At 42.4% G+C, this 71,128-nt stretch overlaps 5 protein-coding genes across 6 annotated transcripts; 4 read left to right on the top strand and 1 right to left on the bottom strand.

Moving 5' to 3' along the window:
- The first annotated feature begins 19,389 nt into the window (after positions 1-19,389).
- LOC139552425 (eosinophil peroxidase-like) lies at positions 19,390-25,577 on the top strand. The gene is made up of 13 exons (XM_071364157.1): positions 19,390-19,451; positions 19,712-19,871; positions 20,088-20,272; positions 20,419-20,551; positions 20,767-20,896; positions 21,023-21,229; positions 21,607-21,970; positions 22,175-22,335; positions 22,540-22,798; positions 22,942-23,112; positions 23,317-23,554; positions 23,648-23,936; positions 24,064-25,577. The coding sequence occupies exons 2-13, from the start codon at positions 19,714-19,716 to the stop codon at positions 24,070-24,072; spliced, it is 2,304 nt and encodes a 767-aa protein (XP_071220258.1). The 5' UTR covers positions 19,390-19,451; positions 19,712-19,713; the 3' UTR covers positions 24,073-25,577.
- Positions 25,578-36,652: 11,075 nt separating this feature from the next.
- Positions 36,653-43,640, top strand: LOC139552421 (protein-lysine 6-oxidase-like). The gene is made up of 7 exons (XM_071364153.1): positions 36,653-37,498; positions 37,648-37,756; positions 38,170-38,301; positions 41,225-41,378; positions 41,890-41,985; positions 42,139-42,254; positions 42,525-43,640. Exons 1-7 carry the CDS (start codon positions 36,862-36,864, stop codon positions 42,529-42,531), a joined length of 1,251 nt encoding a protein of 416 aa, XP_071220254.1. The 5' UTR covers positions 36,653-36,861; the 3' UTR covers positions 42,532-43,640.
- Positions 43,641-43,786: 146 nt separating this feature from the next.
- Positions 43,787-47,724, top strand: LOC139552420 (sorting nexin-24-like). Its single transcript, XM_071364152.1, has 7 exons — positions 43,787-44,024; positions 44,469-44,552; positions 44,828-44,932; positions 45,075-45,169; positions 45,296-45,325; positions 45,504-45,568; positions 45,874-47,724. Exons 1-7 carry the CDS (start codon positions 43,956-43,958, stop codon positions 45,942-45,944), a joined length of 519 nt encoding a protein of 172 aa, XP_071220253.1. The 5' UTR covers positions 43,787-43,955; the 3' UTR covers positions 45,945-47,724.
- A 102-nt stretch (positions 47,725-47,826) lies between these two features.
- Positions 47,827-61,996, bottom strand: ggcx (gamma-glutamyl carboxylase). Of its 2 annotated transcripts, none has more exons than XM_071364150.1 (15): positions 61,771-61,996; positions 60,303-60,527; positions 59,947-60,105; positions 59,427-59,592; positions 59,201-59,279; positions 58,959-59,065; positions 55,970-56,133; positions 52,218-52,519; positions 51,610-51,741; positions 50,915-51,066; positions 50,645-50,814; positions 50,395-50,525; positions 50,065-50,212; positions 49,764-49,965; positions 47,827-49,586 (listed from the first exon to the last, which is right to left on the bottom strand). In XM_071364150.1, the coding sequence occupies exons 1-15, from the start codon at positions 61,802-61,804 to the stop codon at positions 49,433-49,435; spliced, it is 2,325 nt and encodes a 774-aa protein (XP_071220251.1). In that variant the 5' UTR covers positions 61,805-61,996; the 3' UTR covers positions 47,827-49,432. The 2 variants fall into 2 exon arrangements, with proteins under 2 accessions (XP_071220251.1, XP_071220252.1); XM_071364151.1 differs by lacking the exon at positions 61,771-61,996 and adding an exon at positions 60,877-60,994.
- Positions 61,997-62,931: 935 nt separating this feature from the next.
- Positions 62,932-69,661, top strand: LOC139552418 (germ cell-less protein-like 1). The gene is made up of 15 exons (XM_071364149.1): positions 62,932-63,251; positions 63,680-63,869; positions 65,785-65,908; positions 66,054-66,150; positions 66,285-66,382; positions 66,545-66,657; positions 66,764-66,829; positions 66,952-67,036; positions 67,158-67,248; positions 67,378-67,518; positions 67,617-67,686; positions 67,798-67,873; positions 67,977-68,122; positions 68,329-68,416; positions 69,114-69,661. The coding sequence occupies exons 2-15, from the start codon at positions 63,694-63,696 to the stop codon at positions 69,252-69,254; spliced, it is 1,512 nt and encodes a 503-aa protein (XP_071220250.1). The 5' UTR covers positions 62,932-63,251; positions 63,680-63,693; the 3' UTR covers positions 69,255-69,661.
- The last annotated feature ends 1,467 nt before the right edge of the window (positions 69,662-71,128 follow it).

Genomic DNA, 71,128 nt, shown 5'->3' with positions numbered 1-71,128 from the left:
GCCCCCGCCCCGTGTCTTACCAGAGGCTTCTGTTCTATCCTGCCGATAGAGTGTATAACCCGCCAGCTGTGTGTTCTTAAATTAATGTTGTTGTTCAGCCACGACTCGGTGAAACATAAGATATTACAGTTTTTAATGTCCCGTTGGTAGGAAATACGTGCTTTCAGTTCGTCCCATTTATTTTCCAGTGATTGAACGTTAGCTAGCAGGACGGAAGGCAAAGGCAGATTAGCCATTTGTCACCTGATCCTCACAAGGCATCCTGATCTTTTTCTACGAAATCTCAGTTTCCTTCTCCAGCGAATGACGGGGATCTGGGCCTGGTCGGGTGTCTGTAGTATTTCCCTCCCACCCAACTCATTGAAGAAAAACTCTTTGTCTAATCTAAGGTGAGTAATGACAGTTCTGATGTCCAGAAGCTCTTTTCGATCATAAGAGACGATAGCAGCAACATTATGTACAAAACAAGTTACGAAAAATGCGAAAAAAACTAACAAAATAGCGTGGTTGGTTAAAAGCCGATAAGACGGCAGACATCCCCTCCGGCACCATTCTGACAACAGCCTTAAAGGGTCCGACATCTTCATCAACGAGGAACTAATACCAGCTATGAAGGCTGCAAGAGAACGAGGTGACATAGCATACCTGAGGTATGACAAACTGATTGTTCACCCTCCCTCCCAAGGAGTTAGGAAGAGCGACCGACACGTTAATTCCAGTATCTCTCTCTCAGATTCTGCTGATTCATGGTTGGACATATAAATACTTGTGGTAAACCGTGGGGTGTTGGGTTGAGCGTGCAGAGATTAACACAGAGACAGGAAGGTAATTGTCAGAAAACACGACTTTTACTGGGCAACAAAATAAACATAACAACAAAATAACTTAGGTTTGGCTCAGTCCTTCTCAGATTCTGCTCCGTGTCTGTCTCTACATCTGTCCTTGCGGTGTGCTACGGTGCTCCCTTTATAGGCTGCTGAGTGGCGCAGTATTCTAAGGCACTGCATCTCAGTGCTAGAGGCGTCACTACAGACCCTGGTTAGATTCCAGGCTGTATCACAACCGGCCGTGATTGGGAGTCCCATAGGGTGGCGCACAATTGGCCCAGCGTCGCCTGGGTTAGGGTTTGGCCGGTGTAAGCCGTCATTTTAAATAAGAATTTGTTCTTAACTGACTGGCCATGTTAAATAAAGGTTAAATAAAAATAAAAATAAAAAGTGGCCTGCATGGCTGGTTGGCACTCTCCCCTAATTACCTCTACTTGGGGCCATCAGCGTCGGGGTGCCCAGCCCGTGTACTTCCAGCAGAAGGAGCCAACGTCGCGGCATGTACCTTCCCTCTATCACCAACCCCAGGGGTAGACCTCCCGGGATATTACCTTGCACTTGTGGGGGTTCGCGGTCAGCCCCGCATCCCTTAGCGCATCCACCACCGCCTGTAACCTACAGAGATGGGACTCCCAACTGTCACTGTGCACAATTATGTCATCCAAATAAGCAGCAGCGTACTCACAGTGCGTCCACCCGGGGCATGGGGTGGGCGTAGAATTTACTGACCTCGTTCAGGCCCCGGAAATAGTTGCAGAAGCGGACTGTTCCATCCGGTTTTGGTACCAGCACTATAGGGCTAGACCACTAACTGTGGAACTCCTCCAGTACCTCCATGTTTAGCATTGTCGTCACTTCCCGCTGGACCGCCACCCTCCGGGCTTCTGGTATCCGGTATAGCCGTTTGCACACTTTTTCTCCCGGACGTGTGTGGATATGATGTTCCACGAGATCCGTGCGCCCCGGCACCTCGAAGAACATGGCCGTATTCCGATGGACCAACTCTCGGGGCTGGTCCATTGTTGTTGGGTCGGGCTGAGGTCTTCTCCCATGGCAACTTCGACAGAGGGCGGATTCTGCTGTGGCCGGGTCCACGTTGCGCACAGCACCTCTCATGCATGCCAGTTCTTCAGTAGATTCACATGGTAAAGCTGGAGGGGTTTTCTCCGCCCAGGTTGGCGGACCTTATAATTGACGTTGCCTACTCGCTCAACGATGTCGTAGGGCCCATGCCACTTAGCCAAGAATTTGCTCTCTGTTGCGGGGATCAGCACCAAGACCTTTCTTACCCGGGTAAAACTCTCAGGGTTTGGTCCCCCGGTTGTATCCACACTCCTGGGCGCGTTGCCCCTGGGTCATGTGCTCCCTCACCACTGGCAATCTCCTCCACGTGTTCCACCACGCTGCGAAGGGGGGTTGGTTGCTCCTCCCAGACCTCCTTGGCTAGGTCCAGCAGTCCGTTGGGCCGACGGCCATACAGGAGCTCAAAGGGGGAGAACCCAGTGGACGCTTGGGGTGCCTTCGTGCACCGAGAACATCAGGTGGGGCAGCAGCTGGTCCCCCGTCTCTCCCGATGACCTTCAGCATCTGCTTTAGGGTCTTATTGAAGTGTTCGACTAGCTGGTCCATTTGTGGATGGTACACATTAGTCCTCACCTGTTTGATTCGTAATAGATTGCAGACATATTTCATTACACGAGACATGAATGCAGTGCCCTGGTCCGTCAGGATTTCCCACGGAATACTCACCCGGCTGAATAAATGGAAGAGCTCCCGTGCGATACCTTTCGCTGCCGCCGTGCATAACGGGATCGCCTCCGGATACCAGGTGGCGTAATCCACGATTACCAGGATGTATTGGTGTCCCCTCGCGGTCTTCACCAACGGACCCACCAGATTCATCGCCACCCACTCAAACAGCACCCCTAAAATGGCAAGGGACCAAAGACTTTCTATAATGTTCCCTCAGAGATGTGATCTGGCACTCCGGGCAGGTATGGCAGTAGTCCTCTACGGCGCGCTTGACTCCAGGCCGTGGAACTGATTCCCGATCTGCTCCTTGGCTTTCTCCATCCCCAGGTGTGCCCCAAGCAATTGGGTGTGGGCGAGCTGCAAGACAGTCCTAACATACTGGGTGGGTATGAGTACAAAGTATTTTGCTTTACTACCTGATACAATAATAGCATAATACAATAAATTATGCTTGATGGCGAAGTGGGGATAATGCAGAACGCATTATCCTCAAAGCGGGCAAAGAAGGTGTTTAGTTTGTCTGGAAGCAAGATGTCTGTGACGTGGCTGGTTTTCCTTTTGTAGTCCGTAATTGCCTGTAGACCCTGTATATTGACCAAAGAAAGGTCTGTTAACCTCTCTAGGGGGTGTGGGACGGTAGCGTCCCACCTGGCCAACATCCAGGGAAATTGCAGAGCGTCAAATTCAAAAACAGAAATATTCATTATAAAAATTCATAAAACATACAAGTGTTATACATCAGTTTAAATATTAACTTCTTGTTAATCCAACCATGGTGTCAGATTTGAAAAAGGCTTTACGGCGAAAGCATACCATGCGATTATCTGAGAACAGTGCCCAGCAGACAAATCATTACAAACAGTTACCAGCCAAGTAGAGGAGTTACACAAGTCAGAAATAGTGATAAAATTAATCACTTACCTTTGATGATCTTCATATGGTTGCACTCACAAGACTCCCATTTACTCAATAAATGTTTGTTTTGTTCGATAAAGTCCCTCTTTATATCCAAAAACCTCAGTTTTGTTCGCGCGTTTTGTTCAGTAATCCACAGGCTCAAAGGCAGTCACAACAGGCAGACGAAAAATCCTAAAAGTATCAGTAAAGTTTGTAGAAACATGTCAAACGATGTTTAAAATCAATCCTCAGGTTGTTTTTAGTCATAATAATCAATAATATTTCAACCGGACAAAAGCTTCGTCAATATAAAAGGAAAACAAGAAAGGTGCGCTCTCGGTCGTGCACATGAAAAACTCTGGGACACTGCAGTTTCCACTCATTCAGAGTGGTCTTACTCCCTCATTTTTCAGAATACAAGCCTGAAACAATTTCTAAAGACTGTTGACATCTAGTGGAAGCCATAGGAAGTGCAATTTGAGTCCTAAATCAATGGAATCTGTATAGGCAGTCAATGGAAAACTACAAACATAAAAAAATAAACTTGTGCAGTCAAACAATATTCATGTATTGCCAATATCAGAGACTCACTTTTACTCTCTTTTGAGGATGCTGAGATCTCTATACATGGATATAATTTGTTCAGGAGGGACAGAAATAGATATGGGGGGGGAGTGGCAGTTTACATGCAGAGTCATATTCCAGCAAAACAACGTCAGGACTTAATGTTGAATGGATTAGAGGCACTATGGGTACAGGTGCATTTACCACATTTGAAACCTATACTAGTTGGTTGCTGCTATAGGCCACCTAGTGCTGATGTGAAATATCTTGATGTAATTTGTGAAATGTTGGATAAGGTATCTGATGAAAATAGGGAAATATATTTTTGGGGAGATATGAATATAGATTTTTTTAACACCAACTGTCCAATGAGAAATACACTTATTTCTGTTGCCAATGTATGTAACCTGACCCAAGTTATGACATCACCAACCAGAACGTTCACTAATAGGTCCGGTATTACATCATCAACTTGTATCGATCACATTTCTACTAACATGGCTGAACATTTTTCTAAAGCTGTATCAGTGGCACTAGGTTGTAGTGATCATAACTTGGTTGCACTCACTAGGAAAACTAAAATATCGAAGGCTGGCCCTAAGGTAATCTACCGAAGGTCCTACAGAGGGTTCAATCAGGGCTCATTTGTGGATGAGATTAAGAATGTGCAATGGTTATAAGTGTGTAGTAAGGATGATCCTGAAATGTCACTAAGTTTGTTTATTAAATTATTTATGAGTATAGCTGATAAGCATGACCCTTTAAGAAAATGCACTGTGAGGCCAAACAGTCCCCCATGGATTGATGATGAGCTGAGAAATGTAATAATTCAACATTATGATGCCAAAAAAGCAGCAGATAAATCTGGCACTGTTTCAGAAGCAAAGTTATTGTAAATTAAAAAATTGTGTAACCATGCTAAACAAAGGAAATAAGAAGGGTTTCTATCAGCAAAAAATTGATGAAGTAAAGGGTGCTTGGGAAAAAACTGTGGAGAACGTTGAACGTTATTATGGGTAGGAATTCAAACATGTCCGCCTCTTGTTGAAACAGAGGGTATATTTATTACAAAACCACATGACATTGAAACTACTTTAATGAATATTTTACAGGCAATGTAGACAAGTTGAGGAATGCTTTGATTCCAACTGATGGCTCCATGTCATATACCCTTATAAAAGATGGTATCATGTGTAATCGGCCTGTGTGTAGCTGGTGTAGAGAGTCAGGCGCAGGACAGCAGATATGAGTAATCAACTTATTTACTTGAGTATTCACAAATACAATACAATATACCGAGCTCACAATAACGGACCGTAGACAAGACAAACAATTACAACCAAACATGGGGGAACAGAGGGTTAAATAATGAACAAGTAATTTGGGGATTGAAACCAGGTGTGTAAGACAAAGACAAAACAAATGGAAAATGAAAAGTGGATCGGCGATGGCTAGAAGGCCGGTGACATCGACCGCTGAATGCCGCCCGAACAAGGAGAGGGACCGACTTCGGCGGAAGTCGTGACATCATGAAGGAGAAGCAATGCATGTTCGAATTTCACCAAGTAGAAAGGTAAAAGGTAGAAAGGATGCTGTTGTCTCTTTCGGATGACAAGTCACCTGGTACAGCTAATCTTGACGCCAAATTGCTTAGAGTTACAGCTAACCAAATATCTACCCCAATCTCTCATATTTTTAAGAAGTGCTTGATGTATGGGGTGTTCCCAGAAGTCTGGAAAGAGTCAAAGGTTATTCCATTACCTAAGGATAAAAAATCTGCATTCACTGGTCCTAATAGTCATCCTATAAGCTTGCTGCCTGTGTTAAGTAAATTATTGGAAAAATTGTATCTGTACAAATCAAGGATTATTTCTCATGTAATGGTCTGCATACAAAGAAGGGCATTCTACGAGTACGGCCTTAGCACAAATGACAGATGATTGGTTAAAGAGTATGGATGACAGGAAGTTAGTTGGTGCAGTGTTACTTTTGATGTAATTGTTACTATGTACAGTTGAAGTCAGAAGTTTACATACACTTTAGCCAAATACATTTAATCTCACCTTTTCACAATCCCTGACATTTAATCCAAGTAAAAATTCCCTGTTTAGGGCAGTTAGGATCACCACTTTATTTTAAGAATGTGAAATGTCAGAATAATAGTAGAGAGAATGATTTATTTCAGCTTTTATTTCTTTCATCACATTCCCAGTGGGTCAGAAATGTACATACACTCAATTGGTATTTGGTAGCATTGCCTTTAAATTGTTTGACTTGGGTCAAACGTTTCGGGTAGCCTTCCACAAGCTTCCCACAATAAGTTGGATTCTTTTTGGCCCATTCCTCCTGACAGAGCTGGTGTAACTCCTTACTCGCACATGCTTTTTCAGTTCTGCCCACAAATGTTCTATGGGATTGAGGTCAGGGCTTTGTGATGGCTACTCCAATACCTTGACTTTGTTGTCCTTTAGCCATTTTGCCACAACTTTGGAAGTATGCTTGGGGTCATTGTCCATTTGGAAGACCCATTTGCGACCAAGCTTTAACTTTCTGACTGATGTCTTGAGATATTGCTTCAAAATATCCACACAAAATGCCATCTATTTTTTGAAGTGCACCAGTCCCTCCTGCAGCAAAGCACCCCCACAACATGATGCTGCCACCGCCATGCTTCACGGTTGGGATGGTGTTCTTCGGCTTGCAAGCCTCCCCCTTTTTCCTCCAAACATAACGATGATCATTATGACCAAACAGTTCTATTTTTGTTTCCTCATACCAGAGGACATTTTTCCAACAAGTTCGATCTTTGTCCCAATGTGCAGTTGCAAACCGTAGTCTGGCTTTTTTATGGCGGTTTTGGAGCTGTGGCTTCTTCCTTGCTGAGCGGCCTTTCAGGTTATGTCGATATAGGACTCGTTTTACTGTGGGTATAGATACTTTTGTACCCGTTTCCTCCAGCATCTTCACAAGGTCCTTTGCTGTTGTTCTGGGATTGATTTGCACTTTTCGCACCAAAGTACGTTCATCTCTAGGAGACAGAACGCGTCTCTTTCCTGAGCGGTATGATGCCTGCGTGGTCCCATGGTGTTTATACTTGTGTACTATTGTTTGTACAGATGAACGTGGTACCTTCAGGCATTTGGAAATTGCTCCCAAGGATGAGTCCTTTTGTTTTTCCCATGATGTCAAGCAAAGAGGCACTGACTTTGAAGGTAGGCCTTGAAATACGTCCACAGGGACACCTCCAATTGACTCAAATTATGTAAATTTGCCAATCAGAAGCTTCCAAAGCCATGACATCATTTTCTGGAATTTTCCAAGCTGTTTAAATGCACAGTCAACTTAGTGTATGTAAATTTCTGAGCCACTGGAATTGTGATACAGTAAATTATAAGTGAAATAATTTGCCTGTAAACAATTGTTGGAAAAATGACTTGTGTCATGCACAAAGTAGATGTCCTAACCGACTTGCCAAAACTATAGTTTGTTAACAAGAAATTTGTAGAGTGGTTGAAAAACGAGTTTTAATGACTCCAACCTAAGTGTATGTAAACTTCCGACTTCAACTGTAAACTGAAATGTTATGGTTTTAAGTCTGCAGCTCTATCCAGGATGGAAAGCTATCTATCCAGGAGAAGGCAAAAAGTGTCCTTTAATAGCTTTTCAAACAGTGAAGATATACACTGTGGTGTTCCTCAAGGAAGTTATCTAGGCCCTCTTCTCTACTCCATTTTTACTAATGATTTACCTTCAGTAATGAACAAAGCAAGAGTGGTAATGTATGCTGATGACTCTACAATGTATAGCGCAGCATCAGAATGTAATGAGCTGACAGATGTACTGAGTAGTGAACTAAGAATGGTGTCTGAGTGGGTTGATATGAACAAATTGGTGTTGAACATTTCTAAAACTAAATGTTTTGTATTTGGTTGAAGATATATGCTTGCAGATGATCCCCAATTGAATGTGTCGAAGAATAGAATGCATGTAGAGCAAGTGAGAAAAAAACCTACTAGCCGTTATTTTGGACGCAGCTATATCATGGTCAGAACACATAGATAATATTGTTATTAAGATGGGTAAGGGAATTTCTGTAACATCTAGCACTCTGAATCAGTTGATTCAATCCCTGGTCCTATCACACTTAGAGTACTGTCCGTTTTTATAGTCATCTGCAGCAAAGAAAGATAGAAAAAAAGCTCCAAATGGCTCAAAACAGGGCTACCAGATTAGCTCTTCATTGCTCTTCACGTTGAAAACAAATTACCATCCAATCTTCTGATTTTCTTTAGGAATGTTTTTTTCAGGCCAGTTAGTCATACTAGCAACATGCATAACCACCAAACCAAACAGGTAAATTCAGGGCATCTAAGACAACCTAAGCCAAGGACAAATCACCTTAAATCTATAGTTTTATATAGAGTCATAGCTGAATGGAACTCTTTACCAATCCATATTTCTCAGGCAAAAAGTAAATCCACCTTCAAGAATAAAAAAACAACAACATCTAATGTGATAGACTATATGATTGGACAGGAAATTGAAAGCATCAACTGAATGTTAAATGTGTTTCCTGTCAGGTATTAGTATTGTCTACTTGTTAAATGTTTGTAAAGTCTTAATTTGGAATTGTTTGTAATGTCTTATTATTTGGTGTTGGACCCCAAGAAGATTAGCTAACTGTGGTAAACTGCTGGGTGTTGTGCTGGGTGTGCAGAGATCAACACAGAGACAGGGAGGTTCTAGTCAGCAAACACGACTTTACTAGGCAATAAAATAAATAAAACAAAATCGCGTAGGGTTGGCTGTGTCCTTCTTCTCATCTTCTGCTCTGTGTCGGTCTCTCTGTTCTCTCACAGGTCTGCCACAGTGCTCCTTTTACGTGGCCTCCACGGCTGGTTGGCAATTTCCCCTAATTGCCTCTACTTGTAGTCATGCGCGTCGTGGTGCCCAGCCCGTGTACTCTCAGCAGAGGGAGCCAACATGGCAGCATGTACCTCCCCTCTATCACCCAGGATATCACATGACTTTACGACGTTAGCTAATGGGGATTCTTATAAAAATTCACAAATTCGCATAGACTGACCAGGTGAATCCAGGTGAAAGCTATGATCCCTTTTTGACATCACTTGTTAAATCCACTTCAATCTCTGCAGATGAAGGGGAGGAGACAGGTTAAAGAAGGATTTTTAAGCCTTTTTTTAAGACAATTGAGATATGGATTGTGTATGTGTGTCATTCAGAAGGTGAATGGGCAAGACAAAATATTTAACTGCCTTATTTGAAGTCTGTGGATCAAGTAGTTTGAAAGCTATTGAGGTTTGAAAGCGGGAATATCCGTTGAATATCCAACCTGAAACTGTCTTTACCTCGGTCCGATATCACGCCTGTGGATATGCAATTTTTGCAATCTACCCAATTTAGAACAGTGATGGACAAGTTCACAAGCTTTGGCACTGTAGAGACAAGAAAACTTGATCAGCTATTGAAAACTAATTGGGACATGAAAATTGATCAGCTTAAACAAAAATAGATTTTTGGAAAACTCTGCCTATCTCCTTGGTTGGGCGTATAAAATTAATTATTATTAAAATGGTTGTCCTAGACAGGCTTCTTTACCTCTTCCAATGTCTACCCAATTTCATACCACAAAGCTATTTTAAGAAACTGGATTCAATAGTAATTCCATTCTTATGGGTTAACAAGGCAGCCAGAATTTCAAAGAAGCATTTATGCAGGTATAAGAAAGATGGGGTGGCAGGTAGCCTAGTGGTTAAAGTGTTGAGCCAGTAACCGAAAGGGTAAGTTTAACAGGGTAAGTTTAACATGCCAACAACACATTTTTTCGAATACCTCCAAATCAGGAATTTCTTAAGGACACTTATCCTACAGTGTGGCATTAAACCAAATAATCCTACATTAGATAGCCTCATCCTTGTCAAACCCCATTCAAAAGGATCGATCTCGAGACTGTATAGCTTGGGAGCAGGAACTTGGTTCAGAAATCTCAGATGAGGACTGGGTAGAAGCTCTCAGGAATATAAACCACAGTTCAGTGAATGCCAGACACAACCTTGTTCAGTTTAAGGTGATACACAAGTTACAGTACTCAAAAGTGAAACTGCATAAGATATTCCCAGACACCTCACCACCGTGTGAGAGGTACAGGATGAGGGGACGTGGACCCACTTATTTTGGACATGTCCTAAGTTACATGCTTACTGGGTGTCACGCCCTGACCTTAGAGAGCTTTTTATGTCTCTATTTTGGGTTTGGTCTGGGTGTGATTTGGGTGGGCATTCTATGTTCTATTTTCTATGTTTTGAATTTCTTTGTTTGGCCGGGTATGGTTCTCAATCAGGGACAGCTGTCTATCGTTGTCTCTGATTGGGGACCATACTTAGGTAGCCCTTTTCCCTCCTTTCTGGGTGGGAAGTTAACTTTGTTTGTGGCACATAGCCCTTAAGCTTCACGGTTGTTTTGTATTGTTTATTGTTTTTGTCGGCGTCATTTCTAATAAAAAGGAATATGTACTCACCACGCTGCACCTCGTTCCGCTTCTTACGACGGCCGTGACAGAACTTCCCACCACCAAAGGACCAAGCAGCGTGGTGAAAGGGACTCCTGGACATGGGAGGAGATCCTGGACGGTAAGGGACCCTGGAGGCAGGCTGGGGAGTATCGTCGTTCAAGTGGAGGAACTGGAGTCAGCGAAAGCAGAGCGGCGGCGATATGAGGAGGCAAGTCAGCGAAGCAGGCACGAGAGGCAAAAATTGGGGGGGGGCACACGGGGAGATTGGCGGAGTCGGAGTTTAGACCTGAGCCAACTCCCCGTGCTTACCATGGGGAGCATGTGACTGGTCAGGCACCGTGTTATGGGGTGATGCGCATCGTGTCTCGAGTGAGCATTCACAGGCCGGTGTGCTCTGTGCCAGCATCCCGCATTTGCCGGTTGGAAGTGGGCATCCAGCCAGAACGGGTTTTGCCAGCTCTGCGCTCAAGACCTCCAGTGCGCCTCCACGGCCCAGTGTATCCGGTGCCAGCGCCAAGAACCAAGCCTCCAGTATGTCTCCCCAGCCTGGTGAGTCCTGTGCCTGCTGCCAGAACCAGGCCTCCTGTATGTCTCCCCAGCCTGGTGAGCCCTGTGGCAGCGCCACGTACCAGACTGCCCATACGTCTCCTCACTCCAGTGATGATCCATGGCACGAAGCCTCCAGTGATGATCCATGGCAAGAAGCCTCCAGTGATGATCCATGGCACGAAGCCTCCAGTGATGATCCATGACAAGAAGCCTCCAGTGATGATCCATGGCACGAAGCCTCCAGTGATGATCCATGGCACGAAGCCTCCAGGGATGATCCATGGCAAGAAGCCTCCAGTGATGATCCATGGCACGAAGCCTCCAGTGATGATCCATGGCAAGAAGCCTCAAGTGATGATCCATGGCACGAAGCCTCCAGTGAGGAGTCATGGCACAAAGTCTTCAGCGACGGTCTCCAGTCCGGAGCCTCCAGCGACGGTCCCCAGTCCGGAGCCTCCAGCGACGGTCCCCAGTCCGGAGCCTCCAGCGACGGTCTCCTGTCCGGAGCCTCCAGTGACGTTCTCCGGTCCGGAGCCTCCAGCGACGGTCTCCTGTCCGGAGCTTCCAGCGACGGTCCCCAGTCCGGAGCCTCCAGCGACGGTCCCCAGTCCGGAGCCTCCAGCGACGGTCCCCAGTCCAGGGCCTCCAGCGACATTCTCCAGTCCGGAGCCTCCAGCGACGGTCTCCAGCCCGGAGCCTCCAGCGACGGTCTCTAGTCCGGAGCTTCCAGCGTCGGTCTCCAGTCCGGGGCCTGGCGACGGTCTCCAGTCCGGGGCCCGCAACGAGGGTACCCAGTCCGGGGCCCGCAACGAGGGTGCACAGTCTGGGGCCCGCAACGAGAGTGCCAAATCCGGGGCCCGCAACGAGGGTACCCAGTCCGGGGCCCGCAACAAGGGTGCCCAGTCCGGGGCCCGCTACGAGGGTCCCCAGTCCGGGGTTGGCGACGGGGGTCCCCGTACCAGAGGCGCCACCGAAGTGAGGTGAGACAGAGGTGGAACGGGGTCTACGTCCCGCACCAGAGCCGCCACCGCGGATAGATGCCCACCCAGAGGTTCAGGTTCAGAACCTCCCCTATAGGTTCAGGTTTTGCGGCCGGAGTCCGCACCTTTGGGGGGGGGGGGGGGGGTACTGTCACGCCCTGACCTTAGATAGCTTTTCATGTCTCTATTTTGGGTTTGGTCAGGGTGTGATTTGGGTGGGCATTCTATGTTCTATTTTCTATGTTTGGTATTTCTTTGTTTGGCCGGGTATGGTTCTCAATCAGGGACAGCTGTCTATCGTTGTCTCTGATTGGGAACCATACTTACGTAGCCCTTTTCCCTCCTTTCTGGGTGGGAAGTTAACTTTGTTTGTGGCACATAGCCCTTAAGCTTCACGGTTGTTTTGTGTTGTTTATTGTTTTTGTCTGCGTCGTTTCTAATAAAAAGGAATATATACGCTTACCACATATTGGTCCGCTTCTTACGACGTCCGTGACACTGGGCTCTCATTTTTGATTACTTACAGTATCTAAAGCCTTTGGATAGAGTTATAGCCCCAGATCCATTGATCACTCTGTTTGGTACTGTTGATGGGAATAACCAGGAATGGAAGGCTGTCTCTCTTTTTACTCTATTAGCCAAAAGGCTCATATTGCAATTTTGGAAATGGGAGACTGTACCTACCTTTGAAATATGGTTACGTGATTCAGGGAATGTAATACATATGGAAAAGATACGATACAATACCTCCAATAGAAGTCCAATGTTTTACAAAATATGGCAGCCGATACTGGATAAATGTTCTAGTGCTGCTTCATAACTCAATATTTATTTTTGGCTTAACTACACTGCTTGTAATGACTATATGCTGTCTTCTTATATATGTACCACCTAATAGAATTAGTTTTATTTTTTGTATGTGTGAGTTAAGTTTTGTTTTGTCCTCTAAATTTGCCATCCCATTCAACAGTACAATGAATGTCAATGTTTGTATCTCTGTCTTTTTTGTTTATTTTTTATTGGATAATTCTAAACATAAATAAAAAATATATATTTCCTTTCACTGGAACTGAGGGGCCTAGCTCAAACCATGAAAAACAGCCCCACCAAACTTGACAGTTGTCACCATGCATTTGGGCAGGAAGCATTCTCCTGGCTTCCGCCAAACTCAGATTTGTCAGTCGGATTGCCAGATGGTGAAGAGTGATTCATCACTCCAGAGAACGCGTTTCCACTGCTCCAGAGTCCAATGGAGGCTAGCTTTACACCATTCCAGCCGACGCTTGCCATTGCGCATGGTGATCTTAGGCTTGTGTACGGCTGCTCGGCCATGGAAAACTTTTTCATGAAGCTCCCGACGAACACTTCTTGTCCTGAGGTTGCTTCCAGAGGCAGTTTGGAAAGCAGTAGTGAGTGTTACAAGCACTACGTGCTTCAGCACTCGGCAGTCCCGTTCTGTGAACTGGTGTGGCCTACCACTTCGCGGCTGAATGTACTGGGAGTGTGGACAGGAGTGGGTGTGTCGAAAGCGCTCTGGTATCATATTTCACTGTTAGTTTTACACAAATAATTGCACATTTTCAGTTATAAAACTGACGATTGTTTATTTTTATTAAAAGTATTGATGTTGGGTGTACTGTTGCTTCATGCATTGTATTCTTATACTTACTGTGACTGTCACCCTGATGTTGGCTACTAGGTAGCTACTTCCCACACCGTTGCTGGACAGTAGTACTTAGGTAGAGCGAAGGTCACTGTGTCCCAGTGTTGTTGCTGTTCATGCCCTCCCCATTGAGTAGTAGACTGTACATACAGTACCAGTCAAAAGTTTGGACACACCTCCTCATTCCAGGGTTTTTGTTTATTTTTACTATTTTCTACATTGTAGAATAATAGTGAAGACATCAAAACTATGAAATAACACATATGGAATCATGTAGTAACCAAAAAAGTGGTTTATATTTGAGATTATTCAAAGTAGCCACCCTTTGCCTTGATGACAGCTTTGCACACTCTTGGCATTCTCTCAACCAGCGTCAGGAGATAGACACCTGAAATCCATTTCAATTAACAGGTGTGCCATGTCATTCTTAATGTATTTGAGCCAATCAGTTGTGTTGTGACAGGGTAGGGGTGGTATACAGAAGATAGCACTATTTGGTAAAAAACCAAGTCCATATTATGGCAAGAACAGCTAAAATAAGCAAAGAGAAATTACAGTCCATCATTACTTTAAGACATGAAGGTCAGTCATTTCGAAACATTTCAAGAACTTTGAAAGTTTCTTCAAGTGCAGTCATAAAAACCATCACGCGCTATGATGAAACTGTCTCTCATGAGGACCGCCACAGGAAAGGAAGACCCAGAGTTACCTCTGCTGCAGAGGATAAGTTCATTAGAGTTAACAGCACCTCAGATTGCAGCCCAAATAAATGCTTCACAGAGTTCAAGTAACAGACACATCTGAACATCAGCTGTTCAGAGGAGACTTTGTGAATCAGGCCTTCATGGTGGAATTGCTACAAAGAAACCGCTACTAAAGGACACCAATACGAAGAAGAGACTTGCTTGGCCAAGAAACAATGGACATTAGACCGGTGGAAATCTGTCCTTCGGTCTGATGAGTCCAAATTTGAGATTTTTGCTTCCAACCACCGTGTCTTTGTGTGATGCAGAGTAGTTGAACAGATGATCTCCCCAAATGTATGGTTCCTACCGTGAAGCATGGAGGAGGAGGTGTGATGGTGTGGGGATGCTTTGCTGGTGTCTGTAACGCTCATCGTTAGGTGGAAGAGAGGAGGACCAAATTGCAGCGTGGTACGTTTCCATAATTTATTGGAACACTTAACAACACGAACAAAACAATAAACAGAAAATGAAACTAACGACGCTACAGACCTGAACATGTGAACATAGAGACAACGAAGAACGCAATGAACAGGAACAATCACCCACAAATAAACAGTGAGAACAGCCTACCTAAATATGGTTCCCAATCAGAGGAAACGTAAAACACCTGCCCCTGATTGAGAACCATATCAGGCTAGTTGACAACCCTAAACCAAACATAGAAACACATAACATAGAATGCCCACCCAGCTCACGTCCTGACCAACTAAACAAGACTGAACAAAGGAAATAAGGTCAGGAACGTGACAGTGTCACTGTCAGTGATTTATTTAGAATTCAAGACACACTTAACCAGCATAGCTACCACAGCATTCTACAGCGATACCCCATCCCATCTGGTGAGTGCTTTGCAGGACTATCATTTGTTTTTCAACAGGTCAATGACCCCCAACACACCCCCAGGCTGTGTAAGGGCTATTTGACCAAGAAGGAGAGTGATGGAGTGCTGCATCAGATGACCTGGCCTCCACAATCACCTGACCTCAACCCAATTGAGATGGTTTGGGATGAGTTGGACAGCAGAGTGAAGGAAAAGCATTCAATAAGTGCTCAGCATATGTGGGAATTCCTTAAAGACTGTTGGAAAAGTATTACCCATGAAGCTGGTTGAGTGAATGCCAAGAGTGTGCAAAGCTGTCATCAAGGCAAAGGGTGGCTACTGTGGACACTGTGTTAACAACCCTCCAGACGAGCTTCAATGCCATACAACTCTCCTTCTGTGGCCTCCAATTGCTCTTAAATACAAGTAAAACTAAATGCATGCTCTTCAACCGATCGCTGCCTGCACCTGCCCACCCGTCCAACATCACTACTCTGGACGGTTCTGACTTAGAATATGTGGACAACTACAAATACCTAGGTGTCTGGTTAGACTGTAAACTCTCCTTCCAGACTCACATCAAACATCTCCAATCCAAAGTAAAATCTAGAATTGGCTTCCTATTTCGCAACAAAGCATCCTTCACTCATGCTGCCAAACATACCCTCGTAAAACTGACCATCCTACCGATCCTCGACTTCGGCGATGTCATTTACAAAATAGCCTCCAATACCACAGTGCCATCCATTTTGTCACCAAAGCCCCATATACTACCCACCACTGCGACCTGTACACAGATTACTGCACCTGTACATAGCCCATCTATAATTTAGCCCAAACAACTACCTCTCCCCATACTGTATTTATTTATTTTGCTCCTTTGCACCCCATTATTTCTATCTCTACTTTGCACATTCTTCCACTGCAAATCTACCATTCCAGTGTTTTTACTTGCTATATTGTATTTACTTCGCCACCATGGCCTTTTTTTGCCTTTACCTCCCTTATCTCACCTCATTTGCTCACATTGTATATAGACTTATTTTTCTACTGTATTATTGACTGTATGTTTGTTTTACTCCATGTGTAACTCTGTGTTGTTGTACGTGTCGAACTGCTTTGCTTTATCTTGGCCAGGTCGCAATTGTAAATGAGAACTTGTTCTCAACTTGCCTACCTGGTTAAATAAAGGTGAAATAAAAAAATAAAAAATAAACTTTGAAGAATCTCAAATATAAAATATATTGAACACTTTTTTGGTTACTACATGATTCCATATGTGTTATTTCATAGTTTTGATGTCTTCACTATTATTCTACAATGTAGAAAATAGTAAAAATAAAGAAAAACCCTGGAATGAGTAGGTGTGTCCAAACCTTTGACTGGTACTGTATGTATCAAGGTGACATCTAGATGGTTGTCAATATTAGTTATTTCGTGTGTTGGCCGCAATCCAACTTGAAATTAAAATCATGTGAGAAAAGAAATGGCGGCAACACAACTGTTATATCCAGTAAGAAGCACTTCAAGTCAGCAGGCACGTTAACACGACACCGCCGGCTTATCAACTCGTCTTGCAGCCCAATCAGCCATGCAAAATGGTCTGGCAACAAATCTGCCCAGTTAGCTGATTCGCTTTCCATACACCCACTCCTTTCGACACACCCAATCGCCCATACTCCGGTCGCCATTTTCGGCTTCAACTACCCATATTTGGTATTTCTAGATGAAACACTCAAGTTTGGTGAAAAAGTTACTGTATGATTTTGTGCGTTGTACTTAGTCAATTAAAAATGGTCTTAGAGTTTTGAAACGACTGCCTGATGATCTGTTTAGATTTTGTACTAAGCGTTGTGAAAATGTACCACATACTTGTGAAAACTGCACCAAAGCAATTGAAAAGAAAACTGTAAAATAAGACCACTTCTTGGGCCATACCTTAACTATAGATCATGGTAATTACATTGATTCTTGATACCACAATGTGTTGTCTTGCATAGGTGTAAGAAACTTATTATGTTTTGTCCCCCATATGGCAGGATTCTGAGAGGACTGGATAGGCCATGGAAGCAATATGGCCTAAGGTATAGGGGCTAGGGGGCAACTAACTGCTTGACAGTTTGCAAGCCTCCCACCACTGTTGCAATCAAGTGGCTTCTAATTCGTTTTTGCTGTGTCATAGTATTAGCCAACGAGAAACCATGTCTTGGTAAACGTTGCTAAAACCTCAATATAGGGAACTGTCTGGACTGGAGACTTTCCTGTGTGGGCCATGTACCACAGAAGGACTCATAGTTTTCCCAGTGATATTTATGTTAGTGGATCTGTAAAACACGAGTTCTGAGAATCTACAACAGATCAATGCAACATAGAGGCTGGCAGACACGACAGAGCGGCATGCCCCAAGGAACAATGCGCGTTGCAACCCTTGTCTCACATGTCTGTCATTGGGCAGGTCCAAGCAATTAGTAATCAGACAGGCAAAGTAAACCTCTGTTTTGGTCTAAGTGTTCGGAAACAGGTAATACTGCAGTATCACTGTTAGACGGGAGTCTAAATGCTCATCCAGACACAAACCCTAAACTCGATTAATCATGGAACACACATCATCATCACAGACAGAATATTACCTCAGGCTTTCCTTTTGTCTTTCCTCATTCCACATTCCATAAAGAACAACACAAAATAACAATATGGTACCATGAATTTCCCTGTGCAAATGCACTGCATCCGCACATTGTTACTGTACAACACCATTCCTATGATAATATCAATAAAGTGTCACTCCCTGAAACAAGGAAATATGATGGTGAATATCTAAACAAGATCCAAAGTATTTATGTGTCTATTTAATTTCAAATGAACTTAGTCATGTTAGGAGTTAAATACCTTGCTTAGTTTACTGAAACTTCCCTACTGAGGTCTCTTTCTCAAGTAACAGTTTCCGTGTGGTAACAACACAATGCAAGTTTTGAAAGAGCATGATGACAACATACATGCAACAACAAAAAGCAAAACAGCGATCTTTCTGTGTGAAAAACAGACTATAGCTAACTCTGAGGTCTGACCACAATAGACCATTTTTAATTTTAGAAAAGTTGAATTGTGACTTGAGATAAATGCTTTACGATACAATCCTAAAGCACATATTTTCATTATTTATTTTTTTTATCTATTGATGTATTCATTAAGCCGATACACAGAAGAAATGCAGCGCAAACAAGAGTGCTGAACTATTTATAAATTCTGCTGGTTGGCTGGGAGCCCCTTGCAAAAAAAACTAAAACAGTCAAAGGTCACAAATTTGTTTTATTGTGCTGGTTGTAAGTGTGCCTATATCGAGAAGCTCTGAGTATACAGCCCAGAATAAAGTTATTCATTAATTATTCTTTGTCCAGACCATATACCATGAAGATATAGCTAATCATCACAATCACATAACTCATGTTACTGCAAAAGGGCTCTAGCAGGAAACAGTTGGCCAGATTATAGACTAAGCAAAGACAGTTGAGAGTAAGTCTTATTTTTCATGCTCAATCAAATACCATTTGCCTTGATTGAATCAATATTACCACAGTTGCCCTGTCCTGCAGTCAAACTAACTAGTGGCCTCATGGGAGGAATGTTATTAATATTTGTCACGATTTCATAATTAATAAACATTTCAGCAAACAGTGTTTCTATGTCAAACAGTTTTGTTATATTTCAGTCCTCTGTGATGTATATAAAGTGTAATATTGGAATTTGAAATCTGACATGGTACAGGTGTCGTCTTTTTTAAAGCCCATAACCATGTGTGTGAGGTGTATACTTTTGTTTCAAAGTAGATTTGTTTAAGACTACCAAGAAACACTCAGTGTGACCCTTATTTTGCCCACTACAGTAAAAGGTTAAATAATATTATCAGTCAATGGTTGATTAGGTTAAGGCAAGGGCAGACTTTTTGGAAGAAGTAAGAAGGAACTACATACTGTCAGTCACCCCATCTGAGAAATGATAGATAACAGGGCGGGGCTTTGCAACATGGACTATAAATAGAACAGTTAGAGAGAGCACCATACATCTTCAGACAAGAGTTGACCTCTTAACAAGACTTCACAACAAGAGTTGTTCAAACAAAGGTAACAATTTTATACACTGTTTCTCTTGTCTCGTCTGATAATCAGGTTTTATTCAAATTCTTTCTGTTGTCCATGGTAATTCTGATCCATGCATGATTGTGTTATTAATATTGTGTGCAAAAACTGTATTTTTTTAATACTTTAGAGATGTCTCTGTAGTTAACAAGACAAGTTATTAGCAAAAAGATGCACACATTACATTTAAGAAGCAGCATGTTTATTTAAAGGATGACATCTGATTATCCCCCCATTTTTTTCAGAGATGAAGCCATTTCCTTCCCTCCTGGCATTGGGATTGTGCCTGATGTTCAGCCAGCCAGCCCTGTCTACAGAGGAAAGTTTGGGTGGCCCTTTCATTCACAGTTCAGTGGAGGAGGCAAAGAGACTTGTAGATGAAGCATACAAGTACTCCCGAGAAAAGTGAGTGAACCTGACAGTTGACCTCTTCAGATGTAGTCGACAATCTCTGTCTTTGTAAATTGTGTCAAATGAAATGACTAGCGCTAGCACACTTTTCTCAGTCAGTCGAAGAGACATGTAATGTAATTTCTAATGATTAGTACACTAAATCTACCTGTATACTGATAGGAGCATGTTTCTATTCATAATTCTGTCATCTGCTTATCCATATTCCAGGAGTCTGGAGAGAGTGCGTGGGCAGTCCACCAGGCCCTCGGATGTCCTGCGTCTCCTGAAGCAGCCTGCCAGGGACACGCGCTCTGCTGTACGGTCTGCAGACTACCTGGAGAACACCCTGAGACTGATCCATGAGAAAGTCCACAGCACGCACAGGCTGCACAAACGCTCGCTCAACGCAACAGGTCAGTCGCACACACCGTCACAGATACTCACACATTCACTTTGTGAAAAATTCCCCATACGTATTCACTCAGACGTAGACACACACAGTCATAATAAGTACACATTCTTTATTACAAGTCTTCCTTATCGCTCTCTCGTTTCTCAGACCTGCTCACACCAGAGCAGCTAGACACCATTGTCCGGGTAACTGGCTGTGCAGCTCGTGTCAGCAAACCCTCCTGCCACACCACACCCAACATGAACAAGTACCGCACAGCCACCAGTGTCTGCAACAACCTGTAAGAGCACCAGGGCATTGCGGGTTTAATACTTTCACTCAACAATTTGATAGCCTTGTGTAATGTGCACAGTCGTTGTATAGGTTGGAATAAAAGGGGAAGAGCAATCAGTGTATGTCTACGGCTACGGAGGCCGCAGGAGATGAGGCCATATCCCTTGAATTTCTCAAGTGAGGTTTCTCAATTCTGATGTGTATTTTCTTTATGCTTATTAGGAAGTTCCCTCGTCTTGGAGCCTCAAACACCCCCTTCACTCGTTTCCTGCCTGCTCAGTATGATGATGGGGTCTCTCGACCCATTGGCTGGGACCGAAACACGAGCTTCAACAACTTTGTGCTCCCTCTGGTATGACAACAATAAATATAGTTGGAATAACTGCTACTATGTTGCCACAAGTTAGATATAAAGTAACATAATTGTATTCATCCTTCTCCCTCTACCCTCCGTCCTTCCTTCCCTCCCTTTGTGCAGGTAAGGGAGGTCTCTAACCGTATCCTGGCAACCAATGACTCTGGTATAGTGAACGATAGCGAGTTCACACACTTTGTCACCCTCTTTGGCCAGTGGAACGACCATGACCTGACATTCACGCCCTTCTCTCCCAGCATCCGCTCCTTCAGCAACGGCCTGGACTGTAACGAGAAATGTGAGCGCTCCGAGCCCTGTTTCCCCATCCAGGTCAGTCACAGCTCTCACATCACGCCACTTACAGCAGGCACTATGACTACACTCTTAGACAAAAATGTGCTGTCTAGAACCTTAAAGAGTTCTTCGGCTGTCCACATAGGAGAACCCTTTGAAAAACCCTTTTTGGTTGCATGTAGAACCCTTTCGGTTCCAGATAGAACCCCTTTCAGTTCCATGTAGAATCCTTTCTACAGATGGTTCTACATGGAACCCAAAAGGAATATCCTATGGGGACAGCCAAAGAACCCTTTTGGAACCCTTTTTTTCTGAGAGTGTATACAGTCATCCCTGTATATCTTGGTATTTTCTAACCATGGTCCATTAATTATTAGGTCTTCACCCTACCATGTCTTTTCCTCCATGCCCAGATTCCTCCCAGAGACCCACGCTTGCCCACTGGCCCAGACAGCTGCATCCCAGTCTTCCGATCAGCGCCCGCATGCGGCACAGGAGAGTCTGCTTTCAATTTCGGTGGCGTGGCCACGAAGAGGGAGCAGATCAATTCACTGACGGCCTTCCTTGACTTGGGGCAAGTGTACGGCTCTGAGGAGGGGTTGGCACGTGACCTCCGTGACCTCACCAACAATGGGGGCCTGCTGCGTGTCAACAAAAACTTCACAGACAAAGGACGCGAGTTTCTACCCTTCACTAAGTTGAAGGGGAACATGTGTGCCACCCGCAACAGAGTCACCAATGACACCAATGCCAGAGAGGTGCCCTGCTTCATTGCAGGTTAGCCTTTTTAGTATATTTGTCTGAGGAGTAGACCAATATATATTTAGGTTAAAGTTGAAGGAACAGAATGATGACAAAAATAGAAAACTAGAGTCGTTCTTTGACTTTCATGTACAATAGTTATCTGGATACAGACACACAATGTGTATGATGTTCATCTCAATCACTATTTGGCCTCACCAGTAAGTCTCTGTTTGTCAGGTGATGCCCGTGTGGATGAGAACATAGCATTAACATCCATTCACACAATGTTCATGCGTGAGCACAACCGTCTAGCCCGTGCCCTGAGTCGTCTCAATCCACAATGGGATGCTGAGACACTCTATCAGGAGGCTCGCAAGATCATGGGCGCCTACACCCAGGTACCACAAACTGACATATATCACTAATACCCATGGTGTCAGTTCATCATCTCCACGAGACGTCCAGGGCATACTTTCTAACACACGCTCTCCTTCCCTCTGCTTCTCATTCTCACACAAATAACTATTCTTGAATATTCTCACATTGACACAGCTTCCCTATCAAATACACACCTAAAAATAAATCTACTCTCACCCTCCTAGTTGTTTGTGTTCCGGGACTACCTGCCGCACATCGTGGGCCCAGACACCATGGCCCGGCAGCTGGGCCGTTACCCTGGATACAACGAGAAGATTGATCCCAGCATTGCCAACGTGTTTGCTACAGCAGCCTACCGCTTTGCCCATCTGGCCATCCAGCCCATTCTGTCCCGCCTGGACAGCAACTACATGGAGAATGCCATGTTCCCCAATGTGCCCCTGTTCAAGGCCTTCTTCACCCCCTGGAGGCTAGTTTTTGAGGGTGAGTGGTGGGACACATAGGGATGGATGCTTTGCAGACCTCTTGCCAGTTGTAAGCTAATTCACTCTCTGGATTAATAACAGTATATAATGGGGAAAAGGTTACAAATGTAAACATCCTATTCTCTCTCTGTCCTTCTTTAGGTGGTATCGACCCTCTGATCCGTGGTCTGGTGGGTCGCCCAGCAAAGCTGAACACCCAAGATCACATGTTGGTGGACGCTGTGAGGGAGAGACTCTTCCAGTTCGTAGAACACCTGGCTCTGGACTTGGGCTCCCTCAACATGCAGCGTGGACGCGACCATGGCCTGCCTGGTACACACCTGCCTTATCCTCCATACCACTGTACTGACACAACAGATAAACACATCTATACCGTTCTACTTACATATTACAGCTAATGCTTTAGGCATGTTAACACCAACTCCAAAATGTCAATCATCTCTCTCTCTCTTCCTCAATATATCTCTACCAATCTGTTCCATGCAGTCATTATTTTCTTTCTCTTCCCTGAACTAGGCTACAATGCTTGGCGTAAATTCTGTGGGCTCTCAACGCCTAGGAACGAGGCTGAGCTGGGTGCAGTTCTGAACAACAGAGACCTGGCCCGCAGACTGCTGCAGCTCTACGGCACCCCAGCTAACATTGACGTGTGGATGGGGGGCGTGGCTGAACCATTTGTACGCAGGGCCCGCGTAGGGCCTCTCTTTGCCTGCCTCATCGCCACCCAGTTCCAGAGGATCCGCCAGGGAGACAGGTGTGTGTTTTTGTATGTGGTGTAGTGAGTTGTTCAAGTGTGTTTTATCTGTCAGAGCATGCATGTATCCTCATCTTGCCTGTTGATCCCCAGGCTGTGGTATGAAAACCCAGGCGTCTTCACTTCGGCACAGAGGGCTAGCCTGAGTCGTGCCTCTCTGGGTCGGATCATCTGTGACAACACTGGCATTTTGACCGTGCCCCGTGACCCCTTCAGAATCCCTGATAATGGGAACAACAGACTCATCACCTGCAACACTGTCCCACAATTAAGCCTCGAAGCCTGGAGGGAGAGACCTACAAAGGCCAAACAGCAGAACCAGGACCATAACCAGCAGGAGGATCAGAACCAGGAGCAACAACAACAGGACCAGGACAATGAGGTAATTGGCTGAACTTCAGTATAAGTTAATAACTTGATAGTTCTGCACCGAGTTGGCATTTCACCCATCCATAACCCATTCATCACTCTCTTCTAACGTCACCCTCTTCTTCTCTATTCCTTTCTAGATCCCCTGATTTGAGGCCCGCTTGACCCTCAGGACCCAGCAGCAACACAACCCTGCAGTTCTCCACTTTCCATTATATGTATTGAACTACATTTATAAGGAAACATTTTATGGTAATGTTTAAAATATAAACAACAAAGCATAAATACAAAACCAACACACTTATTAAGCTTGATACATATTACTGTATACCCATATTTCTTTATGAGCATACAAAAGTACATAGTAGCTTTTTATTATATCAAACTGGGGTTCTCAATTGTCTCATACAGAAATATCACATTCTTTAAAGGGGCAATCAAATAATAGCAGTTCAAACAATAACAAATCGGTCATCCCACAACTGTTTTGGTAAATAGCTGGGGGATGGGGCTGGACATTTCTAGATTCATATAATACATTTTAGCCGGAGTGTAGTAAGTCTTATGAATTATCTTGAATTGCAATAATGTATGTCTAAGGTTGTAGGAACAGGTATGAACATTTTCACATATCTGTGATCAATAGTTCTCCTCAATTTCTTCCTTCAGATCTGTTTAAATTTTCCTTATAGGTTCTGAACTATCAGGTAGAGTTTCAATCAACCCTTGATATAACTTGGCAATCAACTTCTTTGGCAGAGCAGCTTCTTTCAGTATTTTCTCTATGCTATATGCCTTAGGTTAATCCAGATTATGTTGAAGTGAATGAATTATGATTTCTTAGTTGTAAGAACTTAAAGAAATTGACCTTGAATAACCCACATTTTTCTTGTTATCGATTGAATGACAGTAGAGAGCCATCATAACACACATGTTCAAAATTCACATGCCACTTTGGAACCAGGACTTAAGGGTGTTGTAATTAACCGCTGGAGGTAATGTGGTGTTGTTCCAAATAGGGGTGCCTGGCGATATCGTTTTCTTTGCATTAAAAAATATATATATTTGCATTCTTCTATCTGATATTTTGTTATGCCATTGTTACTGTCACTTTGTATGTGTTGTTTACTCATTCCATGTCAACAAATCAAGGAATACTGTAGGAATTTTTTTATGCATTTATTTGTGCAAAAGGAATGAAAAGGACGACTTTATATATATTTTTTTGAATCTAAACGTTTACAAATGATAAAGTAAATGTATAAATAAACAAAAAGGAGAACTAGTGCTGAATTCCTCTATACACATCTACTATGAATCAGCTAACAGTTCTAGTAACCCTTTTTATTTATAATTGTGTAACTCGTTTATTATAAACAATCTTAACATTGTTCGGTGAGATGTTCAAGTCAGTTATCAATTGTTTTATATATATAATGAAAAAAACAAATACTATACAACAAAACTATAGAAATGAAGATTCTGCACACTTCCTGAATGTGGTGCTTATTTAAATGTGTACTGCACCTGTATCCTTTTTCTCTACCGCTTTTTATGGTTTATTTCACAAATATTTTATTTGATTGAAACACTGTATTCATGTTTTTTATTGCATAAATATTAACTGCATCAGAAAATAAACATTCTTAACTAAGACGGCAAAATAATTTAATGGTGTGTACTGTTGACCTAATTTATTGGTGTTGAGATGGTAATGGCCTTATGGGGCATTCTGCCGCGTTCATGTTGTAAACTCGTAAATATGACCTTCCTGTTGGGAAAATTGCAGATGAACGCCCCTCCAACTCGTAATTATAACCAGCAAACTCAGGTATCATCCCTGGACCCTGAACTCTGATGTCACGCACAACTGAAAATGTCAACAAACATGGCTGTGATTTCAGCTGTCAATGGTGAGAATGGTTCTTGCATTACCCCCAGCACTTGAACACTCCAAGTCGTTCCTCCAAAGCAGACAAGTCATTCCTCAGATCACTCATGACATGAACGTAGCATGCATGTGCTCTTGGGAAGTGGGAAACTGGAAAGTTTCTGGAAAGTGGAAAGTGGAAAGTGGAAGGTCGTAAAGCCGACATGATTGTGTTCAAGTGCTTTTGAAGTCGGACCAATTCTTCAACCAATTACATTTGAGCTAGCTTGATAAGCTAGCTAATAATAAAGTTAGCTAGCTTGCTTGACATTGACAATATGGTCAAAATTGGTTATCTACATTTTCCACTTTGATAAGTTTGTAATTAAAAAATATATATATTGTTATCTTTTGGTTGAAAATGTAAAAGGTAAGTGGTGAAACGTCACAACTCGGCAAATCGTGCCGCATTCAAAACAACTGGAAACTCGGAACTGGGAACTCGGTGTGTGATTACTGGGGTGGCGTTAAGTGTTGAGGTGGAACAACTGAAATGGAAGATTCCCTGTATCTGTGACGCCTGCCGTTTGGTGCGACACAGACGCGGTGGCGAGCGTGGCGGAACAGAGAAGACATTGTCTGTCCTTTTGTGTTTTGAAGCAGAGTCTTTACCTGACAAAGTCATGTTAGGATATGTCAGTTATCTTGTGAAAGCTTTTGTGCCGAATCCACTAAGGTGCAGTGTGTAGGAGGGAGATTCCAAGATGTGAGAAATGTGTAGGAGGGCATGGGACAAAGGAATGTGTAGTATTGGTGGAAAAAACAGTGTGTGTCAATTGTGGGGAGGCCCATGTTGCTGGGGATCAGAAGTGCCCAGTGCTAGAGATACAGGTTGAGGTTGCCGGGGTCAGAGTAGAATAGAAGGTGTCGTATGCTGAGGCAGTGAAGAGAGTAGAGGATGATGGGTCAAGGGTAAGTAGTAGGCCTAGGCCAGTGTAACGGATGTGAAATGGCTAGCTAGTTAGAGGGTACGCGCTAATAGCGTTTCAATCAGTTACGTCACTTGCTTTGAAACCTAGAAGTAGTGTTTCCCCTTGCTCTGGGGCTTTTGTGGAGCGATGGGTAACGATGCTTCGTGGGTGACTGTTGTTGATGTGTGCAGAAGGTCCCTGGTTCGCGCCCGTATCGGGGCGAGGGGACGGTCTAAAGTTATACTGTTACACCAATACAGACTGATGCGAATTGGTGCTTCAGTAAGGTTTTCTTCTTAACATTCATTGACATGTTTATCAGTTGTACCTCAGAAATGGAAGATAAATCCTAGCCACCGTGCTTCTACATCTGCATTGCTTGCTGTTTGGGGTTTTAGGCTGGGTTTCTGTATAAGCACTTTGTGACATCTACTGATGTAAAAAGGGCTTTATAAATCAATTTAATTTGAAATCACAGAAAATAGATGTTGTGGTGGCAGCTGCAGAAAAGTACTTGGGTGTACAAGGTTTTCCTGCAGAAGAGTTAGGTGTGTAGAACGAAAGAGGTGTAAGATCAGTTAGGGTCAAAGTAGTGGAATGTGGTATTTTTGTTTGTTATTTGTGTATGAAATAGTGGTATCTAAGTGTAGGGTGAGTTGGTGGAGTCTTTTTTCCCCTTTCCTTTTTATTTTTGTATCACAAAAGATAACGTGATCGACCACACACTATCGCACGGTAGGTGGCGTGATGCACAAACAAATGTGCGAACGCCATGATACCAAAGAAGAAGAAGAAGAAAAGGAAGACGAAGAAGGAGGAAGTTGCCTGTCACGTGCAACGAACGCATGCGCATATTATTTATGTGGAGTGCAGGCTTGGACTGCGTCTCTACTCATTGTATGGTTTTTTCACACATTCTGATTCTTGGGCTAAAAAGTATGAAAGGGAAGAGCAAAGCAAAAGAAAATAATCTCTCTGTCCGTACTGGACTTGTATTCCCAATCGGAAGAATTCACAGACTTTTGCGGGCTGGGAAGTACGCCGAACAGGTCGGGTGTAGAGCTTCCGTGTTTTTGGCTGGCGTGCTGGAGTACTTAGTCAATGAAATCCTCAAACTGGCTGGAGACTCTGCTAGGGAGGCACACTCATCGCACATCAGCCCTCGTCACATTCCTGGACTACACAAACGACAAACTTTCACCAGAGTCTCTAAACCTCCAGACTGTTGATACTGATGGAGTTTAGGTTCTCCAGGCAGAGAATTCCGTATTCTGATGTGAAAACAGGTTTTCTCTCTGACCTGACATTGAAAGCGGCATTTACGAATCTTGCAGAAGTTATAATATGAATGAATAAGTACTGTCACAGGCTGCAGACAAATTAAGTGGATGCTTGTTTACACCTTCTTTCGGCAGACCTCTTCAATTACGTCATGTGCTTTAACCTATGAAAACAAGGTGCACCCAACTACTAAAGAAACACGCATAATAATCTAAACTACCTTGGAGTATGTTGTCGTTTTACCGCCATCGTTGGCCATCTCAATTTCAGTGTTTTCCTCTTTGGCCATCGATTTTTTTTATTTTTATATAAAGGATAGCCTGTCTATGACATCTATGCCCTGGACTCGCAGCACATAGATGCATTCATTGTTGATTCAATCCCAGACATACCATTGAAAGGGAGGGAAATGTGCTATCTCCTACCTGGACAGTTTCTGATAAACAGGCTCCTCTGGTCGTTTTGGTTGAAGGGAAAGGCTGTGTTAAAATAGTAGCTGTACAGTGCTGTATGTGCAAATTCACTGGATTTGTTTTAGGGTGAGTGAGAAGGCACTGTTTGCAAGACAACCTATGACGATTAAAGCTACATGTCTTTTAACATTGTGTCATGGAGTGTCATCTCAAAATTGATAAGTTGATGGAGTTGCTTGGATGGGCCTCTTGACTGCAAGCCAAGGGTAAGAGGAGAACACTACTTTGGACACATCACATGAATGTAATCTGCACATACAGATTCTAACCACCCACCATACAAGGTAGACTACATTCATAGTGAGTTGGAGACACACAAATAATGTTTTGTAGGTCTCTTAAAATACAAATGCTTTGTGAAATGTCCACCAAGATACTCTCCACTCTGTTTGGTACCTGCAACTTCTGAGTAAATATGGTACTGTCTATTCTTCCACAAGTGCGAGTGTGAATTACACCATGACATTCTGGGGGCTCTAGAAATGGTTGTATGGGCCTATTAATAAAGATGTAATTTAAACGGTAAACATTTATTACCTTTTAATGTGTCATGAACACAACCTGTCATAATATTTTCATCTGATTGTCAAACAAATCACTTCAAAAAGTAGGCTACCTGTCTGTTCGTCCACTCCAAAATAATTCCTGGATCCAAACTGCATGTCTACTCGTGCCATTTGATGAATGGAAATAGACATCTGTTACAGAACACCAAGAAGTGTTCCTAATGACATTCAGCTATGGTCATTGATTAGGCCTAGATTAATTGATGCTTCTTGCTGACAAATTTACATTTTTTGGTCAATTTGTTCACCCTAACACACACGGTCAACTTACTACACTAGGCTACAATGTGTATTAGCATGCCTTCAAATAGGCCTACCGGTAGCCAGTGATGTAGTGCTAAAAAAATTGGTGGGTAAACTGCTTGTCGCGGTAAAACAAAAAAAACTCCCTTTACAGTGAATTTTTTGGAAAAGGTTTGGATAACTGCGTTTACTTGCGTTTACCCTCCACCAGGCCAACACCACTGCCGGTAGCCTACCCTCTGCCGAGGCAATTTTACACATGAATACATGCAGAACGGGTAGACTACATTCAATATAATACATGAGTCGAATCAAAACATGTTTTACACCCTAGTTCATGAGTTGTCCATAATTCATGAGTTAATGCCTGGAGTCTTCACAGATCGTGACAAAACAATACCTTTCTTTCCATACGTTATTGACATTTATGACAGTGTTATTTGTCATTATTAACCATATTAACAATTGACTTAGAACGTTGAACTTAAACCCTGTACAAATCATGGATCTTGGAGATCTCGGAAAATGCACTGTAAGTGTAATAACTATGCCTTCATAACATTTCATTATGTTTCACCATGGAAACATTTCACACGGGCACACAAATCCAAAATAATCTGACCGAAATAATCACTTTATAGGTCTACTGTCATTATCGTGTAGCCAGCCTACATGTTGGATGGATTGGATGTGCATTGGTGTCTAGCTGTAAGCTAGTTGTCTAGTGATATTGTTGCCCATCATCGGCTGATCCAGGGAAGAAAACAACTATTGTTAAAAAATTATAAAGCTAAATAAATGGTCTACTATACTGAACAAAAATATAAACACATGTAAAAGTGTTGGTCCCATGTTTCATGAGCTGAAATAAAAGATCCCAGACATTTTCCATACGCACTGAAAGATTATTTCTCAAATTGTGTGCACAAATTTGTTTACCTCCCTGTTAGTGAGCATTTCTCTTTGCCAATATAATCCATCAACCTTGACAGGTGTGGTAAATCAAGAAGCTGATTAAACAGCATGATCATTACACTAGTGCACCTGTACCAGACAAATGGCAGACAGTGTGTACTGTATGGCGTCGTGTGGGCGAGCGGTTTGCTGATGTCAACGTTGTGAACAGAGTGCCCCATGATGGAGGTGGGGTTATGGTATGGGCAGGCATAAGCTACGAACAACGAACACAACTACATTTTATCAATGGCAATTTGAATGCACATAGATACTGTGCATACTCACCAGACGTCACCCATTGAGTACGTTTGGGATGCTCTGAATCTATGTATACGACAGCATGTTCCAGTTCCCAACAATATCAAGATACTTCACACAGCGTTTGAAGAGGAGTGGGACAACATTCCACAGGCCACAATCAACAGCCTGATCAACTCTATGTGAAGGAGATGTGTCGTGCTGCGTTAGGCAAATGGTGGTCACACCAGATACTGACTGGTTTTCTGATCTACGCCCCTACCTTTTTTTTAAGGTGTCTGTGACCAACAGATGCATATCTGTATTCCCAGGCATGTGAAATCCATAGATTAGGGCCTAAGGAATGTATTTCAATTGACTGATTTCCTTTTATGAACTGTAACTCAGTAAAATCTTAGAATTTCTTGCATGTTGTGTTTATATTTTTGTTCACTGTACTTCTGGGCACGGAGAACACCAGTACCTGCGTGTACCTGAAAAACAATGCAATGAGCGCTCTAAACAGCTGGCTGACAAAAGCAAACAATGATAAATCAATGGATAAATCTAGTGTTGGAATAAAGGCTATTTTTATCAAGGAGCCATAGCAAACAAATGGCAAAATTAGAACATACAAAGGAAAATCTATGCGGACAGGGGCTCAGCTGAGGCTGAAATCCAGCACTACTGAGTGGACAGTGCCTCCACATAGAAATAAATGGTTTAAACCATGACAGATAGATGGAGGTGTTTGTTTTTATTTACCACTGTAAAACATATTTAACACTACATTTTTAACAAATAGAGAATGGTTAAATTAGCATTATTTAGATGAGCATTTATGGGAGCTAACTTCTCATTCAGTGAAGCTGAGCTCCCCCTGGTTTCCCTGTAATTCGCACCTTGCCCACTAACTTCAAAACTGAAAGGCCACCACAGCACCGTTTTGCTGGTTTACTGCAATAGATTATACGCCCAATAGATGGTGCCAATGTGTTTTTCATATGCATTGGTGAAGTGAGTTGTTGTGACTTCATTATGATCACCTCAAAGACATTTGCTTTGAATTAGGCCAATATTTTTAGTCCAAGCTGTTATCAAATCAAATTTTACTGGTCACATACACATATTTAGCAGATGTTATTGCGGGTATAGGAGAAAATGCTTGTGTTATCATTCCGACCTGGCTTTCTCTTTTATATGACTCTCCCCCCTCACATCTCTGTCATTCCTACTTTTACTACATCCTGTACATTTCTTTCCATATCTGCTTTCATGTTTCCCAGACAATGCACACTGATGATTTTCCGGGGAAAGAAGATAAATGAATTAGACATCATTACATTATGCGGTTGGTATGTGCGAAGTTCAAACATTCAGAAGTCCAGGGTTCATGCACTTGGAGTCACAGACTACCTCCTCCCATGCATTTCAGATGCCAGACTTTATGAGGTTGAAAAGTACTGATCATTATGGGGTGGGAGTGAAACCAGAAGCTCCAGTGTAGTTGTGGGCCAGGGCAGTACAGTGTGAGAGGCTCCTCCTCCTGGATGCTGTGTATGGGCCTACAAGTATTTGGCAGCCTACGTGCAGAATGCCACGTAGCCTGTGGTGTGTGTATATGTGTGTGCTGCCCAGATTCAGTTCTAGACTCTTAAGTTGAGTAATGGAAACCTGCTGCCTATGAAAGAAAATAACATTGAACTTGTCTGTCTGGATGTTTATTTGTCTGCAGTGTAGAAGTGGCAACCTGGTTTCAAATGCTTGGTGATGGTGGATGTGAAAGTGAAGAATTGGTAATTTGACTGAGATTGTAAAGGGGATATAAATTAGTAAATTGTGCCTGGATAGAAGACTTGAGGGGTTAAACAAATAAGCTGTATTGGGGTGAATGTGAGGAAGAGGAGGAGGCCATAATAGGATCACCACTATGCCTGCTGCCTCATTTTCTACTGGTGACAAAGGTTTCTTATCAAAACTTTTTATTTATTCTTTAGTTGATTTTGCTGTCCATAAGTGGCAGTCTTTGAATAATTCTTAGTGTGTCCACTAGGCTGTCTGGGCCCAAAGTCAGAAAACGAGAATTCCAGCAACGTGGACAAACGAACTGGGTTAATGGCTTGCAGATGTGGTTCCACTGTCTAGGGAACACTGTGCTGCCCTTAACGGAGAGAGTGGAGTCTGCATGGGAAGTGATTCAATGAGTTACGAGGAAAAACAACCATGACCCATACAGATGGTTCTGTTTCGGTGGACCAAGAAGAACCAACCCAAAAACACCTGCGCATAATTTTTACTTTTTGGGGAACTTATGGTATGTTACTTTAGTATGCTGAATCATAAGAGTCTAGTCTCTGCAATCAAATCATGTCCAAAACATAATCAAAATGAATCATCCAAATGTCTTCCCTCTTCTTTCTCTGGAAAGATAGGCCATCTGTTGGATTTTACTGGAAATAGAACTCTACTTATAAGAAATCTATGTAGCATATACGACCTAATGGAAAACTTTACATTTGAGTCATTTAGCAGACGCTCGTGATCTTAAGATAGCTATTTGGCACCACCACATACAGTGCATTGCAAAATTATCCAGACCCCTTGGATTTCTTCACATTTTATTGTATTACAAAGTGTGATTAAAATGTATTTAATTGTACTTTTTTGTCAACAATCTACACAAAATACTCTGTAATGTCAAAGAGGAAGAAAAAGTCTAACATTTTTTAAAGATGAATAAAAGTTAAATAACTAAACAATAGTTGTTGCATAAGTATTCAGCTTCCTTAGTCAATGCATGTTAGAAACACCTTTGGCATCAATTATAGCTGTGAGTCTTCTTGGGTAAGTCTATAAGAGCTTTTCACACCTGAATTGTGCAATATTGGTCCATTATTCTTTAAAAGATTCTTCAAGCTCTGTCAAGATCATGGCTAGACCGCAATTTTCAAGTCTTGCCATAGATTTTCAAGCAGATTTAAGTCAAAACTGTATATTGGCCACTCAGGAACATCCACTGTCTTGTAGGTAAGCAACTTCAGTGTAGATTTGGCCTTGTGTTGTAGGTTATTGTCCTGCTGAAAGGTGAATTCCTCTCCCAGTCTCTGGTGTAAAGCAGACTGAAGCAAATTTTCCTCTAGGATTTTGCCTGTGCTTAGCTCCATCCCGTTTCTTTTTATTCTGGAAAAACTCCTCAGTATTTGCAGATGTCTAGGATAGCCATACCCATGATGCAGCGACCACCATGCTTGAAAATATGGAGGCAGTTAATCAGTATTGTGTTGTGTTGAATTTGCCACAAACATAAGGCATTGAATTCAGGCCAAAAAGTTTATTCATTTTCTGTGTTTTTTTGCAGTTTTACTTTAGTGCCTTGTTGCATACAAGATGTTTTTTTGAATATTTTTATTCTGTATATTTGTATAATTTCTTCACTGCCATTTAGGTCATTATTGTGGAGTCACTACAATGTTGTTAATACATCATCCACAGCATAATTATTAACTTGACCATGCTTATAGAGATATTCAATATCTGATTTGTTATTTTTACCCATCTACCAATCATTGTCCTTTATGAGGCTTTCTAAAACATACCTGGTCTTTGTAGTTGAATCTGTGCTTGAAATTCAATACTTGACTGAGGGACCTTGCAGATGTTGTATGTATGGGGGTTGGAAGTATTATTCATTCAAAAACCATGTCAACCCTTATTATGTGATTTGTTAAGCCAAATTTTATAGCTGAACTAATTTAGGCTTTCCTAAACAAAGGGGCTGAATACTTATGCAACAACTATATTTTAGTTATAATATATATATATATTTTTTTAAATATACATTTTCCTCCACTGACACAATGTTTTACTCATCCCATATGTATATACTGTATTCTACAGTATTCTAGTCAATGCCACTTCGACATTGCTCGTTCTAATATGTATATATTTCTTAATTCCATTATTTTACTTTTGAATTCATCTTTATTGTTGTGAATTGTTAATACTGCACTGTTGATAATACTGCACTGTTGAAGCTAGGAACACAAGCATTTCGCTACACCCGCAGTAACATCTGCTAAATATGTTTACCGACCAATAACATTTGATTTGATATACTTGCCACTTTCTACTTTTACTTTTGAGGGCCCTGTAAACGTAAATAGATAATTGTATCCCCATGGTTGTCATTGTTGTTTATTTTAGATTGAACTGTGTGTCTTGATTATATCTGAGGCCGATGGCTACTCCACCTCACTGGATTAAATGTCTGCTATACATCTCTGCGTTTTAGACAATTCCAAGACGTTCCGAGGGAGGACACATTTTGGGGGAGATCAAATCATGCCTCTTGGCTCTGATTCGCCTTTAGAGAGCTTACACAAGGAATGATGTCAAGTCATGTGACTCTGGTCTGAAACGTGCAGAGAAGACTATTTTATAATTCAGTACTGGCCAGCCAATTCTATAAATTTTGATTTTTCCACAGTGTGTGGTCTATGTCAATGACCAATTCTAAGAAGATTTAGGGACAAAAAAAATTATATGGTCATTTATTATAATTATCGGAGGTCATAAACAAGTGCTTCTTTCCAGATTGTCTCTTTGTGTGGTCGATGAAAAGGCCTTCGTGGACACATTGATTAGCCCCAAAAAACTGCAACGTACCATACTGTTTAATTAATAATTACTAATAGAAAGTGCCCAGTCCCCAATGGAAAACATCCCTGTTACAAAACTATGGGACAGTAAGAAACCAGATGCATTACTTTAGTTTGCTACAATCTGCCCCCTAGTGTAAAATGTGGGTATGGAAATAATATAGCTGCCCTTTAGTTTCAGGATATGTAAGATAAGATCTTAGTGTGTATTTTTTGTATATATTTTTTCACAGAGTATGCATTTTGATAGTGTCCAGCAGTGTTGACTGTGGATTGAGAGATTATTGCGTTCTGGTGATTTTTTATCTGGTACTGCAGTACAGTCAGGGCTACTGTGGTCAGTCATTTAAAAAATACATTTCCGAGACGACTAGACAGAGAAAAATGAAAACCATTGATTAAGGTAACCCAACTATATATTATGTCCCTAGTGTTAACAACAGGGAAGTGTTTTCTTTGGCAGACTGCAAGGGAAGAGTAAAAGTTCCCGATATGTTCAGGACTTTAGGAATCAACGTGGTCATACTGCAATCTGAGGCAACAATGAAACAGTCCCAAATGAAAGAACAGAGACCGCAATGTGTTTATTGCATATAATAACTGCTGCATAAATTCATATAGCAACGCTTAAAAATAAGAGCAACACATTGCCAAAAAAGGACCAAAGGGAAAGAAGCTGGATTTTTTTGTTCAGTTTTGGTTTATGTGAGTGAACATCACAATGACATGTTTACATTTTAGAGCTCCTGTGAGAAAATTGTGCAAAGACCATTTTGGCACGATGAGGTTGCACTTTTGTCAGAGGTCATCCAACAAAGTAAGTGCTATTTATCCTAACATTTGCGTTCCTGCTGATCTGGCCAAGGAGCTTGTTATTTTCTTGTCACATACTATAAGAAATAGGCCTACTGTTGCAAAATCAGAATTGTTTTAAGTAGTCTGACTTTATAAAATTGTGCGTGCGTGTGTGTGTTCTCTCCCAGATTTATTTCCTGGGTGGGGTAATTGCAGAAAGGCATTGTGACTGTGATTATGTGCTTATACTGTGATGTGCTTTTGCAAGCCCTAAGCAGTCATTAGCAAAGTCCACACATCAGTGATTCCACCTGGATGACCAAGGTGACATAGGGATTATTTTACTAACTGAGGGACCTGTTGAAAATGCTTCATATATAAATATTTGTAATTTAACTGTTTAGTTAGTTAACATGTTTAGTTTGTAGGCTACACATCTGCAACTCATGTTAATTACACCGCACATGTCTGACAGTTATAATAACGTCAGACAGTGCAAGAAAAACATAACACATGGTTTTATATTATCAAACTCTGGAGTAGACCCATTAAGAGGGTCGGCGTCAAGTAGCCTATCCATCCAGTTGTTACATGAGCACCATGCCATTCTGGGCTTGTCTAACAACGGAATTAGAAACTTCATATGTTCAACTCCTCCTCCTCCCCACTCTTAGCGCATCTGCTAGGCTCTGGACAGAACGATGTGAGGTTGCGTGGAGAACATAGCAATACTGGTGCAGGTTTTTCAGCATTTAATGTAGTGTAAATTAGACTTACTTTGAAAAGTAATTGAATGTACTTTATTTTCAACGGGAAAATGATATACCACGTAAAGTAAAATATTAGTAATTATCAGTCATAACCTATTTAGTTGAATTAGTTGTATTATGGGAGTGCGTTCATTTGTCACGCTTTATGCGTGTGCACACGTATGTTTATTTGTTTGCATACCGCAAACTGTCCAATCTCAGCGGAATCCACCAGAGACAAGGCCAGGAAATAACCAAGCCGCAGGTACATTACGGCAGACAATACAATGGGCGCACAACGGTAAAGTTTTTAGCCTTCTGAGTCACGGCTCGGAATATCGACCACCAAAGCAAAGAGGCGCCGATAAAGAGCAAGCCCAGGAGAGACCTGTCACCATCATTAGCGATGGGGAAGCCAACAAACCCTCTGATTCATCGAGACCGCTTCCCTCATCTATTCACACAGTGTCCGGCGCAGGAGCGCGCCCGCGCTGGATACCACCTCGAGTTCCAAGGCCCCCTAGGGGACAGGGGCACCAGCATCAGGATGCCCATCCAATTGGCCATGCAGAAACGAAGGCAAATGGCACGACGAATGGGACACAGGACAAACCGTCCCCATCGCCGAGAAGAGAAGACATGATGGCAGGGGATGATCCTTACAACCCATACAAGACCTCAGATTCAGATAATCCTTACTACAATTACTATGACGTGTACGAGAGTCCCAGACGCAGAGAGAGACCTGGATATGGCACAAGGTACCATCAGAACGGTAAGAATGGTTGAATTGGTTGGAATTTGAGATGCATTTTCTGCAGAATTATTTTCCCAGTACATGTAACTTTAAAAAGATAAGTTCTGTGTCATTGTTTTTCTTCATATAACATTAACTTGTGATTAAGACAAATACATATCCTCTAGGTCTGCCTGATCTTGTGCCAGATGCATACTACGTTCAAGCCTCTGCATATGTCCAGAGAGTTCCTATGTACAACCTCCGATGTGCAAATGAAGAGAACTGCTTGTCAAGGTACTATTGGAACAAACATTACGGATTTAAAGAGAAGGTTATTGTCCAACAACTTCATTGTGTGAGCCAGATTGTGTGAGTTGTAACTCTTGAGCGTTTGTGGTTTAAGGTTGGCCTAAATAGAATCCTGCTGCCAGTTGTAAGGGTCGACCGGTAGAATTCAACAAACCGTTTAAACACTCCTCAGTTTACATGGAGAAATCATCACTAGTCAAACTGGTAAACTCATTATCAAAACAAACGCAAACAACCATATCCTTCTCGAAAGGAATCACTACTCGCTGTACCAAACCTTTCCCAGAAATGTAAGACCAAACGCTTTATTTAAAAGAAGGTATTTGGATTATAAATGCACTCTATTCAATTCTGTGTCCAAAGTGTATTCAGTTTGTGATGTTGTGTTGGTGTGGCAGTTCAGCCTACAGAGCAAGAGACTATGACACCCGCATGCTTCTGAGGTTCCCACAACGTGTGAAGAACCAGGGGACGGCTGACTTCCTGCCAAGCAGACCGCGCTACTCCTGGGAATGGCACAGTTGTCACCAGTGAGTCTCTCCCAGTCTATCTATATGACTTTCCACCTATGTCCAGATCTGTATGTTTCTCTGTCAGTTACACAAACACTGTATAATTTGTGCTGTTCTTTCTTTTTCCTTCTCCGTCTTACAGAGTAGATTCATGTCCTTCTATTGATCATTAACATACTGGTCTCATCAGACTCATTGGTCTGTCAAATATAGCAATGCAACAATGTATGGCATTGTATTTGACTCCAATTTCCACATCAAAATATTTGACTCCAAAACATAACTTGTATTGCACATGAGAAATGTGATTCCTGATGTGTAGCCAGAACCTTCAGAGAGAGAAGTCTATAATCTATATACATTCAAAATATGCCAGTTCTCTTGAATCCATAGAAGTCTGCATTTCACATTACCTCAGCCCATAGCTATGCTCTGAATGTAACGGAATTTGTCCTCCTCATCTGACGAGGAGTAAGAAAGGTCGGACCAATGCGCAGCGTGGTAAGTGTCCATTATATTTAATAATACTGAACACGACAACAATACAAAAATAAAAGTGAATAGATAAGAAAACCAAAACATTTCCGTGTGGAACACACAAACACGGAAGACAACCACCCACAAAACACAACAGAAAACAGGCTACCTAAATATGGTTCCCAATCAGAGACAATGACTAACACCTGCCTCTGATTGAGAACCATATCAGGCCAAACGAAAAACCCAACATAGAAACACAAAACATAGATAACCCACCCAACTCACGCCCTGACCATACTAAAACAAAGAAAATACAAAAGAACTAAGGTCAGAACGTGACAGTACCCCCCCCCCCCCCCAAAGTGCGGACTCCGGCCGCAAACCTGAACCTATAGGGGAGGGTCTGGGTGGGCATCTGTCCGCGGTGGTGGCTCTGGCGCTGGACGTGGACCCCACTCCACCATAGTCTTAGTCCGCTTCAGTAGCGTATTTAGAGCGGCGACCCTCGCCGCCAACCTAGGACTGGCAACCCTACTAAAGGGCCCCACTGGACTGAGGAGCAGCTCCGGACTGAGGGGCAGCTCCGGACTGAGGGGCAGCTCCGGACTGAGGGGCAGCTCAGGACTGAGGGGCAGCTCCGGACTGAGGGGCAGCGCCGGACTGAGGGGCAGCTCAGGACTGAAAGGCAGCTCCTGACTGGCGGGCGGCTCTGGCGGCTCCTGACTGGCGGGCGGCTCTGGCGGCTCCTGACTGGCGGGCGGCTCTGGCGGCTCCTGACTGGCGGGCGGCTCTGGCGGCTCCTGACTGGCGGGCGGCTCTGGCGGCTCCTGACTGGCGGGCGGCTCTGGCGACTCCTGACTGGCGTGGTGCCACTGGTGCGTGGTGCCGGAACTGGTGGTACCGGGCTGGGGACACGCACCTCTGGGCGAGTGCGGGGAGCAGGAACAGGGCATACTGGACCCGGAGGCGCACAGTAGGCCTGGTGCGTGGTGCCGGAACTGGTGGTACCGGGCTGGGAACACGCACCTCAGGGCGAGTGCGGGGTGCAGGAACTGGAGGCCTGGTACGTGGTGCCAGCACCGGAGGGATGGTGCGTGGGGCTGCCACAGGAGAGCTGGTGCGTGGAGAAGGCACCGGATAGACCGGACCGTGGAGGCGCACTACAGGTCTCAAGCACCGAGCCTGCCCAACCCTACCTGGCTGAATGCTCACCGTAGCCATGCCAGTGCGGCGAGGTGGAATAGGCAGCACTGGGCTATGCACACGTACAGGAGACACCATGCGTAGGGCTGGTGCCATGTACCCCGGCCCGAGGAGACGCACTGGAGACCAGATGCGTAGAGCCGGCTTCATGGCACCTGGCTCGATGCCCACTCTAGCCCGGCCGATACGAGGCGCTGCTATGTACCGTACCGGGCTATGCACACGTACTTGAGACACCGTGAGCTCTTCCGAATAACACGGTGTCTGCCCGGACACTCGCTCTCCACGGTAAGCACGGGGAGTTGGCTCAGGTCTCCTACCTGGCTTAGCCACACTCCCCGTGTGGCCCCCCCCAATAAACTTTTGGGGCTGCCTCTCTGGCTTCCAGCCGCGCTTTCGTGCAGCCTCCTCATACCGCCGCCTCTCCGCTTTCGCTGCCTCCAGCTCAGCCTTTGGGCGGCGATATTCACCAGCCTGTGCCCAGGGTCCCTTACCGTCCAGAATCTCCTCCCAAGTCCATTTTTCCAGATATCGCTGCCGCTGCTGCTGCCCGTTACCACGCTGCTTGGTCCGGTTGTGGTGGGTGGTTCTGTAACGGAATTCGTCCTCCTCATCTGACGAGGAGTAAGAAAGGTCGGACCAATGCGCAGCGTGGTAAGTGTCCATTATATTTAATAATACTGAACACGACAACAATACAAAAATAACAAAGTGAATAGATAAGAAAACCAAAACAGTTCCGTGTGGAACACACAAACACGGAAGACAACCACCCACAAAACACAACAGAAAACAGGCTACCTAAATATGGTTCCCAATCAGAGACAATGACTAACACCTGCCTCTGATTGAGAACCATATCAGGCCAAACAAAAAACCCAACATAGAAACACAAAACATAGATAACCCACCCAACTCACGCCCTGACCATACTAAAACAAAGAAAATACAAAAGAACTAAGGTCAGAACGTGACACTGAAGTAAGTCACATAATGTACTAACATCAAGTATGGGGTACATTTGGCAGAGTTCCAATTAACATATTGATTTACATCCTATAGTTGGTTTTTGTACAACTGATTTGTAAGTCTCTGTCTCATTGACTGGATCTTGACCTGAAACCTTAAAATATGCATTCCTCAGCATTGGAACAACATGTTTTAATTTTGTTTGATTGAATGCCAGCCAAAGTGATAACCAAGTTATTGAATCAGTTATTTTACACTGATCAACCTCCATTGTCCTGATTCTCTCCAGACATTACCATAGCATGGATGAGTTCAGCCACTATGACCTGCTGGATTCTGGTGGGAGGAGTGTGGCTGAGGGACACAAGGCCAGCTTCTGCCTGGAGGACAGCTCCTGTGACTACGGCTACTACAGACGCTTTGCTTGCACCTCACACACCCAGGTTACCAACACAACCCTTGTTGCTTTATGTCATGTTGACAATCTGACCCCAGGAAGACTAGCTGTCACCATTGCCGTCGGCTAATGGGGATCCTAATAAAAAAATACATGATAAATGTCCAACCATGGATGATTTTCCTGCTTTATCTCGTCTCTCAACGAATAACTGGACAGTGCCAATTTTGCTCTTCTTGTATGTCTAGATTGTATAACTAGTTGTTTAGTACCAGGGTATGATGTCCAGCAAAACACATACATGCAGTTAAATACTCTGCAGGGTTGGGGTCAATTCCATTTAAATTCCATTCAATTCAGAAAGTAAACCAAATTCCAATTCCACATGTTCCTCATTTAAAAGAATTGAACATAAATGGAATTGGAATTTCAATGTTCTTCTTGAAAATGACTGGAATTGAAATGGAATTGACCCCAACCCTGATACTCTGTAATGGCATGTAGGTGCTTCATACTGTTGTCTAATCAGAGGTTTCATGTTGCTCCTTTGGTTATAGGGCCTGAGTCCAGGATGTTATGATACCTATAATGCAGACATCGACTGCCAGTGGATTGATATTACAGATGTGAAACCTGGGAACTATGTCCTGAAGGTTTGTCACAAAAACAGATGACATTATTGGCACTTTGTAGCTGAACACTGTGTCACATATTCCCATACCATCTCTAGGAAGAATTTCCATTGTTTTTATGAAACGCTATGAAACATTTGTACTTCTACCCTTTTTGCTCTTTTTGTGTTTTAGATCAGTGTGAACCCCAGCTATCAGGTTCCAGAGTCTGACTACAGCAACAACATTGTGCGCTGTGAGGTCCGCTATACTGGCAACTACGCCTATGTGTCAGGATGTCATGTCTCACAGTGAGTCTTGAAACCCCTCATCTCATTTTGCATAACATTGTGCATGCTTTTTATAGTAGGAGTCGGGAGTAGGACTAGGTCTAGGAAACCAGCCCAAGTTTCAACACATGATTACTCAGCATCTTATTCACTGTAGTGTGCCAGACAGTAATCCTTTATAAACTTATTGTGACCATCTAATAATCAGAACTCACATTACAGGAAATATTATGCTGTGTGTTTTGTTGTATGTGCTGTATGTGATGAAATTCTTTATTATTTTCTTCTCAGCTATTAAGAGGGGGATGTCACTCTCCAAACCACTGAGAAGCAATTCTGTGAAAACTCCATAGCAGCAAATGACAGCCAATTCCTTGTACAAATTTGTGGATAAAGCACACATGGATAACTGCAATTATGTAAAAATGGCCATACTCTTACCAAATTGACAGTTGACCAATTTTTCCGGTTAATGTAAAATTAAAAACTCGAAGGTTCATTTTATTCCTAAATTAAGCATGTTTTTGTAAAGCCATTCTGTATGTTCAATGAGGAGGTAATAAAATCTGGATCTAATTACTTGATAGGTTTAGAATTAAAAGTATAGCCTCTATATTACATAGCCTATAGTTGGTTTTTAAAGGTCTAAACCAAATACATTGAATTTCAGATGTTAAAACCCCACCAAAATTTGAAATGGCTTGTTTTTTACATATCGATACAATTTTCTTTAACCATGGCTTATTTCCCTCATCGTTGTATGTGTTTTACATCAGACATATCATCCCTTTAATCCATTCTTTCTATAATTATTCACATTTGCTTGCTATAGCTTGTATGTTTACAACTCAAGTTCAATGTCACTTTAGATTTTTTTAATGACCTTAAGGGGTTGGAAATTGGTATATATTAGCAGTACACAGATTAATTTTTTGTAGGCCCAGGAATCAACTTCCAAAAATGAAATTTTGCATGAAATTAGTCATAAATATTCTCTCAGTCCCATTGCAAAATGTGTAGAATTGCAGCAAACTTTGCTTTAAAACTGCAACATTTTCTCTACGCCCCATGGCAAAATGTGTAGAATTGCAGGAACTTAACTCTAAAATGTGTCCTCTGTCAAGAGGTGGGCCACTAAAATGTTTTGCTCACAAGTTGCCCGTCCCTGAGTAAAAGTATTGCCCATATAGTACTGGATACTGTACATACTGTGCCTGTGCTCTGAACCAAATATTCCAGCAGAATTAGGATTAATTTGTTTTGTGAAATGCTTTTACTTATGGTTAGTCTGCTAGCTATCTCTTTTGTCCTGTTTTGTTTGATATTTATGCAATGAAAAAGCTCATATAACTGCACCGTTTTGATGTATTCCAGGAAATCTACTTGAATAAATCATTGTGACATTCATTGTGATTTTGTTTTCTTATTTAACCCCTCGAAATATATTGTAGCTGGTTTTCACACAGTTGATTAATTTGAGATACAAATTATGTTGGTTAATTGATTAATGAGGCTCGCGGTCGTAATACCTCTCCACCCAAGTAGAGAGCAGCAGTGTGACTTTATTGCACTTCCATACGCTACAGTCAAAACAAGAAGAAGAACCCGTTTCAACAAAATGTATCTAGCTAGCTAGCTGGCTCCCAAAACCCCCCTATGTGTTTGCAAGTTCATATATATCTGGGGGTTTCATGCATTTAGTGTTGGAGTTGTTTTTCTAAAATGCATAACGTCAGGATTTTCATTCCATCGTTCCGTTCAGAGGACAATCCGATTGAGAAAGGGTACACGGTAAGATATCTTGAATGTCCTCTGCACCAGTAACGTTAAGCCTGTGCCACAATCATAGCATTGCAGGTTTGCAACACATGGTTGAAAACAAACCAAGAGTATCTTAGCTACTTCAATTTGGGCAATGTTAGCTACTATCAAGGCAAACTTGACGTGACTAGAGTGGGAGTAGAGAAGACCCCGGTTGGGAGCAATCCATTCTAGGAATTTTGACCAGCGACCTTAAAAACAGATTTTGACTGGTAGCCCTGACAGGGTGTGAAACTCCCTACTGTTTCATTTTGATAACAAAGTCACGAAAGAGCAGTTTTGTCCAACTAGTGTATTGTTTTAAATGGCTATGACTGTCAAATGTGAATTTGTTCAAATCATTGTCATATCTTTCGTACGTTCACATTAATTTAACATTTCCTAACCATGACTGTGGTTCTTTTTCATCTTCAGGTCTTTAAAATCGACGTGCTAATGAATGGCAGACAGCATACAGTGAAGAAGCGCTACAGTGAATTTCATAATCTCCATAAAATAGTGAGTTTTTGTGTACCATTGATTATTTTCTGCCATGGCCATGCAAAAGACTGACTTCTATTCTTGGTGCAAGAACAGAGCCCACTTTACTTTCTAAACATATATTGTACTCTGCAACATCCTGAGCCATCATTGTCAATGATATTGTAAGGCTGGTCTAGGTTTGTGGGGTGATAATTAGTGGAATCGGCTTGAGCTAGGCTTTGAAAGATTCCTCTACCCTCATCCACAGATTGCCCTGTGACCATGCTCAATTTGATATTTGCTTCTTTCAGCTGAAGAAGAGTATGACGCCTCCTGAGATTCCCTCTAAGCATGTACGGAACTGGATTCCCAAAGTTCTGGAGCAGAGAAGACATGGTCTGGAACTCTATCTACAGGTAATGAGAATACAACCACATGGCTACACTGACTAGATATTCTGAATCCACACACTCTCAATCTTTTGTATCAATAGGACCACTTTGACCTTTTTCCCCTGACTTCCATTTGCTTTTGTTTTTCTTGTGTCCGTTATTCCAGACTATAATTATGGAGAATGAAGTTCTCCCAAAGATATTCCTGGATTTCCTCAACATCCGCCACTTTCCCTCACTGACAAAAACAGAAAGTTGTGGGTGAGTTTTTATACAATGTGCCCTATAAAAGCGAGGCTACTTTTAGAACATCTCATCTGGGAAAGAAAATGGTTCCTCTAAATAATATCCCCAAACTGATTTTCAATCTTTTTTCTTTCTTTAAAGGTCATTTGAAACTGAATCTGAAGAGGCAAGGTTTGTTAAGTGATTTTATGTTGATTAGATTTATAGTAGTGAATGTGTTGTAGGCTAACTCCAAAGTATAATGTCAAAATGCAATTTCAGATTGCTAACTATTCTGAATAATTTTGTCAGAACATTGGCTTTATTAGACTTGTGAAACTTCTCATTCTCCTCTCTGGTCTCTCTCTAGTAAACTGACCCACCAACCAGCAATGCTCTACCGTAGAGACCCCTACATGCTCCCGTCCACCCACGGTAACATATCTTTACACATCTTCAGGCTGCCCATGAATATACAAGCAATATGTTTGCAATATTAAAGATCTATTTTGTCCTATTTAATCAAGTCAAGTTTATTTGTCATATGCACAGGATACACAATGCTCCCCCCCAATAATGCGACAAATAAGAATATAAAAAAAAAAAAAATGTTAATACAATATGTAAATAGAAGCTCATTAGAATACAAATGTATCATGTAAATACAATAATCATTTGAAGCGGGAATGTAATATTGTATAGAACAAATCAGTTTTACTTTGCTTTTTTTCTCCCCATAGATACATTTTCAAATGTTGTCATAGAAGGAGTGATACATGGAATATTCTACCCAGACCTTCAACCAAGGTAGAGTTACTGTATGCCAGCTTGGAGGACTTACTACTAACTCATGAAGAGAAAGAGAAGATTAAGAAATGAACAGCTTGTAAGAGTCTCAATTTTGTAAACATTCTAATAGTTGTGTGTTTATGATATATTTTGTGGTTTGTTTCTGTGTTAATGGATATCTTGATACTATTTTAAATGAAACGCCTCAAAGAAATGCATTTTCTGAATGATTGTTATTCAAAGATGAACACTATCATGATGTTATGACAACATTTAAGATGATGCATATATTCAGCCTCATGGACTCACAGGCTGTATCCATCTACTAATGTTCTTTCACTCAAATTAAGGTGAGACCTTGAAGTTTTACACAGTGAAATAACATTACTTGGTCAAACACTTAACTCTAATATACTAGCTATTAATTAATGAAGGGCAACCGATCAAACACGTCAAACAGGTGATTAAAAAGCTGAAATATATAAAAAGGGAAACTGAACTTGTACTGTCAGTGTAATAAGATGTCTTATGTTGGTCTGCCTTATCTCAACTTTGAGTGTGTCCCTTTTATTTTAAAGAGCAATGTGGTTCATTGCTGCTCTTTTTGAACGTGGGACTGCTGCTGTAAACCTACTGGGATTGCTGCTGTAAACTTACAAGGCCATTTACACGCCAGTCAGTTTTGATCCAATTTAAAGTGACTGAAGCAGTACAGATCTAAACTCTTCGTGATGCTGTAGTGTTCCGCATATGGTAATGCTGTGTGTGTAATTGATAAGCCTCATACACAGTTGATGCATTTTCGTAGTAAGTCAAGCTTAGTTGGTCTAACATTACTTTGCGCTTGTCATTCATTAGACAATTATGGATGGCTAATAATATAGATACTCTGAAAGACATGAGGATGGTCTGGACATTCTATTGACTAGAATGCTCTGCCATCCTTGATATTTCTATCCGATGTGGTCTCTGAATTGAGACCGGGTGAACATTAACGCACTTAAAGATAGAATCCTTTATTAAAACAACAGGGGTAATCCTGCATCTGTTTCAGTAAAAAGCTGAGGGATGGGGCAGGAGAAATGTTGCCACTCAAAATTCATAGACAGAGCTATGGATGCAAGGACTGACCATCTTTGATATCAACATTTGTTTTAACTATGTTTTGAGGATAGTTTGTTTACATTTACAAACATTGGATTAAAACAAGCTTATATTTTTGGTTCTGATGGGGTACGGCTGTTAGACATTTTTAAGTTGTATTTTTCAAGAATCAATGGGTATGTAAGGGATAAACGCCAACTTTCAGTACATTACCTTGGAAATAATGGATGATGCAGTCCCTTTCGAGGTTCATTTTTCCAGGGTAATGTACAGAACAGAGGTGTTTACTCTGCTTATCACAGTTGCCAAAGAAAACAATACTAAAGCACACATTTTATAGGTAAAAATAGCATGTTTGAGTATATTTTCATTTTGATGTGTGATTTCACCTGGTAATAACTAAGGATTCTAGCTTTAAAGTAGAGGATTTTCCATTTGTTAAATGAAAAGTAAACTTGGGTTAGTTGAGCAGTCATGTATAGAACCGTCCACTTCAACTGAGATAAAATCATGCCTGTGTTGACAAATCCTGCAAAAAAATGTTTTGTATCTACTTTGTATATGTATGTCCTGTACAGTATGTATCTTCTGCCATGACTCCCTACCAGTAATGATACTGTAGCACTTTAGGCAGAGCACAGTAATCTGTAAAGTATCATGATTAAGACTGATGGCAATAAAGCATGACATTTCCATAATGGTTTCTTTTTTTCTCAAATCATTTCCCCTATGTTTTAAGGTTTACAAAATCTGAAACATGCATGGTCATGAGCTTTTAAGTTCAAACACTGAGAATGCCATTTATTTCATGTTCAGGCTCTTTATTTGAAAAGTACCAACTGCATTTTGGAATGCAAATGGTGACAATGTTTAACAATGTTCATCATTTGGCCTCAGAGTAAAGCTACAGGTAAGAGCCAAAATAATGGAAACTCTTGAGTAAATGAGGGATACAAAGTATATTGAAAGCAGGTGCTTTCACACAGGTGTGGTTCCTGAGTTAATTAAGCAAATATCATCCCATCATGTATAAAAATAACCAAAATATAAAAATATTTTGGTTACCATGGCTATGCCCCGAATGCCCCCATCCACAGGACATGAGTGGTCACCAACTGGTTTGATGAGCATGACATTTATGTTAACCATATTCCATGGCCATCTGTCACCAAATCTCAACCCAATTGAACACTTGTTGAAGATTCTGGAGCAGCGCCAGAGACCACCACCATCAACTTCTCGAAGAATGGAGTCGCCTCCAACATGAGTTCCAGACGCTTGTAGAATCTATGCCATGGTGCATTGAATCGGTTCTGGCTCTTGGTGGCCCAACACCCTATTAACCTATGAGTCAAAGGATCATTTTGCTATTTGATTTGGCCTTACTGCTATTAGCCCATACAAACGCAATGAATAACAGATTCACTACATGGAACAACTTTCCTAAATAAAACTCTAAAAAGAAGTTTGTTCTGAAGTGTCTATCCTATATCTGAGATATAAAAATCAGGGGGGGGGGGAAATTGGGACGTACTTAACCCCTTATTTGTCACTGCACATCCATATTTTTTCTACTGGTACCAGGGGACCTTCAGATGAGTCTTGTGAGCGACATATACGTGTTCGTGAGAGTCTCAACTTCACACAGAGGGGTCATATTAGTGTGTGTAGCCCAAACTAGTCGGACACTACAGACAGAAGTCCCAAGACTCTTGTGTGAGAAGGTCTCATGGTCTGACAAACACCGCTCTAGCTCTGTCACCTTTCACCGCAGATGCAGAAGTGTTACATAGGCGGATGCGGTGGCTTGAGACACATCCAATGCAACAACAAAAAATCTCTAGCTTAAACTGACACATTTTTATGGAGATGTTTTAATATGCTAATTAGATTTCAGCAGGGGCACGGACATCAACCTTAGGGGGGTTTAAAATTGTGTTTCCTTTATTTTGGCAGTTACCTGTAGCATATAAAGTTGATCACCACTTTTCACAACTGGAGTCGGTCTAAAATAAATGACCTCATTAAAGTTAGGGATAGCAAAAACATACATTTTGTGAAGGTGCATGTTGGATTTTCAATTATAATACTTATGGTAATATCGAAATAAGACCAAACAGAACAATGTGATCTTGCACAACCTAGGAATGTATTTTTTCAGTTAAACTGCAAGATCAGTCATCAGAAACATGCCCCTGCATAATTTCAAACATATTTTCAAATACAATGCAGCCTTTACCCCACCTCCCCCCAAACAATTAAAGTAATTTCTCTTTCAGATTTCCAAATGTTCAAAACCATTCAAATGAAAATCCTTTGATTACTGGGTTGGTGTACCCAGTGTAGTAACAGTCTAGCGCCTTCTGTCATTCAAGCACATTCACGTAAAAATTATTTTACACACTCCTAAAGCTCATCGTGGCCGACTTCATCCTTGAGGTCCTGGCTGGCCTCAGTCTCTGGTTCCTTCATGTTCGCGAAGGCCACTTCCCTGGTCAGCTGCTCCAGAGGAGGGAGGCCCACCGCCAGATTACGCATTGCAATGGCTGTCATCAGGAACCTACAACACAGAGAGCATGATACACTCAAACACATGTGCCTTATATTTAGTCTGACATTTAGTCCTACAAAGCAAATGTCTACATTAAACCAAGCCACTGCAGGATACACGTGGAAACTGGAGGAATCACATGGTTGTCATGAGTTTTGGTAGTTGCACTGAAAACACAAAACTCACGCTCGACGCAACATGTAGTACTTTTTCACAGTAAACCGGTTCAGCCTTTCGCATACATTGGCTTCTCTGCGCTTCTTTACTTCTTTCATCCTCCGCTGTCGCCGTAGGAATAGCTGAACAACGGGATCCATCACATTGGCTTCTGACCCCTCATTTTCTCCAGTGATGAGCGACTGGAGCTCTGGAGGGAGGGGTTCCGTTTCTGTGGGGCGAAACGCTGTGTTAGCTCATCACTTCCATCATGTGTGTTAGTTCCTGTTGTATGTGTTAATTCCTGCCGTGTGTATATTTAAGACCTGACCTGTTCCGTTGCGGACCCGCTCCTGCAGTTCAAACAGCTTAGTGAAGTTCCTCTGTAGCGCTGCCTCTGTGGTGTTGACGTAGATGTACATGTAGCAGGACGGCCCCTCAGACACTGTGTACACCTTATGGTAGGCCCCAGCAGGAAGCTGCTCTCTCACACACACACACACACAATGAGTACTCCTAGCCACACCATGGCAACTGGAATGTGAACCTTATGTTTAACAGTAAGTTTCAGCCTATGATAATGACTACAGTACAGCTATCATCCAGGTGAAGGGTGTCATTACAGGCTGGCTGAAGCAGGTAGGTTGAAGAGGGATCATACCTGCTTCTGCTCTCCAGGTTGGAGCGTGTAGTTCTTCTTCTCATCCACTATCTCAACATTCAGCTGGCCCTGCAGTACCTGAACACTGGTGTTGCCCAGGTCCTCACTGACATAGTTCTCTAGAAGAAGACCTAAAGGAAAAATTAACCAACACATACACAAGCTAGATTGAAATTGACTTTGAATGATGAATCAGTGATCACCATATGAAATATTCTCAATTGAAGACAATGAGGGAGAGACCCCAAACCTGGGAAGTCTGCGATGAAGACTATCTCTGTCTGGTTGTCCAACGAGCCCTCGATCTCCTGGAACTTGGTCCTCCAGGGAGAGAGGTCCACCAGCAGAGGCATGAGCCAGGGATTTGGACGGAATGGTGACCAGTCTGCCTTCACAATGTTCACACGGGGGTCAAAGATACTAATGGATGGAAAGAGAGAATTCAAGACCAAACTGTACAGCGAATAACATCTCTATCTATGTGGAGGATGTAAAAGATCACCAAAAGGTTATGTAGTACCGTTGTTGGAAGCGTTCATTGATGGACACCCAGATGTCAAAGTAGATCTCTGGATCAGAGATGTTGTAGTGAGGCAGGTGGCGGCTCAGGCAGGTGGCGTACTGCTTCAGCATGTCCCCATGGTCCTTCCACCGCCGACTCTGAGTGAACACCTACAGGTGCGCCACAGAACAATTTCAGAACATTTACACTTTGCTTCACCTTTATGGAACAAGTCATAACACCTTTAAAAGTTTTGCAGTATGAGGTACTCAGATCCTCCTTCTCCCAGATATTGTCACAGATAAGTTAATAATTCAATTATAAGATGTAAATATGCAATACACTTTTTCTATTAAAGGTTTGATACATTTTAAGTAAATTAATGAACATTACGAGCCACCTCCATTCCCAACATGTCCGGTTTTCTGAACAACCTCTATTACCGACGTGTTCATATCGCTAATGTCCTACAGTAGTGTCCTACATAGTGTAGGCTTATGATGAAGTTCTGTATGCTGTAGTTAATTTAAAGTGAGACCAAACCTGCTTTTATTGTTTAGTTGGAATGTTGAATGGTTAATTAAATAGACTTGAGCTTATTATCCCTAATGTCACATTCCCCATGTCTCCCCGAGTTCCTCCCTTTTTCCACGTGCTTTCTAACCCTTCCTATGAGTCTGATTCTATATTTGTAATATGGTTCAATGGCTCACCCCAGGGTTGAGGTATCCGACATCTCCTGTTTTTCCATCTTTGTAGGTGATCTTGACATGCTGGTGGGATCGGGAGTGAACCATCATATCCCAGGAGTACCCATAAAGGCCATTGGTCCAGTTGTTATAGCCCTAGGTCAAAAAGAAAAAAGCTAGACATATATTTGTAAAAAAAAATTTTTTTAAAGGAATATCAAATGTTACAGTATTATATCACTTTTTATTGCCAATCAATCACAAAACTGCCTTCCAGATCAGGACAGCAGGATGTATGGACCAGTTGGACCAGTATTTACTAATGCAAAGCCTCCTTCCACACCCCTCTGCAACCCCCACCGTTCTGCTGACTCAAGCTAGTTTACACTACTGTTTACACTACTGTTTACTGCAGACTGATAGCAGTGTTGACACTGATTGAGCAATTATTCTGGTAACCCGTAGTGTTGGGAAATAACTTTAGCTGACAGCCGTACACCCAGTGACTCACAACTGACATTTAAATCAAGGCATTCAAATCAAATGCTGCTGATTTCTTGATTCAATACATGGAAAGGACTAGAAGAAGTTGGTCACTGTAAACTCATCTTCCATTTCTACAGGAGTAGTACCTGTGTGATGAAGTGAGAGTAAGGCAGGAACAACTGTTCAGCCAGGTACAGAATGGTGAACAGGGTTGCCAGCTTGTGTTTAAACCGTGTTTTGGAGGCCTTGGGGGCAGGGGACAAGTCCTGTAGTCCCGTAGATGTGTGCTGGGTCACTGGGTAAACACAGGAGGTGCTGGGCTGTGGGGGAGGAGACGTGAGCGGCAGCACGGGCCTGAGGATCTCCGGGAAGCGGGCAAAGAAGTGCCTGGGCCAGTCGGGGTAGCAGAAGAGAGGACTCGTGGCCAGCATAGTGTAGGCAAACATACCTGGAGATAAAATATAGGACAATAGTAGCATTTGTGATCAATAGGGGGTTATAGATTAACTTAAATAGTGGATCATTAAAGAAAAGATTGCTTTGAAAATGCTCTCTGGGCCACAGGAGTCTGCATGCATTATGTTGCCCTCATTACAAGTGAAAATTAATCTTATTTCCTTATCAATGGAACCCTCTAATGATAATGGGAAAGGAAAGGGGGATACCTAGTGTGGTGGTTGATTTCTTTACTATCAAATGAGGAGAGACAAACTTATCACACAAGTCAGAGTTATACTTAAACTAAATCTTTAACCACTTATTAATAAGGGAGCAGGTCAATACAACGCACACATTTATTCACTGCTTTAGCACACTCTGCCAACCCGGATGTCCTAGCCATGTCTGAATCCTCATCACTGTCAAACGCTCCCTAAAACACTTCAGCAAGCAGGCCTTTCTAATCGACCTGGCCCGCGTATCCTGGAAGGATATTGACCTCATCCCGTCAGTAGAAGATGCCTGGTTATTCTTTAAAAAGTGCTTTCCTCACAATCTTAAATAAGCATGCCCCATTCCAAAAAAAAGTAAAACCAGGAACAGACATAGCCCGTGGTTCACTTCAGACCCGACTGCCCTTGACCAGCACAAAAACATCCTGTGGCGTACGGCATTAGCATCGAATAGCCCCCGCGATATGCAACTTTTCAGGGAAGGAACCAATACACACAGGCAGTTAGGAGAGCAAATGCTAGCTTTTTCAAACAGAAATTTGCATCCTGCATCACAAACTCCAAAACGTTCTGGGACACTAAAGTCCATGGAGAATAAGAGCACCTCCTCCCAGCTGCCCACTGCAGTGAGGCTAGGAAACACTGTCACCACCGATAAATCCACAATAATTGAGAATTTCAATAAGACTTTTTCTACGGCTGGCCATGCTACCCACCTGGCCACCCCTACCCTGGTCAACAGCCCTGCACCCCCCCCACAGCAACTTGCCCAAGCCTCCCCCATTTCTCCTTCACCCAAATCCAGATAGCTGATGTTCTGAAAGAGCTGCAAAATCTGGACCCCTACAAATCAGCTGGTCTAGACAATCTGGACCCTCTTTCTCTAAAAGTATCAGTCGAAATTGTTGCAACCCCTATTACTAGCCTGTTCAACCTCTTTCGTATTGTCTGAGATCCCCAAAGATTGGAAAGCCTCCGCGGTCATCCAACTCTTCAAAGGGGGAAACACTCTAGACCCAAACTGCTACAGACCTATATCTATCCTGCATTACTAAGGTCTTCGAAAGCAAAGTTAACAATAAGATTACCGACCATTTCGAATCCCACCGTACCTTCTCGCTATGCAATCTGGTTTCCGAGCTGGTCACGGGTGCACCTCAGCCACGCTCAAGGTCCTAAACGATATCATAACCGCCATCGATAAGAGACAACACTGTGCAGCTGTATTCATCGACCTGGCCAAGGCTTTCGACTGTCAATCACCACATTCTTATCGGCAGCCTCAACAGCCTTGGTTTCTCAAATGACTGCCTCGCCTGGTTCACCAACTACTTCTCAGACAGAGTTCAGTGTGTCAAATCAGAGGGCCTGTTGTCCGGACCTCTGGCAGTTTCTGGGGGTGCCACAGGGTTCAATTCTCGGGCTGACTCTCTTCTCTGTATACATCAATGATGTCGCTCTTGCTGCTGGTGATTCTCTGATCCACCTCTACGCAGACGACACCATTCTGTATATTTCTGGCCCTTCTTTGGACACTGTGTTACCTAACCTCCAGACGAGCTTCAATGCCAACTCTCCTTGCGTGGCCTCCAACTGCTCTTAAATGCAAGTAAAACTAAATGCATGCTCTTCAACCGATCGCTGCCCGCACATGCCCGCCCATGCAGCATCACTACTCTGGACGGTTCTGACTTAGAATATGTGGACAACTACAAATACCTAGGTGTCTGGTTAGACTGTAAACTCTCATTTACAACTTATATTTACAAAATAGCCTCCAACACTCCCCTCAGCAAATTGGATGCAGTCTATCACAGTGCCATCTGTTTTGTCACCAAAGCCCCATATACTACCCACCACTGCGACCTGTATGATCTCGTTGGCTGGCCCTCGCTTCATATTCGTCACCAATCCCACTGGCTCCAGGTCATCTATAAGTCTCTGCTAGGTAAAGCCCCGCCTTATCTCAGCTCACTGGTCACCATAGCAGTACCCACCAGTAGCACGCGCTTCAGCAGGTATATTTCACTGGTTTTAATCCTTTGCACCCCAGTAACTCTACTTGCACATTCATCTTCTGCACATCTATCACTCCAGTGTTTAATTGCTAAAGTGTAATTATTTCGCCACTATGGCCTATTTATTGCCTTACCTCCCTTATCTTACCTCATTTGCACGCACTGTATATAGACTTTTTCCCCCCTATTGTGTTATTGACTGTATGTTTGTTTATTCCATGTGTAACTCTGTTTTTTTTGTGTCGCACTGCTTTGCTTTATCTTGGCCAGGTCGCAGTTGTAAATGAGAACTTTTTCTCAACTAGCCTACTTGGTTAAATAAAGGTCAATTAAAAAATATATACATTTAACAAAAAAAAACAAAGTGAATCGATTGAGTGCCCTACGATAATGATGGCTGGTCGACGATTCACGGTCAGATGATTCGTTGAGAGCCCCGAGACAAAAGTACAAAAGGTATTTTATAGCCAAGATACACCCCTTTCAACCTACATGACGAACAACAGATATATAGAATGGGTCACAAGGGTAAGATTTGTATGAAAGATACTGTCTGCTATGTATTATAGGTATCTGCTGTGTCAACAGTTTTCATTGTACAGACCAGTGTCTGGCCCTCTGACTCCAAACCATCTCTCCCTGGTATGGTATAGAACAGAAACATTAACTCATGCTCTGGAATGCTCTTTAGGTTTTATCACCCAAAAGACACCCAAAAGAGGCCCATACTTAGTAGACACCAAATAGTTAACAAAATACTCTATTCTGTTGCATAAAACAACCATTTGATGCAATAAAAGTATTATAACATAATCTTGCTCTCACACTAGTCAGTTGTACAACTGAATGCATTCAACTGAAATGTGTCTTCTACATTTAACCCAACCCCTCTGAATCAGAGAGGTGTGGGGGCTGCCATAAACGACATCCACGTCTTCGGGCACCCGGGAAACAGTGGGTTTCCTGCTTTGCTCAGGGGCAGAACAACAGATTTTTACCTTGTCAGCTCGGGGATTCGATCCAGTAACCTTTCGGTTACTGGCCCAATGTTCGAACCACTAGGCTACCCACACCACAATTACAAGCAACTATTCAAAATGGGACATCATCCCAGAGTAAAATGGACTATATATACATAGTGTTGAATTTTGTTGCTTCTGTTATTCAATAACATTTGATATTCTCATTATGATGACTGAAAAGACTCACCGATGCTGAAGAGTTGAGAGTTCATGCAGTGGAAGTAGCTGACAAAGAAAATGCCAAAAGGGCGTGTGGCATCAAAAAACAGCAGATAGCCGGCAGACAGGTCCAGACAAAGACCACCTCCATGAACCACCAGCAGACTCACCATTTCATTAGGCAGAATCATCCTGTGGGACAGACGCAAAGGGTAAGAAATCCATACAATCCCACATGGGGCAGTTTTATATAAGCTGTTCCAAAATATGAGGGCGCATGGCCTCCAATACATTTGTATTGAAGTCTGTCAAATACCATCTGTATGGTCCAGTGTGGCTCAGTTAGTAGAGCATGGCGGGCCAGGCGTTTTAGTCATTTTTTGTGAGGGTTTTCTTTGACCACTATTTCCCCAGTATTATCCACAGGCAGAAAATCCTTGGAAATTCTCTTTAATTGACACAAGCTATCTCCAATCAATCATTCAGTGTCTGGTTGTGCGTCCTAAACCAGGGGAAGAGTGGCATACAAATCTTAATTGCACAAAGCCTACTATTTGGCAGGGACTACTATTTGTAGATCAGTGATTCTACACCTCACTTTGCTCAAGCTGATCCTCTCTGTTACGTTCCCCAGTTTCTGTGTTGTTAATATTGGAATTTATAAGTTTAAATTAATGATTAGAATATTCCACCCTGAAACCATTTAATTGTATGAAATTGATTATAGTCAGTAAAATTATAATTAAATGATATGTGTAGTTTTAGTCAGAATTAGGGTAAAACAATATATCTTTATAGTATCTTAAACACAGACTGCCTGAGCAAAATTCAGTGCCGACCTGGCTATGAGAGATTTGGGAGAGGGCAGGGAGTACTTCTCACGGTCTCCCTAATCTTGGGGGGGGGACAGGGAGTGCTTCTCACTGTCTCCCTAATCTTTGTCGGCTGGGTAGTGATACAGTATATGCGTAGGATACCTGCTGTTTGTGTGTGAAGGTATGTGCGTAAGGAGCCAGTATAAAATGGATGGTTTTGTACAACGGACTAGGACGTCCTCGTGAATAAACATGTTGGCTATTGTAGCTGGGACTCTGTCTGTTTCATTCAACTAGAATCTTACAAATTCTGGGTTGCAGACTGAGCAGTTTAATTGAAGTTCAGTTTATGAACATTGATAATGTAATTCACGTAACAGTTGTGGGTTTGTGTATATGTATATTTCAGGAAATGGCTTCCTGGATTCCCCCAAGCAGCTGATTGGTCAGCACCATTGCAGATTGGAGCTCTGACCCCGCCCTCTTGTCAGGAGATACAGCTGTCTGCAATTACCGACTCCTTCTGCAGCTTGAAAAGCCAGTGTTCCGTTTAGGAGAAAGAGAGCTTCTTAGCTGTCCTGTGTTGGTTGTTGTTCAGAGACAGTTTTGTTGAAAGTATTTTGTAGCCGCTACTTCTGAGGTATGTGTGTGCCTACAAAACCTGCACTGTTGTTGATTATTGAAATTGTTCACTTTAAGTTTGTATTATTCTGTTTAATTTGTTCCCAGGGGGGAAGGGGAAGGCACCTTGGGAGTGCTTAGGCAAGAGGCCTGCGGGCATACATATACCCATAGTATGTACTCCGTCTGTGCACACTAGGTAAGACCTGGGCGGACCACCCCCTTGTATTTTGGTTAGCGCGCCAAGTGGCGTTAAGAATAGATAAGTAGTGGGTAGCAGAGGGGGCTCTTACTTTTACTTTCTTTGCTTTGGGTTCGATCCAGACCGTTTTCCCCACATTACCATGTTAACAGAAATAAATTCCCTGTAAATGGTCATATTCTCTGTCATCCTTACCCGCACCTACAATCCCATACCTCTTTCACTCCACAGGGAGTTGAGTTGTAGCGGGGTGTTGCGTTCCCTCCAAGAGGCGTGCGTAACACTCCAACAGACTCAATCCCTGATTGGAGGTTATAAAAGTGGGGCAATTAGTACAGCTAACAGGGGACTATGAATCCAACCAGAAAATATAAATTCCATCAGAATATAACTTTTAAAAAATAAATAAGTGTGCCAATACCCCGCTGGGGCACTCTTTGCAGGCAATATATTCTACAAAACCTGCAATTTAGCATTTGATTATAAGAATGCTTCTACCATCGAAGGTTGTGGAGGATATAGCGACAGTCTCATCCTTACGTAGTAACAAGCCAACATCAATCAACACATATTTCACAATGTATTCGTTGTCAGTTCTTAACATATGGGTTTGATAAGGGAAAATGTTACTATTTTCAGAACATAAATGTCTAGCCTATTTTCATTAGTTATAGAAATAACCCAACAACTTATCCAACTCTTAAGAATGCAGTGTTTGGAGAGGCGCTTTGTAGAGTATGAGAAGTGTATGTGAAAGCGCAGTTACTCAGAATAATATTGACACTTGAATAGTTCACTGCCTGTAAATATACTATATTAGCTAGAATAACGAACATCTTCACCCAGTTCTCCTTGAAAATATGAACATTGTCTTGTGTCAGTGGATTCTTCCGTTATTATGGAGATGCTTAGTTTTTTTTACCATTCTGCGCCTCCGTTCTTTACATGTGTAATGAATGCACACATTTTGGGATTGTCTACTTGTTGAGTGTTGGCGCTTGGAAAAGCCATATCCTCAGCATTTTGTTTTTATGTATTTCTATAGCGAATAATAAAGGCACTTTTTTTTTATAGTCTACATTTTCTCAAATTAATAATTATGTTAGCTAGTCAATGAATGCACACGTGACAATTTACAGGTGGTGTGACAAGTTGCCTTATTGGCCTCTTGAGGTCAAATGATGTTAATGCAGGGTAGAAAGGGAAAAAAACGAGGGTGAAAAAACACCTGGACCTAAGCATGGCACCTGCAACACCAGGGTTGTGGGTTCAATTCCCACGAGACACCAGTACGAAAAAATATGCACTCACTGCTGTAAGTCGCTCTAGATAAAATCGTCTGATAAATTACTAAAATGTAATTACAAATTTTAACTAACCTGAAAGGGTCAAAAAGCCAATGGTGTGCCAAGTACGACATGGAATATCCCTCTACCCAGTCTGCATCCAGTTTCTTGATTCCAGCAATGAAGTATACTATGAAAATCTACCAAGGAAAAATATGAAGATATTCATATTATAGTAGTGTCCTCAAAGTTTATCATACACATGTTATAAGGCAGATACCCTTGATATAGTAGTAAAGTTTCTATGAACTCAATAGAAAGAATTTGGCACAGACCTGAAACCTCAGAAGAGTGTAGTTCCAAAGTGGCACTTGGGAATTCTTTTTTTGGGGATTACGTAATCCATCTATTGACCTGAAAATAATAATATACTGCATTTACATAAATGCATGCATACACTCAGGCAAACACACACACAGATACAAACAACTTCAATCAACCAAATATATTATACGTTTAAGAAATGTATAGTAATGGTTTCATAAGAGTTCTGCAACTCACCAGTATCTGTTGGCGTCCATGAATGTGAGCTGGAAGCCAATGAGTCCGTAGAGGTAAGAGTGGTTGTTCCATGCTGTTTTGTCCAAGAAGAAGATGTACCAGTAGGTGGATATGAACATGAGACAGGAGAGGCGGTAGAAACAGCCCAACATGATTCCCACAGCACCTATAAAAAGAGACAATAATTTATTTATTTAACTAGGCAAGCCAGTTAAAAACAAATTCTTATTTACAATGACGGCCTACCCCGGCCAAACCCTAACGACGCTGGGCCAGTTGTGCGCCGCCCTATGGGACTCCCAATCACGGCCGGTTGTGATACAGCCTGGAATCGTACCAGGGTCTGTAGTGACACCTCTAGCACTGAGGTGCAGTGCCTTAGACCACTGTGCCACTCGGTGTAAGGCACCTTTCAGCACACATTAAAAAGATGAAAGCATATCAACACTATCACATAAACCTGCACAAAGGGGACAACATACAGCAGCTGTTCCAATCACTGACTCAGAACTTGACCTACCAAAGAGCATCACCACATAGACCAGGTACATATAATCAAGAGGCAGCGGCTGCAGGAAGCTGAAGAGAGGGAAGCGGCACACGGGAGCCCCATCCAGGTACTTGTAGTCCAGGTGGCTAAGGCCTCGCTCCTGTGTAATGTCTATAGCCATTATCATGCCTGGGGGACAGAAACAGGGGAAGACACACAGAAGATGAAAACAACAAGAGAGATTGCACAAGACTACACTCACCAGACCGCCAGCGGATGATTTGACTTGCATATGAAACTCAACTTCTCAATGCGATTAATTCAATTCTCAGGCTGCAACCATTTTGACCAAGGGTAACTAATCTTAGTGGAAATGCAAAGCTCACCAAACAGGAAGCGGAAAATGCCCAGAGAAGCAGGGTCGGTGGGGCGGTTTAGGAGACACACCAAGCGATGCCAGGACAGGTCCTCCTTCTCAAACCCAAACAGCCGTTTCATCATGCTCTCAGTCTCCACTGCCGGTACTGTCTCCTTGTCCATGGTGCCTTCCCCCTCATCACTGCTCCCAGACAAGTCTCCCTGTTCTGAGGACTGCTCAATGAAAGGAGCACCTAAGAGAGAATGGGAAAATATGCATACCAATTCACACTTCAGAGAAACGCCTTAACCCTACGGTTCACAAGAATGCCATGGGTATGTGTGCAGTATTTATGCCAGAGTGTACTATAATTCATAAGGAACTAGTTGTTCCTGATTATATGCTGATGTGTATATTGCAATTCAATCACAGTGATGCAATGCATCTCACGATAAATGCATTGATTATCAGTCTCACGTTTTTATAAACCTAGTCAGCAGATCCAACCCGCTTACTTACAGCTGCACTAGGGTCGGAAAGCATATGCCTGTGTATATTAAGACATCGTGGAGCTGGCGCGAGATATGGTTCGGAAAACGTACCTCAATCCAGAGACTGAAATGTGTTATACCGCAAATGGTCCCATTATCCTAACTGTTAAACTGAAAAGATTGAACGACTGGGCATTTTAGTCCTCATGCTAGGCAGCAGAAGCCACAGCAGCCATTTTGAATGGCAGTGTCAGCCAATCAAATGATATCCTGGATTATTCGTATTTTATTTGATCAATGGGGGGGGGGGGGCTTCACCTGGTGTTCTATTATTTTTTGTATTCACAGGAATATCCCTGTATTGATGTGTAATATTGTTATTATCGTTGCAATAAAAAAAATGACAGAAATATATATATGTTGAGCACAATTTGCCATTCTGGCTGCTGTTGCCACTGCTAGTTAGCATGAGGGGGAAAATGGCAGTTTATTTAAAACGAATAGTTGTTAAATGTTATTGGTGTAACAGTTGGGATAATGGGACAACTCGGAGTACAACGCATTTCACATCCCTGGATTGAGGTACGTTTTCCCTTTACCAAGCAGGCTCCGTGGTGTCATTTTTATTTATTTGATTTAACCTTTATTTAACCAGGTACGGTAGTTGAGAACAAGTTCTCATTTACAACTGCGACCTGGTCAGGATAAAGCAAAGCAGTGCGACACAAACAACAACACAGAGTTACACATGGAATAAACAAGCGTACAGTCAATAACACAATAGAAAAAAAATAAAGTCTATATACAGTGTGTGCAAATGGCGTGAGGAGGTAGGGCAATAAATAGTCTTCATATACACAAGAATGCTGTCCGACCCTAGCGCAGCTTGAAAGCAAGCGGTTCGGATATGCTGACTACTATAAACCCTGTAACAATTTACTGAAAGCAGCGCTGATCAATGGTTACAAAACAACAACAATGCTGTCCCTTGTTACATAACGTTACCTGCATTAGCATTGTCGCACGCCCCTGCCTCCATGCTTCCAACTCGGTTATGCAAAAAAACAAATATATATACTATTTGGACAGGGATGTCACCCTAATAGTACAATTCCCCTCCTTGTCCCTACCCCAATGAGTTATTCAACACACGTAAACACTTGGGTACGTGTCACAGTCCGTGTACTAGCCTAAGGAAGGTTGTCTGGAAAATCGACAGGGAACCTGAAACAGTGCTCAGAGTCTATTGGTTGTTTTTTCCACGAGACAAACTACTCCTAGTGGGAATCCGGAAATTGTATGCTCCCAGCGGTTGGGATGAGAATAACCTAATGTAGAAGGCATGAAGTTGGTGTACAAAACCGAAAGTATATATAAATTTATATATATATATAGATTTACAGTACCAGTCAAAAGTTTGCTAAACCTACTCATTCAAGGGTTTTTCTTAATTTTTTACTATTTTCTACATTGTAGAATAATAGTTTTGATGTCTTCACTATTAAATAACACATATGGAATCATGTAGTAATCAAAAAAGTGTTTTATATTTGAGATTCTTCAAAGTAGCCACCCTTTGCCTTGATGACAGCTTTGCACACTCCTGGCAATGCTGAAGTGCAACATATTCCGATTTGTATTTTATTTTATTTAACTTTTATTTAACTAGGCAAGTCAGTTAAGAAAAATTCTTTCAAAATGTCAAGCGATGCGGTGGATTGACACAACCAATGCAAAAAAACAGATCTCTATTTTAAATTTATATTTTATGTTATTTCAATTTCCGCGGGGGCGCGGACATCGACCTTAGGTTGGTTTAAGGTTAAGGTTTAGGGTAGGGACGTCCCAAGGATCTTTAGTTAGGAAAAACATATTTACCTCCTGAATTAAGGAGGAAGTTATTTTAACCTGAGCCGAGGTGCACCGGTTTCCACTATATAGCACAGCCACAATGTCAAAATGGGCTATATCGTAAAAATTGTATGAAAACAAAATGTGCTTTTAGTCTTAATTTAAGATACATTAGCAGTGTGGTTAGGTTTAAAATAAGATTTTAACAACATAAATTGTAGAAATAGGCGGGGTTAATATGACTTTGTGGCTGTGTTAACTAGTGACGACTCCGTGGCCCGGTTTTTGTCCGCAACGATGGACAGTGAACGGGCAACAACGGTGAGGGAGGAGCGCCCTTCTCAAATCGAACAGTAATCTGCCCCGCTCGGTCATATTGTCAACAAGGCAGCATAGTGCATCGTTCAAAAACATCTCTTTAACATAAAATATACGTTTGAATTTTTCAAACTAGTTTTCATTGGAAAGGCAGATATAGCGTTTTTATATAAAGCAATCACTTTTGCATGTGAAAACACATAATCCTATTCATTACTCCATTACTCTAGCCTAGCCCTAAACTATATCACTCGTTTTTTTTGTGTGCTGATTTCGCCGTGAGTTTTGAACGGGCACCTGCGTTGTAGATACATCAGGTACGTTTCTGTAATATAATACATTAGCAAGCTATTGCAATCATTATCTACCCGGTCACAGGCCATGGGTTGCTACTAGTTGTTGTGTGGGTGGCTGGCTAGTTTAGGTAGCTTTCTAGCTATCTACCACAGCAACTGTTGCAACCACAACAATGTAATGATAGGTTAGCTGAGCACAGTGCCTGAGGTTGTTAGGTTATTGTTGTCAGACCTGAGCACAGGACGTGTGTTCAGAATTCATGCTTTTGACATGTAGGAACAACTGTTACGCGAGAGTGTTCCAGGTCTGAACCTAAATAATAACTTGCAGAAATGGTTACTCAACAACAAAAGTGACCTGCTATTGTATACCCCTGCATAATGAAGTTAATATAAATTACAATAGATCCATTCATTTCATGTTGCAGATGATTTTGTTTTGTGTGTAGTGTGCAGGGGAGAGATGGGCACCCAGGGCAGCCGGTTACAGGCCTCGTCCCAGGATCCTGAGGAAGCAGTTGAGACTACATGTGCCAGTGGCAAGCATGGATGTGATTGCAGAAAGAGGAAACGGACTGCACACTGCGACTGCGACAGTGAGCCCGATGAGGAAGATGCCTTATTGGACACACCACGGAGGTGAGAAGAGTCACACACATCACACTGGAAATACACACAATTTCATAAACCAACAGACAGACACAGCAGGCCGGAGTAAGAGACAAACACACTTACAGAACAGGTGAGGTATTCACATTAGAGGTCGACCGATTAATCGGAATGGCCGATTAATTAGGGCCGTTTTCATAACAAACGGAAATCGGTCATTTTTACACCTTTATTTAACTAGGCAAGTCAGTTAAGAACACATTCTTATTTTCAATGACGGCCTAGGAACGGTGGGTTAACTGCCTTGTTCAGGGGCAGAACGACAGATTTTTACCTTGTCGGCTCAGGGATTCAATCTTGCAACCTTACGGTTAACTAGTCCAACGCTCTAACCACCTGCCTCACGAGGAGCCCGCCTGTTACGCGAATGCAGTAAGAAGCCAAGGTAAGTTGCTAGCTAGCATTAAACTTATCTTATAAAAAACAATCAATCAATCAATCATAATCACTAGTTATAACTACACATGGTTGATGATATTACTAGTTTATCTAGCGTGTCCTGCGTTGCATATAATCGATGCTACACGTTGCTCCAACGTGTACCTAACCATAAACATCAATGCCTTTCTTAAAATCAATACACAGAAGTATATATTTTTAAACCTGCATATTTAGCTAAAAGAAATCCAGGTTAGCAGGCAATATTAACCAGGTGAAATTGTGTCACTTCTCTTGCGTTCATTGCACGCAGAGTCAGTGTATATGCAACAGTTTGGGCCGCCTGGCTCATTGCGAACTAATTTGCCAGAATTTTACGTAATTATGACATAACATTGAAGGTTGTGCAATGTAACAGGAATATTTACACTTATGGATGCCACCCGTTAGATAAAATACGGAACGGTTCCGTATTTCACTGAAAGAATAAACGTTTTGTTTTCGAGATGATAGTTTCCGGATTCTACCATATTAATGACCTAAGGCTCGTATTTCTGTGTGTTATTATGTTATAATTAAGTCTATGATTTGATAGAGCAGTCTGACTGAGCGATGGTAGGCACCAGCAGGCTCGTAAGCATTCATTCAAACAGCACTTTCGTGCGTTTTGCCAGCAGCTCTTCGCAATGCTTCAAGCATTGCGCTGTTTATGACTTCAAGCCTATCAACTCCCGAGATTAGGCTGGTGTAACCGATGTGAAATGGCTAGCTAGTTAGCGGGGTGCGCGCTAATAGCGTTTCAAACGTCACTCGCTCTGAGACTTGGAGTAGTTGTTCCCCTTGCTCTGCATGGGTAACGCTGCTTCGAGGGTGGCTGTTGTCGATGTGTTCCTGGTTCGAGCCCAGGTAGGGGCGAGGAGAGGGACGGAAGCTATACTGTTACACTGGCAATACTAAAGTGCCTATAAGAACATCCAATAGTCAAAGGTATATGAAATACAAATCGTATAGAGAGAAATAGTCCTATAATTCCTATAATAACTACAACCTAAAACTTCTTACCTGGGAATATTGAAGACTCATGTTAAAAGGAACCACCAGCTTTCATATGTTCTCATGTTCTGAGCAAGGAACTTAAACGTTAGCTTTTTTACATGGCACATATTGCACTTTTACTTTCTTCTCCAACACTTTGTTTTTGCATTATTTAAACCAAATTGAACATGTTTCATTATTTATTTGAGGCTAAATAGATTTTATTGATGTATTATATTAAGTTCAAATAAGTGTTCATTCAGTATTGTTGTAATTGTCATTATTACAAATAAATTTAAAAAATCGTCCGATTAATCGGTATCGGCTTTTTTGGTCCTCCAATAATCGGTATCGGCGTTGAAAAATCATAATCGGTCGACCTCTAATTCACATATCTTTCATGTCTTTCATATGGCCAGCCTGTTTCTAACCTTGGCCTGCGTTGTTCTGGTTTGTTTTGGAACTGTAACAGGAAGAAGCTGAAAAGCACATCTAAGTACATCTATCAGACCTTGTTCCTGAACGGGGAGAACAGTGACATCCGCATCTGTGCCCTGGGGCAGGAGTGGAACCTGCACAAAGTGTACCTGTGCCAGGTTAGTGCTACACACTTTATTAGGCCGTCATTGTAAATAAGAATCTGTTATTAACTGACTTGCCTAGTTAAATAAAGGTTAAATAAAAATGATCTACAATGCCTGTGACTCATCCCCTTCCCCCATGATGTTCTTATTTATGTAGTCAGGGTATTTCTCCAGTATGTTCAGTGGCTCCTGGAAGGAGTCCAACATGATGGTCATTCCGTTAGAGATCCCAGACCAGAACATTGACACAGAGGGTGAGGACTTCAGTCACTGCCAGGAATAAAACACTACAAATTGCTTTGTTTATGTCACTGAACTCCTTTTTTGCAGTTACTATACACATTTATCTTGATTTTCTCCGTGTGTGTGTGTGTGTGTGTGTGTGTAGCTCTGCAGGTAGTGTTTGGATCTCTGTACCGGGATGATGTTCTGATCAAGCCCAGCAGGGTCGTCAGTATCCTAGCAGCAGCTTGTATGCTCCAACTGGTCAATAGATTATCATCATATCACACTACAGGATCTTTACATGGAATGTTGAGATGATGGTGATATGTGTGAGTTGGAAGTTGAACTTGCTGGAATGTAATTTACTGAACGAGAATAGATGATCAAAGGCCATAATATGCCATGCCCTGTGTGTCTTTGCAGGATGGTCTGATCCAGCAGTGTGGTGAGACCATGAAGGAGAACGTTGGTGTCAAGACTGTGTGTGTCTACTACTCATTTGCCAGCATCTATGGCCTTGACTCTGTCATGAAGAAGTAAGCCCCATCATTACATTCCTATTGAGTAATATTAGTTAATCGAATAATACAGTTGATCTTGTTCTTAACACTCTACATGCATATGCTTGTGTGTCTCCTGCAGGTGTCTGGAATGGCTCCTCAATAACCTCATGACCCATCAGAATGTTGACCTCATGAAGGAGCTGGGGTGTGTATCTTCAATGTTTTCCTATTTTTCCATAGGACTTATACATACTCATAATAGTCTACGTGTTGTGTGGTCAGTGTTGGTGTCAGTGATAAGTGTGTGTTTCTGTGCTGTATTTGCAGAGTGGATGTGATCGAACTGCTGATCCAGTCGTCTGACCTATTCGTCATGCAGGTGGAGATGGACGTCTACACCGCTCTGAAAAAGGTACTACTGTAGCCTTTGGGACTGTTTCTAAAGGCTGTTTTTGTAGACCGTTGATTTATCTCCCCCTTCCCCATCCCTTCTCTCTCATTCATACCCTCTCTTTGTAACTCTCTCTCCTCAGTGGATGTTCCTGCAGCTCAATCCATCCTGGGACGGTCCCATCAAGCAGCTGCTGGCTGATGCCGACGCCTGGCTTTGCAAACGCAGGACTGGTACATTCTGTTCCACAGGGAATGTCCACAGCTAGCTACACACCTATCTGAACACAGGGCTGTAGAATATACACACAGACACTGACTGACCAGTCTTTTCTAATGGCTCTTATGTGCATGCTGTTGCAGAGATTGGAGAGGAGGAGCCCTTCTTAAAAGCAGAGGACGGCGCCCCCTTTACTCCTGTCTTCAGACATGTGCGCCTTCAGTACATCATCAATGACTTGGCTTCCGCACACATCCTGGAGAGAGACAATATTCTCCCACCCGGCAAGGGTGAAGATTTGGATAGTGATTTATGTTTCACATTCACTTGTGACAGTTTTAGTAGCCATTTTTTATTTCCTCTGTAAAACTCCTCATACCAGATTGGCTGACCTCCGTGTACAAGAGCCAGTGGTTTGCCATGCTACGGACGGAGCACGACAATGACAATGGGTGAGAACTGGAGCTCCAAACCAGCAACATCACTCCATGACAACATTCATTCTGTGATTTTCAGTGACTGAAAATATATTTCCGCGTGTATAGTAAGGCGTGTGTCTGTAGCCCACAGGATGCCAACAAGGAGGAGTTTGAGTCAAGTAGTATGCGATGTGGCAGGAAACTGACCAAAGATGGTGATGTGAGTCAGACTATTAGTCTCTGTGTAATAAGGACATCAATCACACTATAAGAACTTCGAACAAAACATCACAAAAGAGAATGTTTTAACTTTATATTCTCAGTACTGTTGGCGTTGGACAGGCTTCAACTTTGGCTTTGACCTGCTGGTGACCTTCACCAACCGCTTCATAGTGTTCAAGAGGAATACACTGAGCCAGCCATGTGGGGGAGCTGTGAGTATGCAGCCTCGGAGGCATCTAGCATACCGGTTAGTGTTCCAATCTGCTGACACGACCTAGGCTGTGGTCAGCACAACACGCATAGCTACAGATTTCAAATGTTGGCATTGCATTGTGTGTGGAGTAGTAATGATATAATTATGTTCTGTATAACTGCCATTTCATTTACCTGTGTTCTACCAGGCCTGACTAGCCCCTCACATCTCACTCAATGTTTCTCCCTCTCTCTGTTCAGGTTACGCCTGGCCTCCTTTGATAACAGTGGTAAGCTGGTGTGTAGTCGATCCACTGGTTACCAGCTACTCACCCTGGAGAAAGACCAGGTCAGTCCAGGCCCACAGTATCCGGTCTGGAGCGTGAAGTCACAAGCTCTGCCGGTCAGCTACTGCGTAGCAACTCAGCGGTGCCAAAAGCCCTGGTCTGCTTTAGAAAGCTTTTGTAAATTACGATCACCAGAACTGTCATTTTGGGCTCTAAAATTGGTTTATTATGATCAAGTTCAATCCCCACTGTGAATTCTTTTAAAGTTTGCTGCAAATCGAGATATTTAATTAAATGGTAATCCATTGACTACTACATTTGTCGTGCTGACAAATGTAGTGGGCTCCATAGACATTAAGGTTGACTCTCAGGCATGATGAAAACTACCACATCGACCATGATCCTTTGCTAGTTACGGTCATTTTCACCATGATCCTTAGCAATTGTATTTTTTGGGGGGGTGCCATTCAGCCCCATTCAGCAATATGGCGCGTTTCGAATACTTCCGGCTTCATTACGCCATCAGGAGTTTTCCATAGGAAACCGTGGAATGACGTCAGCGCTATCACTATCTACTGGTTTTAATGTCTATTGGTCAGTCAGACCACACGTAATCCACATGTTCTGAAACTTTCCTCCCCTCTTGAAATGAACACATCACTATATAAGTATTGCCTGAATTGGACCATATAACTATTGCTGTACTCCCCCTGTGCTCCCCCTATTTCTTATTCTCTCTCTTTATTTTCTTCCTACCAGGAGTATGTGGGGATGAACCTGGACAGTCGGCTGTTGTCCTTCCCCCTCTACGTGTGCTGTAACTTCCAGTACACATCTCCTCATATGGACCGCTGTCCTGATTCCCCTGAACCAGAGAGCAGCGCCCGCAGTGTATCCTGATGCCAGCTCCACACCCTCAGCCCAGTTCCCTTACCACTCCCCTTTATAATATAGGCTAATAATCCTATCCTTGCCCCACACCCGCATCTTCCATGGACCCTCTCTGACATCCTAGCCTCAAGCTGTGGCCCACAGCTTCTACCCCCCCAAACACAACCCTGGCATCTGTATGCTCTATAGCTCAGTCTAGTGTGTTTTGGGATACGTTGTTAGTTTAAAAAATATATTTTTAATTCTTCATCTTTTTATAACATATTCATTATTTTTTTATAACATTATTTTTTTTAAATTCCTTTAACATGTCTTTTTTTGTATTATTTATTAAACTTTTTTAAAAGAAAAAGTGAAGGAGAAAAAAACGTAACCTGCCAATAAATATTCCACACCAGTGGGCTGTGGTGTTATCAGCAGTGTGTGACCTTCTCATGTCTCTCACAGGAAATTATCTGTTACTATTTCTGTACATCCATTACTATCCTATAATTACAGTATTGCTAATTAATTAAGAGTAAGTCGGCCACTATAGTAGTGTCCAAATTAGGTTTGAATTTAAAATACCCACGGCTGAAAATGGTGCTGTTTTTGCTAGTGGAAATACATTTTAAAACTTGGTACGGATAGCCCTCCTACGTATTTCCCACTTAACAAACTTGCAAAGGGGGGAAAGATGTAGGACTATCCGTACCAAACTTTAAGTTGTATTTACAGACACTAGCATTTAGTCCCATCCTAAATTGGTTTAGACATGAGTCTTCTGCCCCCTGGCTGAGTATAAAGATAAAAAATCGTGTCTCCTATTGTCCTGGAAAAGGTGGTCTTTACTGATACAGCCCTTAAACAATGTAAACTACGCTTTGGTCTTATTATTGCTCACACAATTTCTATTTGGTGCACAATTTGAGGAAAACATTTTGGAATCAAAATGACATGCCCATACTCTCAAATTTCACAATAATGCCTTGCGATCTGGAGGGCAGCCATTTGCATCTCCCATTGGTCCAAATGTGGAATCTATAGCCTTGCTGATATTATGGACAGTAATGGTTTGAGAACATTCCACGATTTGAAAGATAACATTACCAGGCAACTTATTTTCCTATATTTAAAACTTTGGTCAGCTATGTTGGCCTATAGAGGCCCTTGGGGAAACTCAGCTACCAAACCATCCAATGATGGGATTTACAAATTATCTGGGCTCCCAAAAGGACTGATCTCTATAATATAAACTCAGCAACAAAAAAAATAACGTCCTCTCACTGTCAACTGTATTTATTTTCAGCAAACTTAACGTGTAAATATTTGTATGAACATAAGATTCAACTGAGACATAAACTGAACAAGTTCCACAGACGTGTAACTAACAGAAATGGAATAATGTGTCCCTGAACAAAGGGGGGGAGTCAAAATCAAAAGTAACAGTCAATGCAGCTGGTGGCCACACCAGATACTAAGTACTGCAGTGCATCTCCCATGGACTGCACCAGATTTGCCAGTTCTTGCTGTGAGATGTTACCCCACTCTTCCACAAAGGCACCTGCAAGTTCCCGGACATTTCTGGTGGGAATGGCCCTAGCCCTCTACCTCCGATCCAACAGGTCCCAGACGTGCTCAATGGGATTGAGATCTGAGCTCTTCACTGGCCATGGCAGAACACTGACATTCCTGTCTTGCAGGAAATCACACACAGAACGAGCAGTATGGCTGGTGGCATTGCCATGCTGGAGGGTCATGTCAGGATGAACCTGCAGGAAGGGTACCACATGAGGGAGGAGGATGTCGTACCTGTAACGCACAGCGTTGAGATTGCCTGCAATGACAACAAGCTCAGTCCTGCTCAGTCCTGTTCAGATCCTGCTCCAGAGTACAGGCCTCGG

Source organism: Salvelinus alpinus, chromosome 24 (genome assembly GCF_045679555.1).
Source record: "Salvelinus alpinus chromosome 24, SLU_Salpinus.1, whole genome shotgun sequence".
NCBI classification, from domain to species: domain Eukaryota; kingdom Metazoa; phylum Chordata; class Actinopteri; order Salmoniformes; family Salmonidae; genus Salvelinus; species Salvelinus alpinus.
Note: the sequence above shows the minus strand (reverse complement) of the source record. Positions and strands in the feature narration are given on the sequence as shown.

Coding starts and splice junctions, on each gene's coding strand:
- LOC139552418 (XM_071364149.1), top strand. CDS start 63,694: ATGGGCACCCAGGGCAGCCGGTTACAGGCCTCGTCCCAGGATCCTGAG. Junction 66,383..66,544: donor CAGCTTGTATGCTCCAACTG/GTCAATAGATTA, acceptor GTGTCTTTGCAG/GATGGTCTGATCCAGCAGTG. Junction 67,249..67,377: donor GCTTTGCAAACGCAGGACTG/GTACATTCTGTT, acceptor ATGCTGTTGCAG/AGATTGGAGAGGAGGAGCCC.
- ggcx (XM_071364150.1), bottom strand. CDS start 61,804: ATGGAGGCAGGGGCGTGCGACAATGCTAATGCAG. Junction 60,528..61,770: donor GTGCGACAATGCTAATGCAG/GTAACGTTATGT, acceptor ATTCTCTCTTAG/GTGCTCCTTTCATTGAGCAG. Junction 59,280..59,426: donor ATGGACGCCAACAGATACTG/GTGAGTTGCAGA, acceptor TATTATTTTCAG/GTCAATAGATGGATTACGTA.
- LOC139552420 (XM_071364152.1), top strand. CDS start 43,956: ATGCATAACGTCAGGATTTTCATTCCATCGTTCCGTTCAGAGGACAAT. Junction 44,933..45,074: donor GTCTGGAACTCTATCTACAG/GTAATGAGAATA, acceptor CCGTTATTCCAG/ACTATAATTATGGAGAATGA. Junction 45,326..45,503: donor ACTGAATCTGAAGAGGCAAG/GTTTGTTAAGTG, acceptor GTCTCTCTCTAG/TAAACTGACCCACCAACCAG.
- LOC139552421 (XM_071364153.1), top strand. CDS start 36,862: ATGGGAGTGCGTTCATTTGTCACGCTTTATGCGTGTGCACACGTATGT. Junction 37,499..37,647: donor CACAAGGTACCATCAGAACG/GTAAGAATGGTT, acceptor CATATCCTCTAG/GTCTGCCTGATCTTGTGCCA. Junction 41,379..41,889: donor CTTGCACCTCACACACCCAG/GTTACCAACACA, acceptor CTTTGGTTATAG/GGCCTGAGTCCAGGATGTTA.
- LOC139552425 (XM_071364157.1), top strand. CDS start 19,714: ATGAAGCCATTTCCTTCCCTCCTGGCATTGGGATTGTGCCTGATGTTC. Junction 21,971..22,174: donor GGTGCCCTGCTTCATTGCAG/GTTAGCCTTTTT, acceptor TCTGTTTGTCAG/GTGATGCCCGTGTGGATGAG. Junction 22,336..22,539: donor TCATGGGCGCCTACACCCAG/GTACCACAAACT, acceptor TCACCCTCCTAG/TTGTTTGTGTTCCGGGACTA.